Here is a 72,089-nt window from a genome sequence, read left to right as displayed (position 1 = left end):
TTTTTGGCTCCTCATATTTTTTCACTTGCCTTTTTCTTTCGATCCCCTGCCGCCTCTCAAACGGTGATACCGCTGCTGCTAAATGGGACCCGCATGTCATCCTCTATGTACTATAAAACTTTCTTTTCTTGAATTATTTTTGGCTCCTCATATTTTTTCACTTGCCTTTTTCTTTCGATCCCCTGCCGCCTCTCAAACGGTGATACCGCTGCTGCTAAATGGGACCCGCATGTCATCCTCTATGTACTATAAAACTTTCTTTTCTTGAATTATTTTTGGCTCCTGATATTTTTTCACTTGCCTTTTTCTTTCGATCTCATGCCACGTTTGAAACGTTGAGGAACCTGCAGGCTCATGGGACCCGCATGTCATCCTCTATGTACTATAAAAGTTCATTTTCTTGGTTTTTTTTCACCCTCTGATTTTTGGCAATTTCTTTTTTCTTTTGATCCCCTGCCGCCTCTCAAACGGTGATACCGCTGCTGCTAAATGGGACCCGCATGTCATCCTCTATGTACTATAAAACTTTCTTTTCTTGAATTATTTTTGGCTCCTCATATTTGGTCACTTGCCTTTTTCTTTCGATCTCATGACACGTTTGAAACGTTGAGGAACCTGCTGGCTCATGGGACCCGCATGTCATCCTCTATGTGCTATAAAAGTTTATTTTCTTTATTTTTTTTCACCCTCTGATTTTTGGCTATTTCCTTTTTCTTTTGATCCCCTGCCGCCTTGGAAACGTTGGGTAAGCTGCTGACTCATGGGACCCGCATGTCATCCTCTATGTACAATCAACTTTCTTTTTCTTTTGATCTCAAGCCGCATTTGAAACGTTGAGACCGCTGCTGCTAAATGGGACCCGCATGTCATCCTCTATGTACAATAAAGTTTCTTTTCTTGGATTATCTTTGGCTCCTGATATTTTGTCACTTGCCTTTTTCTTTCGATCTCATGCCGCCTTTGAAACGTTGAGTAAGCTGCTGGCTCATGGGTCCCGCATGTCATCCTCTACGAACAATAAAAGTTTGCTTTCTTGGAGTTATTTTTGACCCCTAATTTCTGGCTATTTGCCTTTTTCTTTTGATCTCCTGCCCCCTCTGAAACGATGAGGACGCTGTTGGCAGGTCGGTCCCACATGTCATCCTCTATGAACAATAAAAGTCTACTTTGATGGATTTATTTTGAACCCCTAATTAATTTCTGGATATTTCCCCTGCCGCCTTGGAATCGTTGAGGATGCTGCTGCCTCATGGGTCCCGCATGTCATCCTCTCAGAACGGTAAATGTTTATTTTCTTGGATTTTGTTGACCAAATGATTTTTGGCTTATTTTTTCTTTCGATCACCTGCAGCCTTTAAAACGTTGAGGACGCTGCTGGCTCACGGGTCCCACATGTCAACCTCTATGAACAATAAATGCTGAGGATGCTGCTGCCTCATGGGTCCCGTATGTCATCCTCTCAGAACGAAAATGTTTCTTTTCTTGGATTTTTTACCAACAGATTTTTGGTTTATTTTTTCTTTCCATCCCCTGCCGCCTTTAAAACATTGACGACGCTGTTGGCTCATGGGTCCCCGATGTCAGCCTCCCCGTACAAGAAACATATGATATCTTGATTATTTTGCAGACAATAAACAATGTATTGCGCTCTGAGCTATTTCAAACGGATAATTAAATCTTTATTTTTACATAAACAAACTTATATGTTGAATCTCCTTATTTTTTTGTCTTTGCGAAGCATAGGACTTTCTTGTTTTTTTAGAAAATTTGGAACTTTCCTGTTTTGGAGTGGGCTGAAATTGTACGAGTCAAAAGGCCAAGCAGGATAGTTCGAAGGCCCAGATGTCCAGATGCAGCCCAATTGAAATCTTTCTTCTTGGATTTTTTTCACCCCCTGATTTCTGGCTACTTCATTTTTCTTTTGGTTCTGTGCCGCCTTGGAAACGTTGAGACCGCTGCTGCAAAATGGGACCCGCATGTCATCCTCTACGTACAATAAAATTTCTTTTCTTGGATTATTTTTGGCTCCTGATATTTGGTCACTTGCCTTTTTCTTTCGATCCCATGCAGCCTCTCAAACGGTGATACCGCTGCTGCTAATTGGGACCCGCATGTCATCCTCTATGTACTATAAAACTTTCTTTTCTTGAATTATTTTTGGCTCCTGAATTTTGGTCACTTGCCTTTTTCTTTCGATCTCATGCCACGTTTGAAACGTTGAGGAACCTGCTGGCTCATGGGACCCGCATGTCATCCTCTATGTACTATAAAAGTTAATTTTCTTTGTTTTTTTCACCCTCTGATTTTTGGCTATTTCCTTTTTCTTTTGATCCCCTGCCGCCTTGGAAACGTTGAGTAAGCTGCTAGCTCATGGGACCCGCATGTCATCCTCTATGTCCATCAACTTTATTTTCTTGAATTTTTTTTGACCCCCTAATTTCTGGCTACTTTCTTTTTCTTTTGATCTCAAGCCGCATTTGAAACGTTGGGACCACTGCTGCAAAATGGGACCCGCATGTCATCCTCTATGTACAATAGAAGTTTCTTTTCTTGGATTATTTTTGGCTCCTGATATTTGGCGCTTGTCTTTTTCTTTCGATCTAATGCCGACTTTGAAACCTTCAGACCGGTGCTGCAAAATGGGACCCGCATGTCATTCTCTATGCACAATAAAGTTTCTTTTCTTAGATTATTTTTGGCTCCTGATATTTGGTCACTTTCCTTTTCCTTTCGATCTCATGCCGCCTTTGAAACGTTGAGGAAGCTGCTGGCTCATGGGTCCCGCATGTCATACTCTATGAACAATAAAGTGTCCTTCATTGGATTTATTTTTTACCCCTTATTTCTGGCTATTTACCGTTTTCTTTTGATCCCCTGCCCCCTTTGAAACGATGAGGACGCTACTGGCAGGTCGGTCCCACATCCTCTATGAACAATAAAAGTTTCCTATGATGGATTTATTTTTGACCCTTTTGATCCCCTGCCGCCTTGGAATCGTTGATGATGCTGCTGCCTCATGGGTCCCGCATGTCAACCTCTCAGAACGGTAAATGTTTCTTTTCTTGGATTTTTTTACCAACTGATTTTTGGCCTTTGTCTTTCTATCTCCTGCCGCCTTTAACACGTTGGGGACACGCTGCCGGCTCAGGGGTCCCACATGTCAGCCTCTATGAACAATAAACCTTTTGTTTGATTTATTATTGACCCATAATTTCTTGGTATTTGCCTTTTTCTTTCGATCTCATGCCGCCTCTGAAACGTTGAGACGCTGCTGGCTCATGGGTCCCTGTCAGCCTCTATGAACAGTAAAAGTTTCCTTTGTTTGATTTATTTTTGACCCTAATTACTGGCTATTTGCCTTTTTTTATCCCCTGCCGCCTTTGAAACTAAGAGGACGCTGCTGGCCCATGGGTCCCACATCTCAGCCTCTCTGAACGATAAACCTTTCCTTTCTTTTTTTTCGATCCCGTGCCGCCTTGGAAAATGTGAGACCGCTCCTGCAAAACGGGACCCATATGTCATCCTCTATGTACAATAAAAGTTTCTTTCCTTGGATTATTTTTGGCACCTGATATATGGTCACTTGCCTTTTTTTTCGATCCCCTGCCGCCTTTGAAACGTTGAGGACGCTGCTGGCTCGTGGGTCCCACATGTCAGCCTCTATGAACAATAAACATTTCATTTCTTGGATTTATTTTTGACCGCTGATTTCTGGGAACTTTGCTTTTTCTTTCGATCCCCTGCCGCCTTTGTTAAAGTTGAGGACGCTGCTGCAAAATGCGTCCCACATGTCAGCTTCTCTGTACGATAATTGTTTCCTTTCTTGGATTTTTTTCCACGGCTGGCCGATGGGTCCACGATGTCAGCCTCTATGTACAAGAAATATGTGATTTCTCGATATGTTTTAACCCGAGATATGTAGGATACTTCTTTTTTCGATCCCTTTTGTTTGTCTTTACCTTCAAATGTTGAGGGACGCTACTGGCAAATGGGTCCTGCTCTAGCATTCTCAACTGAAGGAAAAACTGAAATATTGCCTATTCATTTGTTTTTCGTACTCCATGCACATAATCCATACTAACTGTTGATCCGGGTTTTAGTTCAACTTAATTAGTTCAAATTTGATCTACGAGGAAGTATGTAATATATTTTGGGTTCACAACACTACACTTGTTAACAACAATCTGATGAAGAGGTTTGTCATTTTTTTTAAACTACAAATACACTCTAAGATCTTGCAAACTGATAGAATAAATCTTGGAACTTTAAATAATTTATGAAAATTTTGAAATCAACTATATGAATATATCAAAATATAGAGCCCATGTAGATGCGCATACTGGCTATGCGCATTTAAAAAAGAATCATAATCATAATTGATACGAAATAAAAATAACTTTATATTTAGAATCTCGGTTTCTTGAGGGCCAATCATAGGATCTCCGTGTTTAAATTAGGAAGGGCCCCAATGGCATGAGTCGGAGGCCCATTAAATGTTTTTGGATTGTTATCAGCGAAGCAAGCAGGCTGACAGCAATCACCATGTACATGGCCGGCGGCAGCCCAAAAGTACAAACAATTGGCCCATGCAGGGAAGGTAGTACTTTTTTTTATTGGGAAGGTTGTCTGGGCTAACCCAAAAAAAAAGTGGTGCTACATGGGGTAGCACTTGAACCCGGAATGAGACCATGAACAGTACATATGCTACATGCTACAGTACTTAGTTCTTAGCTATCTATTTTCGATCCAACGTCCAAATCTACAAAACAACCAACTGTTAATCTGTGCTTGCTGATGTCAAGGCACTGGATCCTGGACGCTTGAACCCATGATCGTTACTGAGGGTTGCCTATTTGCGCATAATATGTTTTGTCAGCGGGCACTTCACTAGTTTGTGCAAAACATATCCAGTAACGAGATTCGAAAAAACAACACGTTTTTTCTTTACGGAAACAACAGAACATCTCATGTTCATCACAATCCAGCCAACATAAGCACATAATAATTAATAGTACAACTAGAGAGTTGTACATATAAATAAGGTTTGTCAAGCTTCATGCACTAGCCAACGCAACCAAAAGTCCGAATTGATGGAAAGGGCTAGGCAATCCACTTATACATCTCAACACCCCTCCTCACGTGTGACCGGAAGAAGGGAAGAGGTCAACACAAGGAGACTCTCAAGAGGCATATACGTGGACTCCGAGGAGGGCAACGGAGGGCAGCACCAATTTTTAGGATAAATTATGAAAGCCAGGTCTCGAACTCGAGACCCTGGGCTCTGATACCATGCCAAGCTTCATACACAAGCCAACGCAACCAAAAGTCCGAACTAATGGAAAGGGCTAGGCAATCCACTTATACATATCAACATCCCCCCCCTCACATGTGACCACAATCTAGTAATGGTACCATCATGTTCACCACAATACATCATCATTATACTACAGAACATTTGTAAGACAACTTAATACAGCTGTGATTCATTTTGTTGCCCCAACGATGGGTGATAACCTGAACACCATATAACCTTCTCACAGCAATTGTAACCAAATATGAGCACCTGCAATGATTTGGTGTCAATCTTCTTGAAGGTCAGGAGGTATCCTACCTTCAAGTCATGTGCTTTGACAAACTCTGGCCATCCTGCGTCCATTAAAACATTGCCATCTTGTTGCTTCAGGTCCACAATCCAGGTGCATGCAGTGGACATCTTCAGGTTGATGGACTCTGGACACCCACCGTAAAACCAGGGTAGAACACAACTGGGGATGGTAATCACCTCTAACTTCGATGTACATAGTACCTTGCAGAAGCTGTCAGCGGTATTCTCCTCATCGATGCGCCTAAACACCTTGCACACTGGGGCTGGCTCTACAGATGTCTCCTTCCATGATAAGCTCTCTCCAAGCTTGAGCTTCTTGTTTGAACACTGCAAAAAAGAGGCCTCAATTAGATAATGCCTCTAGCTTCTGACCGTAATTCCAAGCAAATGCATAATCAAAGGCACCTAGCAAAGTCAGCGGATCATTGTTCTTATCGAACACACAGTCTGAACAATAAGCTTCTGAATCTAGCTAGGCTGATATGTACAACCTTGTATCATCAAACTATTCAGCATAGTGTATCATTGTATCGCAGAAGCCAAATCGATATAAATAGTAGATATGAGAATAGAAATCAAGCTAGCATGAGCCATGCATGCTTGCTGGCTAGGTCTAGCATCAGAGTAATGGATCTGCAGTTCATCATCCGCCAGTACAGATTGACCAAGCAAAAAAAAAAAATCAGCGTCGGCCTAAAGAGTCCATAAGCCAGACATGCATGCTCGGTGTCCTCATATGTGATTATCGGCCGTGGATTGACCAATGTCATATTTGAATGATTATTATTGCACACATTAGATCCAGTCCCAACCTAGCTAGCATGCGTGCATGTGTAGCCCGAGTCTTTACCAGAGGATTAATATATACACTAGATGAGAGAAATAGTCTATATCAAACAATGCTAAGCAACCGGCAATACAGCTTAGATATAATAAAGATGTGACCGGCAACCCTAGTGATTCGGGGGAAACATACCGCCATTGCAGCCATGGACCGAGAGAATCGGGGATGCCGCACCGCCTTAGTGGAGTTTTTAGGTGCGACGTCGCCGCATCCGTAGAGGATGGAGTCCAAGCCGCGTAGTCCGAGCGGTGGTGGACGCCGGTGGTGTAGGGAGAGGACTCATAGGAGATGGACGGCGAGGGATCTGGGGAGATCTAAACATGAGGGGGCTGTGAGAAACTGAGAATGATACATCAGCAAGGAAATAAATGCGCGTGTCCCCCCGGTCAAAAAAAATGCGCGTCTCTTGGAGGAACGAAGCTAGGTACGCAGGAATACACACAGAAAACTTCACCCAGCGGGTCACTGGGCTTTATCAGTATCTGTTGGGGCCCGGACCTACATACCAGTGAGACAGGTCGTGTAGGTTATGATCCGATCAGTGTGCATACAGAAATTGCATTCAGAGCTAAGGGCCTCAGACTACGTTGTACTATACAGTATATCCATTTCTTTTGGTAAAATGAAAACGATACTCCATCTGATCCTCATTACTTGATGATAAAATGGATGTCTCTACAACTAATATGTGTCTAGATACATCTATATGAGAGCGTCTGTGTTTGTACTGTGTATCTCAAAAAAAAATAGATCGGAGGGAGCATTAAGAGGTGTCAAAAAAACTGCAAACAAACATGGATGTAAGCAGTTGAGTATTAAACCAGTGCGTAAAATACCTTTATATCTCGACCATGTAACAATGAATATAAGAAGTTTTGGGGGTTTGACCATCTGCACTTGTGTTCGCTACAATCGTTCGCTACAATCAGATCAAAAAAATTGGTCACTTTTACACTTCCTAAAATAAAATGTATTTTTCCCTGAGATTTTACAAGCTCGTACAAGATAGCATTGACTACATATGGGATATATCACATTTACACTTACAAATCTATGAATATTTCAAAATGTTGAGCTCCATGTAGCTAGGTATAATACAAATCATCAGACCGCACATTGAAACTACCGCAGCATATCACAGTAAATTAAAGTAAAATAAAACATGTCTAACATATACTATATTAGCTAATTAACAAAGTCTCATCACAGTGTATCTGATCCCCAGTTCAGCTTAATACAAAAACCAAGTTCAGCATGAACATCGAGGGCACTACCCCAGGTCCAAAAGCGGCATCTAGTTAATTCAATAAAATATTGAGGTGTTTCGATCCCCTCTTCCTAAAAGCACTGCAGATCATGCATGCAACTAAGGGTGATCAGCACAAAATATTACCCTCTGGGTGGAGGTGTTACAGTCGTAGATCAACACATTCATCAAGGAAGTGTCTTTCACCTCGAAGACGAGAATGTCATCGAGCTGCAGTTCATGCGCCTCTACAAACCCGAACCAACCATCCTTCAAGACCAGTTCACCCTGGTACTCATCGATGCGCACATACCAGGCGTAGCCTACGCTCGTCTTGAGCTTGATAGGCCTGGGAAGAATCCCTTTCAGACATTGCTTGAATTCTCTGGGGATGACCAACATATACATGTCATCGTTGCCATCCAGTTGCACATAGAAGCGCGAGGGCTGAGGAGGGTCCGCCGAGTGACCAACCAGTTTAGGGCGGCCTTTCCCTCGTCCTTTTAATATAAAATGTTGAATTGCTGCATCACGCCTGCCCGTCACCTTTGGCTTTTTGGCTAGTGAGTTTCTTTGAATTCTGAACTCGGGGGGGTGCAGAGGACATGTACAATCGACAGTCCTAAGACGTAGTTGCTCATTGACGTTGGAGCGAGTTTGCTTCTACATCTAGTTAAGCACGGTATATATCAATCAACATCATATAAATCAGAACGTAACATACATGGAGAAAATGCATCTAGCTATCTCTTTAATTAGTTTGCACAAAATCTAGCAGCAGCAAGACAATTTGATTTTACAGGTACTGAGCAAGCTTTCAGACTTTCTGAAACAGGTAACATGGAGCATATATTTGTATGTTCAGACTGCCAAACCCTGCTCTGTGATGGATACTATTACTTAACATCTTTTTTTGCCAGAACTAGTACTTAACATCTACTGTTTCCCGTCATTAAAAAAACATTTGCAGAAGAATACTACTACGGTTTCCCATCATTAAAGAAAAAAGAACTTGTTTAAAACCCCAACTATCATTGACTACTTACACCTGCATCCTAGTGAGTTCAGGAAAACTTACAGCCACTTTTGGTGGTGCCGCCACCGGAGAAGACCGTACCGCGGGGGTTGGGGTCGGCGCAGCCGGAGAAGCTGGTGCCGCCGCCAGGGAAATCAGTGCCGAGCCAGATGGTGCTTCCAGCAGAGAAGAAAGTACCGCGAGAGATGGAACCGACGCTGCCAAAGGGTAAGAAACGGATGTACTCGTAGATCCTTCTCTAGTCACGATCTGGATAGAAGAGACTGGACGTCCATCAAGCTGCTGGAGGATGCGGTGGATCAAATCGTCTGAGTTCAGGAAATATCGGCGATGTTTATCTGTGTCGGTGGCCGTTACCGCCAGGCAGCTGCCGGTGGAGGGAGGAGGCGAGCCGTTCATGGCAGTCATTAGTGTAAAAGAGGTGAAGTAGGTGGGAGAGATAGAGGGTTCGGGACTGAAGTAATTGTAGTCTGCTCTCTCATTTTTACAAGCATGCGTCCTCAGGCAGATTTTTTTTTTAGATGCGTACTCAGGCTGCTTTGTCAAACCAGAGCCTCAATGAAGCCTAGTTAACTATTTCTCCGCTAAAAGCGCGCTATAGCATATCTAGAGGGTCCACGCTTAGTAATTTTGCACGCTGTGGGGCTATTTGCGAAACAGCATGCTATATCGCCCTACTTCATAGTGTTAGCGCGCTATTTTTTTAGGCAAGTTGCTTTCACTTTTTCGTGGTGATGAACTACAATCTGTTGGTTCCACTTCTGAGTCAGAAGATAATATCGCTCATGCTAATATGTTTTAATAAATAATTTATACTATGTTGTTGCCTTGTGAAATGTTGATGTTAGCCTTCTAAAATACTTCAGATCTATTTCTATATGTGGTTATGTATGTATGATTCAGTCACTTTTGGACTATAATCACTATATATATCTATTCGCTCTAGTAAAATTATTTATTTTTAGGCTATATTTAGTATTATTTTGAAAATGCTATTTAAAATATACCACACTATTACCACGATATAGCGTTCATATCGTTTGAAGGAGGCTGCCGCTAATTCATTTAACACGCTATTTTAAACATTGGTTAAGACGCGTTTGGCGGCCTGCATCCAGGTTGGTGGGGAAATACCGTACCCAAGTGCTTAAAAGATTGCAACTTTTAGCAGGAAAACATTAGGGCACGTCCAACAAAGGCGCTACTGCAAGGGGCGTGAAACTCTTTTCACCAGTCCTAGCTACAGCACCGGAACCAACAGGAAGTCAGTCTGCCATCAGCAATTAGCGCTGTAAGGAGAGTACCTGGAGGATTTTACAATCTTTTGACATTCATTTGTTCTCTATTAGCGCCATATAGTATATAGCATTGTAATGCCCTTATACTCCTCTCAACATTAAAAAAAGGTGTGCATATACTAATAATAGTTGCTGAAATGAAACTAAAAATAAACAGACATGCACGGTTTACGAAGGATGGAAATACAGAGTTCATCACCATCCGTTTAAATAAGATTAGATTACTTCAATGTGGGCTACATACACACTAAAATGAGTAAACAGACACACTGAAATGGGTCAAGGTATATAAGATTCAGAAAAAAGGAAGAGCATATTAAGATACGGAACAGGTTACTGAATTGTTCAAATATATCGTACAAAAAAGATTATTTTCTCCATAAAGATTCATGGCTCAGTTTAGGGTTGCATCAACATGCGGATATTTTTCAGACTAGGCTTAAATCACATTGTCGCCTGTCGGGGAAATCCCCAACCTTCTTTTGGAAGGGTGATAACTCCCATGAGCTCATTTTCCCCTTGCTGCAGGTTACAACGACAAATACAACTAAATGTTGGTTCCCGAAATGCATAGTACGCGATGTACACACAATTTGACCTCATGAATGGAGTCAATGTTCCATCAGGAGCATTGCCATCATTTATCTTCAGGTTCATTGGATAATTCAGTCCAATGAACAGAGAGTGTGTGCCAAGGCTGTCAACTCGACTCCAATTGGGTCCAATCAGGGATAGATCTTTCTCAAAAATATGTATGACAGGGGCAGGACACTCCCGCAGGATAAGGCCATTACCATCATGCAGAACTTCTGCAGGCTCAAGGTGATCATTGCTACGTATATACCGATCTTCATTGATGATCATCAAGCGCTTGCCATCGGCTGATCGAGCTAAAAACCATCTGCCAAATGGATCCTCCATCGGTGATGGGATCACGAATGGCAGGGCAAGGTGTGCATCTGCATTGTAAACGGAGACCGAAAAAAATTAGTGTTTGAATGGCTCAGGAAGACAATAATACCAGTAGCTGCAACTTCACATTTGTTGGATCAAATGGAGGATGCAGTCATTATACTTGTATAAAAACTCGAAGAAATAAAATTGTTCCCATTTGAGATGTATGTTAATTACACTCATATTCATTGATGGTAGATACATGTCTCAACCTTATCTGATCCATGATTGTAAAGCTTTGAGTACATCGAATATTCAAATAAATTGAAAGTTTGCATGCATCAATTGATGAAGAGGCTAGGGCTAAGCTCCTTATTCATATTCTGACAAGAGCATGCAGTAACTAATTCAGGAATGCATTCATATACTGCAATAATCTGGTTTGGGTTGACAGATTAGTGCACTGCATATAGTACTGTAATTCGTTTGTAGCAATGGTTCAGTCAGGTTTGGATAATTAAATGGTGCACAGTCATTTGAAAGGTGAAAAAAATCTTATTGAGCAATTAGTTAATTCAGTTACAATATATCATGAATGCGCTTGATATTAAAATTTATTGAGAAGTATATCATATGGATTGAAGAATTACCGGCCTGTGATTGATCCCAGCAATATGTGGTGCCGGTCCACCCATCCACCGCAACAATGAAGCCGTTGTGCTCGATGGCGTCACTGTAATCTACACCCCAACTAGCAAGAGAGAATAACCTCCACTCCTGGCTACCATTAGCCAGGTAAGCGAGTCCAGAATTGAATAGAGCGATGAGCTTGTAATCTGAGTAATGTCCAGCTTTTGTGGGCACTTCGCAAATTACAATCTTCAACAAAAACATGGCACGCCCATACGTCATGTACCTTTCAGGAGGCAAGTCGGGGAAGCCAATCCATTCCTCCCGAAAAATGTTGCAAGTTTCCGACGATGGTAGGGAGATTTCTTGGTGCGTGTAGATGTTCGCGAGGAACTAGTTCCCACCACTGTCCACGCCGGCGATCCAGTCGCCGTTCATGCCAACCCAGAATCTATTGTCCATGAACGGCAGGATGGCTGTGCGCCGAGGATGGTCGAGGGGCACAACGTGGTACACCGTGTGGTGCGCACTACTATCATCATAGTGCCAATGGGCAGAATCGGGCATCAGCAAGCAGGGTCCATCTCAATGGTGTAGATTCATGTTGTCGGCGACATGGCGGCATAGCGTTTTGGAGCATGCGGCCAGCCGGACATCGACTGTAACATCCAGACTCTGGGCAATGAGATTGAACAGCTCGGCGGGGAGCTTCCCCCAGTCGCCATCGAGCTGGTCGTCGTTCGATGCCGCCATGGAGACGAGATGGATTTAAAAGGGCGGATGCAAGTATGTGTGATTGGAGTTTTGTAGGAGAGTCGAGCGGGAAGGAGGAGTGATGCGGTTCTGCGGAGGGGTGAGGAGAGAAAGCTATGCAAATGGGAGATCTAGAGGATGAAAAAACTTGCTAGCAGCGGTTGGCGAGTGGAGAACGATGATGGAAGTGGAGAGCCAAGGATGGAAACGATGGAGGTGAAGAGTAGGAGTGGATATGACTTTTTTTTATTCTTCAGCAGCTGCATCGAGGCGCCGAGTAAAACTTCGGCTAGGATAGCACGCCACTACGTCCTGGTGCAGTTACTGTCCCGTCAAATCAGTTTGACCACAGAAATGGTTTCTTTATTACAATATAACTTAATTTTTTCGAACAATATATACTACTCCATTTAATATACTCACTCCGATTCATATTACTTGTCAAATGATATGGATGAATCTAGAACTAAAATGTGTCTAGATATATCTATATTATAGTCAGCTAATATGAATCCGAGTTTGTTTGGTTCAAAGGATTTCTAAAGGTATCTTGTACGGAGTAGGATTTTTACACATAGGGATTTTTCCTATAGAGCTTGCTTGATTCAAAGGATTGAGAACCCTCCAAAATACCTATGGATTGCTTTCTCTACAATCCTATCTCTTGGTAATATTGCTATGTGTCTATAACAACTATGAAATGAACTCAATCTCAATAGAAATTTCCTTTGTCTTTCCTAATCAAACAACTAGTTATTTTATGTCTTCGTTCACAAATTAAGATAATTTTTAGGTTATAGGTAATCGTCGAGCTTATGTGATCATCTTTTATGATCAAACTTACTTGATCAGCCGCGGAGGCGCAAAGGAGCAGTGGTGTGCATTAATACGGCTGCATGGGGAAGGCACAGCTAGCGACGATGAGACGTATCGCCAGCATTGGCCTAGGGAACCGTCGCCACCATTAATAAAAGCTATCCCTTTGGGCACCATGTCTCCCACTACTCGTGTCACGCGCGCATGTGGGTTACGGATGGATGGGCTGGGGAAGCCGGACAGAAAACATGACAACCAGGGGGAAAATGAATAAAAATAATACAAAGTCGAAAATATTTTGAAAAATAAACTTTGTAAGAAACTCCATGCGTTTAGAAAATGCGAAGGCAATATGTTGAAACACGTCTAGACCACGTCTAGAACCACCGTCCCAAAGCTTAAGGATTATATTGATTTTTAGAAAGTCAAACTATATTAAGTTTGACTAAGTTTTTACCAAAAGCATTAATATGCAAGATACAAAATCAATATTATTAGATAGAAAATAAATTATATTTTCATATGGTGTCTACAAAATATTATATGTGCTGATAGATTCTTCTAAGAGTTTGGTCGAACTTTACTTGGTTTGACTTTTCAAGAAAAATATACAAAGCTTTAAGCATTGGAACGGAGGTATTTTTCGAAGCACCTACATGTCTTTAGAAGACAAAAGAAAACATGGAGTAAGGTTGTTTTTTGTGCAAAAGTTTACGTCAAAATCTGGTTATTTGTGTAAAAAGAATCTCAAATTGTGTTATGTGCAAAAACTGCACCAAGAAGTGGTGGTATGTGCAATTTCCTCCGTCACACAGAAGGCAAGCCATTGATACATACTTAATTGTGAATAATTACAAAAGTAGTAGGCAGCTAATAAGCGCACATGATTAAACTGCTATGCGAGATCTTCAGCCACCAGAAGTCGTTCCCGCGCCTCTCTAGCATTGAAAATCACACGTTCTGCGACTTCCATCAAAGAGACAAGCTGAGCTTTGATCCGTTCTCCCAGATGAATGGCCTCGTCACAACTCCTACGAGCACAGGCCGTGATCTCATCCACTTCTAGGAAAGACACAGCCTGCCTGTACCAAAATATCTTGATCCCTAACTCTCTGTTCTCCTCCCGCATGCTGGCAAGATCCAACTTCATCCTCCGACAAGATAAGCAAGGGGAGTGATCCTGCCAAAGGTAACAACAAACATATCGAGCGTTACCGGCAAACGAAGGGCATAAATTGGCTGATTAACGAATATGGTCACTAACATGTAGGACAGACTTAAGTGGTGTCTACATGTCAGTGACTCGAAGTACCCAAAAACCAGCAACCCAAAGTCAGCTAGTAATATTAACCTCCGTCTTCAGCTCCTTCATCCTCTTGAACGGCGGGGAAGCTGGCAACTTATCTTCTTCTACGACCTCTCGCTGGAACCTGACGTCGAAGGATGAGAGATCCTGCGAACGGATGTGCTGCGCCTGCGCGTGCGATTTCCCAGGGCGCTTCTGGCGTAACTCGGAGTTCTCCGCGCCGAGATGCGGAAGTTCCGCTCCCGGGGCCTTGTTGACCCTAAGCCGAGATAGCTCCTGTGTAAGCCGACGAAAAATGTTCAAAATGTTACAGATCAGGCATATCATTAACAGTGCAAACGAGGTAAGTGAATCTCCGGGATCTCGCCCAACGACCGCGGTTGGTCCAATGCCACCACATCTTCTCCGAGATTGACTAACTCCTTTACATCATCTTCTGCGACATTGACTATCTCCTTTACATCATCTTCTGCTCCGAGCTTGACCATCTCCTTTACATCATCTTCTCCTGCGAGCTTGATCATCTGCCTCACATCATCTTCTCCGGCGATATCGACCCTCTCCTGCGGAAGATAACAGATATAAGTCCGAGTATTACCAGCAAAACGAAGGTAATTAAAAGAGGCATAGTAACCCTTGTGTCCTGGCTAATCAACGGCGGGGACGCTGAGCCCGCATCGTCTCCTCCGAGATCTCCCTTCGCAGGCAGGATTGTTAGAGACAGTGTACTTCTGGTAGTAGTATTTATGTGTGGGGTGCCAGGGGGTCGAGAAGCTAGGACTGCATCTTCTCCTCCGAGCTCTTCCTTGGTAGACATGACAAATGAAACGAGGTGTGGGGGGCGTAAAAGGTATAAAATGGCGGACGGCCGCCCCGCCTCGGCCCTCCAAGGCTTAATTTTTTTGCCTTACTAAAGTAAAAACCCTATTTTGCGTCTCACACGGACTGCCCTCAGAGGGCTGCAGGGTCCCATGCGTGCAGGTCCCACACTTTAGTGAGCACAAGTCATATGCGGTAGGTAGGCAAACTTCCAACAATCTTCTTTTTCAAGTGAAGACAAGTCATCAAGACTCTCTCTCTCCCCCCCCTTTTGTCATTGAAAAAAAAAAAGAATATTAGACAGGCGCGTAGCCTACACTGCAGGGGGCGATTTTGACAAAAGTAATCCTTTTGGCGAAGAAAAACACAGAATAAGCCACACAAAAAGGTTAGTCCAGTGAAATAGATTGCTCAGAGGGTCAGTCCGTGCTTTTCTTTGCCAAAAGGGTTATTTCTATCAAAATCGCCGCACTGCAGGTTTGCAGCACTGAAAAACCTTGCGTGCCAGTCAACATCACTTCCCGGATAGGTTGAAGCATTTCGAGGCCCTGACTGCTCTCCCTTCCTCTTCTCCTTCCATGTGATCCCTCTTCCACCTTTTATCCTTTGCAACATTTGCAAAAAATTGTTCGTGACTTGTGCTCACTGAAGTGTGGGACCTCACGCATGGGAACCACACGTAAGTGACAGACATGTTGGTGTAATAATTCGGGTGATCATTATACTGTATTAGAACTCCGTACAAAGTTTCGTATGGATTCAAGGGTAGGAAAGCCAAGTTAACTTATTTACATGACATTATTTTTTCCATGAAGCCAAGTTAACTCATCTAACACTTGGTACATTTTGGTTATATATTCGAAATTTTACTTGAAACTTGTTGGTCATGCCATTTTACTACTCGCCTAACACTTTTTCCGCGCGTGAAGGGATGGGGTGGGCGTGATGCTACCCTAAATTTGTGGGACCCCAAAAAACTTGCAAATACGAGCGCTTCATCCAAAAGAAACACACTCTTGTCCCCTACCCCCCCATGATTTTGACCTAAATTTGAAATCAAGCCAAAGGTGGTTCAAAAACGGCAATCGGAAATCATGGATTGTTCATCTTTTTCTATATAGCTAGGGAAAATAGCAGACATGCCATACCAATGTTTTAGAAAAGGGCCCTTCAAAAAAGTATGGCAACATGTTGGAATTCGACCATCTTAATTTCTTCCCACATGTGAGCTTTGGTACTACTACTACACAAGAACCATGTCAAACTTTTGAATCATGGCCCATTTTATGTATATATTTGAAACTTTTCATGCACGCATGAAAACTTTGCAAAATATGTGCATTTTGGGTTGTCGCACATAAATGTGTGTTTACTTGTCTGCCACCAATTAATCCAATTCTCATTTGTGGGGAAACATGACACGAGATGGCCATTTCCAAAGTTTCATGAATTATCTCAATGTGAATCCATATATGTACAATTTTTGGGGGCTAAATTTCATGTTTTAAACCTAGCTAGTATTTGACCAAGATTCAAATGGGCATAAAATTCAAAAAAAATCAGAAAAATGAAAAACCAAAGCACATAGCCTTCTTATGTCATATAGTAAGAATTCAAGTTGATAAACAAGGTCTAGACATATTCAAACTAGACAAATCATGTATCTACCCCTAACACTCTAAACTCTGTCTTATGAAGTCAAGCATGAAGAAGAGAAGTGGTTTTGGGTTTCAAACATGGAAATTTCAAAAACCTCCCAAAAGCTTCATTTTAGAGTGACTAAGAAGGATACATGCTTACCTTTTAATTTTCAGATTTTAAACTTGTTTAAGTCTTTGTGAAACCTAGGATTTGACCAAGATTCAAATGGGTGTAAAAATTCAGGAAAAAACCAAAAGAATGATAAACCAAAGCACATAGCATTCTTATGTCATATAGTAAGCATTCAAGTTGATTAACAAGGTCTAGACATATTCAAAGTAGAAAATAATGTATATATCTGTCCCTAACCTTAAACTCTGTCTTATGAAGTCAATCATGAAGAGAAGTGGTTTTGGGTTTCAAACATGAAAATTTCAAGAACATCCCAAAAGTCGCTTCATTTTAGAGTGACTAAGAAGGATCCAGGCTTACTTTTCGTTTTCATATTTTATACTTGTTTAAATCCAGGTCAAACATAGGATTTGACCAAGATTCAAATGGGCATAAAATAAAAAAAATAGAAGAATGAAAAACAAAAGCACATAGTCTTCTTATGTCATATAGTAAGCTTTCAAGTTGATAAACAAGGTTTAGACATGTTCAAACAAGACAAATCATGTATCTAGCCCCTAACCATAAACTCGGTCGATCTTATGAAGTCTAGCATGAAGAGAAGTCGTATTGGTTTCAAACATGAAAATTTCAAGAACCACCCAAAATCTTCAAATGGGCATAACATTCAAAAAACCAGAAAAATGAAAAACCAAAGCACATAGCCTTCTTATGTCATATAGTAAGCATTCAAGTTGATAAACAAGCATGTCTAGACATATTCAAACCCGACAAATCATGTATCTACCCCCTAACCCTAAACTCTGCATGTCTTATGAAGTCAACCATGAAGAGAAGTGGTTTTGGGTTTCAAACATTGAGATTACAAGAACCCCCCAAAAGCTTCATTTTAGAATGACTAGCTAGGAAGGATCCAGGCTTACCTTTTCATTTTCATGTTATAGACTTTTTTAAATCTTGGTCAAACCTAGGATTTGACCAAGATTCAAATGGGCATAAACATTCAGAAAAATCAAAAAATCAAAAACCAAAGCACATATAGTCTTCTTATGTCATATAGTAAGAATTGGTGTTGATAAACAAGGTCTAGACATATTCAAACTAGACAAATCATGTATCTACCCCCTAAAGCCCTAAACTAGCTTTGTCTTATGAAGTCAAGCATGAAGAGAAATGGTTTTGGGTTTCAAATTAAACATGGAAATTTCAAGAACCCCCACCCCCCCAAAGCTTCATTTTGGAGTGACTAAGAAGGATCCAGGTTTACCTTTTCATTTTCATGTTTTAAACTGGTTTAGATCTTGGTCAAACCTATGATTTGACCACGACTCAAATGGGCATAAAAACTCAAAAAAAATAAAAAAATGAAAAACCAAAGCACATAGCCTTCTTATGTCATATATAGTAAGCATTCAACTTGATGAACATGGCTGGTCTAGACATATTCATAATAGAAAAAACGTGTATCTACCCCCTAACGATTAACTCTGTCTTAATTATGAAGTCAAGCACGAAGAGATGTGGTTTTGGGTTTCAGACATGGAAATTTCAAAAACTTCCCAAAAGCTTAATTTTAGAGCGTGACTAAGAAGGATCCAAGCTTACCTTTTCATTTTCATGTTTTAAGCTTGTTTAAATATTGGTCAAACCTAGTTTTGACCAAGATTCAAATGGGCATAAAAATTCTGGAAAAATAAAAAAAATTAAAAACCAAAGCAGTCTCCTGAAAATCCTAGGCCTAATCTCTACTATTAAATTGCTTGAGGTCTGGTACGTCGTGCGTCTCCCGATGGCGCACGGCTTAGGCCGCAGTTACCTTGCTCGCCTTTGCCATCTAGCTTTCCAAATCACATACGGTATCTCCAAGACCAATTTATTAAATTGTTTGAGGTCTGGTACGTCGTGCTTCTCCCGATCGCGCACGGCTTAGGCCGCAGTTACCTTGCTCGCCTCTGCCATCTAGCTTTCCAAATCACATACGGTATCTCCAAGACCAATTCATGTGAATCATTGGTGGTGACTGTACGGGCAAGAGTCTCATCGGTATAAAGAAGGAAAAATGATAATTTACTTGCAGGTAGATAGACCACGGTTTGTGCTTTTTGAGGTGGACCAGGAGCATGTATAACCAATAACAGAGATTTCGATGGCATATCAGCTGAAGAATTGCAAGTTGTTTTCATCAGTATTTATTTGTCGACTTTACGACAGAATACAAAAACGGAAGAGTAAAACTTCCTGGAGGCCTACATATATATTAGAATGTTCTTTTATTTGATGAATTTGACAGATAATTGAATAGTCACTAATGTTGCTTATGTATAAGAAAATGTTAACGTTAATTTGTTCTCATTATGATGTCTATACCAAGATACATATTTAAAAAAGAAAAAACCATTTTTATTAGCAGGTAACATCATAGTATATTATATTAAAAAAATATGTTGATAGTCCATATTATTAAATATAAGTGAGTGCAATATTGTCGTATTGCCGATTAATAGTAAAGATAAGAAGTCCCTCAGTTATACGCATTGGTATAACATGAATTTTTTCTTTTGCTAAATTTTGTTCCAATCGAGAATAAAAGAGACTCGCTTCCGACGTCCGATTGTAGTCTTTGCAGTTGGCACACGCACACGCCTCCATCGCCTCCATCGTACATCCTTGGTTCGGGACGGAGCCAAGAGAGCCGTGTTCGGAGCTTCATCGGAAAAATCTTTTCAAGATATTTATGGATTTTCATGGTAAATTTATCTAAATTTAGATATGCGTAGATATTTTTTACTGTACAGATAATTATGAATTTAGAAAAAACCTTTAACATCTTTTGTAGGAACATGGCAGATACAATTTAATCTACTCTACCATGTTGCAACAGAATTTTTTGTTTTCTATTTTAAAATCTGTAAATTTTACCTTCTCGCAGCAACGCGCGGGTATTGTTCTAGTATATATATAGTAAGCATATTCAAGTAGATAAACAAGGTAAAGACATATTCAAAACAGACAAATCCTGTATCTACCCCCTAACCCTAAACTCGGTCTTATGATGCCTAGCATGAAGAGAAGTCGTTTTGGGTTTCAAACGTTTAAGCCAAAAGCCCAATTTCATATATTTCAAACTTATTCAAATTTGGTTCAAATTTGAAAGACATACAAGTTATAGCACACATAGTGCATACATGTTCACACATATTGCACTAGATGCTAATTAACCCTATAGTTTGAGGCTATTTGGATGAGGTCGAAAAAATTCTTGGATTAGATATGGGGTTGTTCGAACCCCGTAGTTGGATTTTTTATGAACTTGATCTGTAGTACTGGGCAAAACCCTAGTTTAACCTATTTAATTATAGATTCGTAGGTTGATTTTTCTACCTTTTTATTATTATTACTATGCAGCACATGTGTGTTTGCCCGTCGAGTGAAACTCGGAGGAAGAGGGATCACTCGGAAGGAGAGAAGAAGGGAGAGCATTATGGTGTCTCCCCTTTTTCGGGTGATGATGTTGACTTTTGTGCAGGGTTTGTCAGTGAGCAGGAGGTGCGAGCGAGCGAGCGAGTCGAGCGAGGCCGAGAATGAGAGAGATTTGTTTTTTTTTTGAGAGGGACAACCGAAGGATCCAGAAGGACCCACAGACTTCCAAAACGCATCCTGATGCGTCTTCTCTTGACAAAGAAGATGGCTTGGAGTTTGCGTACCTACTGCACTTGACTTGTGCTCACTGAAGTGTGGGACCTCACGCATGGGCACCACACGTAAGTGACATACCTGTTGGTGTAAAAACTCGGTTGATTATTATAGTGCATTAGAACAAAGTTTCCTATGGATTCAACGGTAGGAAATCCAAGTTAACTCATTTACATGACATTAATTTTTCCATGAAGCAAAGTTAACACATCTATCAATTGGTACATTTTGGAGTGACTAAGAAGGATCCATGCTTATTCGTTTTCACGTGTTAAATTTGTTTAAATCTTGCTCAAACCTAGGATTTCACCAAGATTGAAATGGGCATGAAAATTCAAAAAAAATGAAATACCAATGCACATAGTCTTCTTCTGTCATATAGTAAGCATTCAAGATGATAAACAAGGTTAGACATATTCAAACCAGGCAAATCATGTATCTACTCCCTAACGACCCTAAACTCCGTCTTATGAAGTAAGGCATGAAGAGAAGTGGTTTTGGGTTTCAAACATGCAAATTTCAAAAACCTCCCAAAAGCTTCATTTTAGAGTGACTAAGAAGGATCGAGGCTTACCTTTTCATTTTCATGTTTTAAACTTGTTTAAATCTTGGTCAAACCTAGCTAGTATTTGACCAAGATTCAAATGAGCATAAAATTCAAAAAAAATCAGAAAAATGAAAAACCAAAGCACATAGCCTTCTTATTTCATATAGTAAGAATTCAAGTTGATAAACAAGGTCTAGACATATTCAAACTAGACAAATCATGTATCTACCCCTAACACTCTAAACTCTGTCTTATGAAGTCAAGCATGAAGAGAAGTGGTTTTGGGTTTCAAACATGGAAATTTCAAAAACCTCCCAAAAGCTTCATTTTAGAGTGACTAAGAAGGATCCATGCTTACCTTTTAATTTTCAGATTTTAAACTTGTTTAAATCTTTGTGAAACCTAGGATTTGACCAAGATTCAAACGGGCATAAAAATTCAGGAAAAAACCAAAAGAATGATAAACCAAAGCACATAGCATTCTTATGTCATATAGTAAGCATTCAAGTTCATAAACAAGGTCTAGACATATTCAAACTACAAAATCATGTATATATCTGCCCCTAACCTTAAACTCTGTCTTATGAAGTCAATAATGAAGAGAAGTGGTTTTGGGTTTCAAACATGAAAGTTTCAAGAACATCCCAAAAGCCGCTTCATTTTAGAGTGACTAAGAAGGATCCAGGCTTACCTTTTCGTTTTCATATTTTATACTTGTTTAAATCCAGGTCAAACATAGGATTTGACCAAGATTCAAATGGGCATAAAATAAAAAAAATAGAAGAATGAAAAACAAAAGCACATAGTCTTCTTATGTCATATAGTAAGCTTTCAAGTTGATAAACAAGGTTTAGACATGTTCAAACCAGACAAATCATGTATCTACCCCCTAACCATAAACTCGGTCGATCTTATGAAGTCTAGCATGAAGAGAAGTCGTATTGGTTTCAAACATGAAAATTTCAAGAACCCCCCAAAATCTTCAAATGGGCATAAAATTCAAAAAACCGGAAAAATGAAAAACCAAAGCACATAGCCTTCTTATGTCATATAGTAAGCATTCAAGTTGATAAACAAGCATGTCTAGACATATTCAAACCCGACAGATCATGTAACTACCCCCTAACCCTGAACTCTGCATGTCTTATGAAGTCAACCATGAAGAGAAGTGGTTTTGGGTTTCAAACATTGAGATTTCAAGAACCCCCCAAAAGCTTCATTTTAGAATGACTAAGAAGGATCCAGGCTTACCTTTTCATTTTCATGTTATAGACTTGTTTAAATCTTGGTCAAACCTAGGATTTGACCAAGATTCAAATGGGCATAAACATTCAGAAAAAATCAAAAAATCAAAAACCAAAGCACATATAGTCTTCTTATGTCATATAGTAAGAATTGAAGTTGATAAACAAGGTCTAGACATATTCAAACCAGACAAATCGTGTATCTACACCTAACCCTAAACTATATCTAATGAAGTCAAGCATGATGAGAAATGGTTTTGGGTTTCAAACATGGAAATTTCAAAAACCTCCCAAAAGCTTCATTTTAGAGTGACTAAGAAGGATCCAGGCTTACCTTTTCATTTTCATGTTTTAAACTTATTTAAATCCTGGTCAAACCTAGGATTTGGCCAAGATTCAAATGGGTATAAAATAAAATAAAAAACGCACATAGCCTTTTTCTGTCATATAATGATCATTCAAGTTGATAAACATGGTCTAGACATATTCAAACTAGAAAATCGTGTATCTACCCTGTCCCTAGCTAACCCTAAACTCTGTCTTATGAAGTAAAGCATGAAGAGAAGTGTTTTTGGGTTTCAGACATGGAAATTTTGAAAACCTCCCAAAAACTTCATCTTAGAGTGACAAAGAAGGATCCAAGCTTACCTTTTCATTTTCATGTTTTAAGCTTGTTTAAATATTGGTCAAGCCTAGGATTTGACCAAGATTCAAATGGGCATAAAAATTCTGGAAAAATAAAAAATTTAAAAACTAAAGCACGTAGTCTTCTTACGTCATATATATCTATAGTAAGCATATTCAAGTAGATAAACAAGGTATAGACATATTCAAAACAGACAAATCATGTATCTACCCCCTAACCCTAAACTCGATCTTATGATGCCTAGCATGAAGAGAAGTCGTTTTGGGTTTCAAACGTTTAAGCCAAAAGCCCCATTTCATATATTTCAAACTTATTCAAATTTGGTTCAAATTTGAAAGACATACAAGTTATAGCACACATAGTGCATACATGTTCACACATACTGCACTAGATGCTAATTAACCCTATAGTTTGAGGCCATTTGGATGAGGTCGAAAAAATTCTTGGATTAGAAATGGGGTTGTTCGAACCCCGTAGTTGGATTTTTTATGAACTTGATCTGTAGTACTGGGAAAAACCCTAGTTTAACCTATTTAATTATAGATTCGTAGGTTGATTTTTCTACCTTTTTATTATTATTACTATGTAGCACATGTGTGTTTGCCCGTCGAGTGAAACTCGGAGGAAGAGGGATCACTCGGAAGGAGAGAAGAAGGGAGAGCATTATGGTGTCTCCCCTTTTTCGGGTGATGATGTTGACTTTTGTGCAGGGTTTGTCAGTGAGCAGGAGGTGCGAGCGAGCGAGTCGAGCGAGGCCGAGAATGAGAGAGATTTGTTTTTTTTGTGAGAGGGACAACCGAAGGATCCAGACGGACCCACCGACTTCCAAAACGCATCCTGATGCGTCTTCTCTTGACAAAGAAGATGGCTTGGAGTTTGCGTACCTACTGCACTTGACTTGTGCTCACTGAAGTGTGGGACCTCACGCATGGGCACCACACGTAAGTGACAGACCTGTTGGTGTAAAAACTCGGTTGATTATTATAGTGCATTAGAACAAAGTTTCCTATGGATTCAACGGTAGGAAATCCAAGTTAACTCATTTACATGACATTAATTTTTCAGTGAAGCAAAGTTAACACATCTATCAATTGGTACATTTTGGAGTGACTAAGAAGGATCCATGTTTATTCGTTTTCACGTGTTAAATTTGTTTAAATCTTGCTCAAACCTAGGATTTCACCAAGATTGAAATGAGCATGAAAATTCAAAAAAAAAATGAAATACCAATGCACATAGTCTTCTTCTGTCATATAGTAAGCATTCAAGATGATAAACAAGGTCTAGACATATTCAAACCAGGCAAATCATGTATCTACTCCCTAACGACCCTAAACTCCGTCTTATGAAGTAAGGCATGAAGAGAAGTGGTTTTGGGTTTCAAACATGCAAATTTCAAAAACCTCCCAAAAGCTTCATTTTAGAGTGACTAAGAAGGATCGAGGCTTGTGTTGTTGGACAACAAGCATTTGGAGGAAGGTCAACCATTGGTGTACCGTGTGGACACTGAGAGCCGCTCTCTCCATGCCATCAATAACATTGGCAGTCGTGCCTTCTTCGTCCATTATATCCGGTGTATCTCCGTCGACACCAGAGTGCACCCGACACTTCAACCTGGCTGCATCTACTACACAGATTTGGGTTATATCAGAGAGTACTTTGATGATATAAAGGCCTGGGATGAGTGGCCAATACATGTGAATAGATTAGGAAACTACGGTATGAGAAATGAACAAAGGCCATACCGTTTGGAGGATGTATTGGCTGCACACTGCAGACGGAAGGAGTTCAATGAAAATTTCCTTCAGATCAGAGAATGGAGTGACGAAGAAATATATGCTGAATGAAGAACAGATTCGTTCATCATGGGGTATCCTAATCTTCATGTTGGCCATACATTGTGTCTTGTATTATTTTCAGATTAGTTTGTCGTGAACATTAACATTGTTATTGGCTGCTTTTGGCTCTTGTATGCAGTTTATGTATTATACTTAGTTTTCTGGATTTATTATGCTGCTGTGAATTTATCCTATACTAGCTTCTAGATTTGACTGATTTTGTTTGTAATGATGATGGCTTGATGTGGCTGCTGGCCTTAACTGCCGGAGCAGAGCAATTAGTACTTAACCAGGTGTACCGTCTTTATATTAGTATTATATTATATTACTTGACCATAGCCATATTCAAAATCAAATCTCAGTCGGGCGGCAAAATCTCCCGCCAATCTTGAAATATTTCAGACGTGTTTTTGAATGGGATAAGAAGATAGAACACGATGATAGTAACCGATATTCAAGGTGATGATGATTTGATTTTGCACTCGGCCTTGAACAGAGGTACTAGTACGGTCTCATAATTTTTTATCATTATACTTGGACCTTAGCCAAATTCAAAATCTCATAGCGGCAAAACTTCCCGCCCACAAAATACAAAAAATTCACACGCTTTCAAATTCCCATTCTACCCTTGTGGAGATGACAGCAAAGTCGGTTGGTGGGGGGGTCTGCCCGTCATTTTTTGGATCAACACCTCCCTAGCCCCGGAAACCCTCCCAAAAAAATTCATTTCCCTCAGTCTCTCATCTGAGACCACCCACCGGAACTTCTCAAGTCCCTCTCTCTACCACCTCCACGACCACCGCACCGGAACATCCCCGCCGGACTTCCCTGGCCTACCCGAGGCCTCGCGATCCTCGTCATCCGGCTGCCTGCCGGAGCCGCTTCATCGACGCCATCATCAACCGGACCGGATCATCCCCGCCGAACCTCGAAACCATATGCTCATCCAGCAGTCTACCGCAGTCGCTTCAGCTGCGGTATCGTCCACCGCATCGGATCTTGCTCACCGACACCGCTGTGCATGAACCGGATCTGCTTCACCGGCGCCTTGCATGATCTAAACTCTTCTACTGTCGCTTTTCTATTGCTTGCCTGCAAGTTCTTGTTTAATCTGCGGGAACCTGTTTGTGCTAACGACGCGCCCTTACGTCTTTGCAGATGAGATGAGTAACCATGAAGTGTAATGGCCGTCTCTCCAACCCCAAGTAGCACATGTAGTGTACTTCATCACCGGATCTATCAACCCCAGGAAGATCTGCTGTGACTCCCACAGAGTGCTTCTCCTAATGTAAGTCCCTTGTTTTAGCGCCATGTTCTTGGTTCAGATGCTTGTTTGTCTGAAGCTCTTTTAGTTCATTCCTAGCTATGACCGTAACACCTTGCTATTTTCTAGTTCATTGCTAACTTTAAGCGATTTAACATTTTGGTTTGCATTCCCTGCTCTGTAGATATAGCCATCATAACTTCTATCTTGCTCAGTCGTTGTTACAAAAATTATAGGCTGCTACTATTTTATTCATGCCAATATTGTTCTTCAAAAGCTGCTATCACTCTGCTATCTAGCTATGACCGTAAGTATTTAGTTTGGCATGCTATCACTCTGCTATCTAGCCTGTAGTACAAATAAACTTGTCATACTACTAGACAATAATTTTGTGTGCCATCTTGTTCTTCAAAAGCTGCATCATTGACTTGTTTCTCTGACTTGGCATGGCGCTCACATATGGAATGCTGAACATATTGGTTTGCATTCCCTCTTATACAAGTTCACAGGTGATCCCACTATATTCTGTATCTGGTCCATCCTAAGCTCCAGCATTAACTATCCTCTATGTGTTGCTCATTACAAGTTTATATCCTGAAACATCTTGATTTGCATCCCCTTCACTATAAGTTCAGGAGTATTATTTAGTTCACGGCCAATTTGAAGTAATTGCACTTGGCACATGTTGGTTCACATTCCCTCCTCTTTAGCTTTTGCCATCGTAACTTCTATTTTTGGTTTACATTCCACCTTTCTGTAGATGTAGCCATCATAACTGCATCTTGCTCAGTCGTTGTTACAAAATTTATAGCCTGCTACTATGTTGTTCATGCCAATTTTGTACTCCCTGAACATGTTGGTTTGCATGGGACTCGACATGTAGTAAGTCTCTTTGTTTCATTCTAACATGCTTTCTGTTATATTGGCTGTTGGTATGCGGCATGCACTCTTTGTTTGCTTATTGTGCGCATTACAATGATCTTGTTATAACGACGAAATGATGAGTTCCAAATTCTTTGGCAAACAATATTGCAGTGTCTTTGCGTTTCCATTGTTCTTTGTCTTAACTTGTAATGTCTTTGTTTCAGATATAGGTGCTTTGCATGGACAACTTAAAAGATTGTCGGATCGCTTCATTGTATTGCTAGGTTTAATTACCATTCAATTTCTCTGGGTTACGTAATATTTTTCAAAGCCTTGCGGTGATGTAATATTTAGTTAGTTTTTATAGTTCTTTCGCGCATTTTTTCTTTGGTGCTTGTGGTAAGTGAGGCTATCCGACAGAAATCAATGCTGCGTAAATATTCTCAGTATCTAAATCACGAATTCCCATCCCTTAAACGGCCCAATTAAGCGAAATCACATATGTGCCGGCTCGCAAAATCCTAAAGCGCCTATTACGCCGGCATATAAACAGCAACTAAACGGGATGGCCCACTTACTTATTGGGCCAGCCCACTTGATTTACGGTGGACCCCACACTCTAATTGGGCCGGCCCACTTGCTTTAAGGTGGACCCCACCCACTACTGGGCCGGCCCACTAACTAGTTGGGCCAGCCCAATTGCTTTTGTGGTGGACCCCACATACTAAATGGGCCGGCCCTTTAAGACGAAAGTGGGACCCACCAGTGTTTTTGGCCCGACCCACTATCTTGTTGTGCCGGCCCACTTGCTATATGGTGGACCCCACATACTAAACGGGCCGGCCCTTTAAGAGGAAAGTGGGACCCACCTGTGTTTTTGGCCCGGCCCACTTGCTATATGGTGGACCCCACATACTAAATGGGCCGGCCCTTTAACAGGAAAGTGGGACCCACCTGTGTTTTTGGCTCGGCCCACTATCTTGTTGGGCCGGCCCACTTGCTATATGGTGGACCCCACATACTAAATGGGCCAGCCCTTTAACTGGAAAGTGGGACCCACCTGTGTTTTGGCCCGGCCCACTATCTTGTTGGGCCGGCCCACTTGCTATATGGTGGACCCCACATACTAAATGGGCTGGCCCTTTAACAGGAAAGTGGGACCCACCTGTGCTTTTGGCCCGGCCCACTGGCTTGTTGGGCCAGCCCAGTTGATCTAATGTGGACCCCACGTACTAAATGGGCCGGCCCGATAGCAGGAAAGTGGGACCCACATGCTAATTGGGCCGGCCCAATAATTTTTTGGGCCGGCCCACTTGCTTTAAGGCGGACCCCACTTGTTAAATGGGCTGGCCCGATAACAGGAAAGTGGGTCCCACATGTCTTGTGGGCTGGCCCTTTTGCCTGTTGACCGGTCAAACGAGTGCATTCGGCCCGACCCACATGCTTAGTGGGCCGGCCCATTAAAGTTTTGACCAGTCAACTTTAGAGGTTAGGCCCGGCCCACGTAACTAATGGACCAGCCCAGCTATATAGTTGACCGGTCAAAATAAGTCAGCTGGACCGTCCCGTAAACATAATGGGCCGGCCCGCTTAAGACGTGGCAGGCCTCGTGTGGGCCTACCATCTACCACGGGGTTTCAGCCGGTTAACGCCGTTAACTGCCAGTTAACGGCGTCTGCCACGTGTCAGTTTGCATGACGTCAGCAGTCAACGGGCTCCCGGAAACACTTGGGCAACGGTCCGATTTTCCGTGGCGGAAGGGCGCCCAAGCGCGATGGACCGAAAAAATCGTCGTAGGACTTTGCCTGACGCAGTTTCCACAACAGAACCCATATCGTCGGGTTAGGCCCATAGGCGACGAAAAATACCCCTTAGCGGACGATTTTGAGACGTTGTCTATCAGAACTTTTCTTGTAGTGTTGGAGCGTCTGTTTGTTTTTATTTTTGTTTGTGTTTGAATAAAATCGGATCCTAGCATTCATTGTGTGGGAGAGAGACACGCTTCGCTTTTTCATTTGAACACTTGTGTTCTTAGTTTCACTTTTAATATTCATGGCGAAGTTGAAAGTCGCTTCATATATTGCTATTTGGTTGGAAACAGAAAATGCTTCATATTGTCTTGAATTTGATACTTGGCAATTGTTTTGAGCTCTCATAGATCATGTTTAAGCTCTTGCATGATGTAGTTTAAACCTATTAAGTGGAGAACTACCGTAGAGCTTGTTGAAATTTGGTTTGCGTGATTGGTCTCTCTAAGGTCTAGATATTTTCTGGTAAAAGTGTTTGAGCAACAAGGAAGACAGTGTAGAGTCTTATAATGCTTGCAATATATTCTTATGTAAGTTTTCCTGTACCGGTTCATACTTGTGCTTGCTTCAAACAACCTTGCTAGCCAAAGCATTGTACTGAGAGGGAATGCTTCTCGTGCATCCAAAACCTATGCCATTTGTGTCCACCATAACTACCTATATGTGGTATTTTCTGCCATTCCAAAGTAAATTGCTTGCGTGCTACCTTTAAAATTTCATTCCTTGTCTTTGCAATACATAGCTCATGGGAAAGTAGCCTAAAAACTATTGTGGTAATGAATATGTCGCTTATGTATCTTAGTTCTTATAAGTTGCTTGTTGAGCGGAACCATGTTTCTGGGGGCGCCATCAACTTTTTACACCTTTGTTGAATATCATGTGAGTTGCTATGCATGTTCGTCTTGTCTGAAGTAAGGGAGATTTCTCATGATTAAATGGTTTGAGTATGCATATTGTTAGAGAAGAACATTGGGCCGCCAACCAAAGCCATGCATCATGGTGGAAGTTTCAGCTTGGACATTAATCCTCAATCTCTTATGAGAATATTATCTGTTGTTGAATGCTTAAAGCATTAAAGAGGAGTCCATTATCTGTTTTCTATGTTGTCCCGGTATGGATGTCCTTAAGTTGAGTTCTATCAAAACTGAGAAATCAAATGCGATCTATCTCCTTCGACCTTTGTACAGGTGGCATAGAGGTACCCCTTTGTGACACTTGGTTGAAACATATGTAATGCAATGATAATCCATGGAAGTCCGAGCTAATTAGGACAAGGTGCGGGCACTATTGGTATTCGATGCATGAGGCTTGCAACTTATAGGAGGTTTTATGCATAACACATATGAATTATTACTACCGTTGACAAAATTGTTTCCATGTTTTCAAAATAAAAAGCTCTAGCACATGAGTAATCCATGCTTCCCTCTGCGAAGGGCCTTTCTTTTACTTTATGTTGAGTCAGTTTACCCACTTCTTTCTATCTTAGAAGCAAACACTTGAGTCAACTGTGTGCATTGATTCTTACATACTTGCTTATTTGCACTCATCATATTACTTTGTGTTGACAATTATCCATGAGATATACATGTTGAAAGTTAAAAGCAAATGCTGAAACTTAAATCTTCCTTTGTGTTGCTTCAAAACCTTCTATTAAGAATCTATTGCTTTATGAGTTAACTCTTATGCAAGACTTATTGATGCTTGTCTTGAAAATACTATTCATGAAAAGTCTTTTGCTATATGATTCAGTTGTTTAATCATCATCTTTACCATTGCTTTGAATCACTTCATTCATCTCATATGCTTTACAATAGTATTGATCAAGATTATGATAGTAGCATGTCACTTCAGAAATTATCCTTGTTATCGTTTACCTACTCGAGGGCGAGTAGGAACTAAGCTTGGGGATGCTTGATACGTCTCCAACGTATCTATAATTTCTTATGTTCCATGCTAGTTTTATGACAATACCTACATGATTTATTCATACTTTATATCATTTTGATGCATTTTCCGGTACTAACCTATTAATAAGATGCCGAAGCGCCAGTTCCTGTTTTCTGTTGTTTTTGGTTTCAGAAATCTTACACAGGAAATATTCTCGGAATTGGACGAAACAAAAGGTCACGTTCTTATTTTTCCAGGGGCTTCACGGAGTCCGAAGGAGAGACGAAGGGGGGCCACGAGGTGTCCACACCCTAGGGGGCGCGGGCCCAGCCCTGGCCGCGCCACCAGGTGGGGACCCCACCTCGGGACTCCACCGACATCGCCCCTTCGCCTATATATTCTTCCAGTCGCGAAAACCCTAAAACATCCAGTCATATTCCACGAAGAGTTCCGTAGCCACCGCCATTGCGAAGACAAGTTTCGGGGGACAGAATCTCTGTTCCGGCACGCCGCCGGGACGGGGAATTGCCCCCGGAGTCATCTCCATCAACACCACCGCCATCTTCATCACCGTTGCTGTCTCCCATGATGAGGAGGGAGTAGTTCTCCCCCGAGGCTGAGTGACGAGGGATCACCTCGGCAATGCCTACGTATTGTAGACTTGGGTTTCGGGAGAGAGCGACGATGGAGATTCCGGGAGCGAGATTAGGCACACGATGTACCCAGCTTCGGGTCCCCTCGGTGGAGGATCCCTACGTGCTGCTAGCAATCTACTATATGATCATATGTATGTTTACAGGGTGTCGCCATAAGCGGGGCTATGTTGTCTATCTGTTGGCCTCTCTTCTATCGGGTGCCCTGGCTGGCTTTATATATGCAACCAGCCTAGGGTTTTACAAGAGTCCTAGTCGACTACTTCTTCGGGTTGCCTTGTTGGGCCTTCTCCATATTGGGCCGAGCCAAACCAGGTATACTAATAATGGGTACCCGAAGGGTATACCCATGTCTGTAGCCACCGAGTGTCTAGGGAAGTCGAAGACTTGCGTAGAGACTCCAAGCATAATCATCTCCAAAGGCGAGGTCCCTGTCGTAGATCATGTGTAGCGTAGATGATGTCGACGATTCTTGAAATTATTTTTCTATCGGGTGCGCGGCAGCGCTCCCGATGGGAGTAGCCCCCGAGTCTATGGGTAAGTGCTTGCACTTAGGCATAGACTCAAGTTGTACTACTCGATGAAGAACTTAACTATATTTCTGGAGGACTTGATGAAATCCATGTGCTCCCGATGGGAGTAGGCTCCACTCGAGTCGTAGAATCGAGTTGAGTCTACAAACCTTGATTGTCATAGATGTTGTCGAAGTTATTTTTCTATCGGGTGCGCGGCCAGCGCTCCCGATGGGAGTAGCCCCCGAGGCTACAGCCAAGTGTTTGCACTTGGGTGTAGTCTCAACTTGCTTGTAATCGACTCCACAATTTTTTTCTGTTTCTTGTATCTTATCGGGAGGGTGAACAATGCTCTCGATAAGAGTAGCCCCCGAGCCTATGGGCAGGTGCTTGCACCTGGGCATAGACTCAAGTTGTACTACTCGATAAAGAACTTTACTATATTTCTGGGTGCAGCCCCTCTTTTTATCGACTCCAAGCCGTTGCTATCCATATCTATATTGTACAGGGATAATGGTAAATGGGGCTGGTTCATCTGACGGATCAGGTACCAGTTAACTGCTCTAGTGGCAATCCGCAAAAACCTACTTCAAGATCACGTCCCTGGACATGATCCCAGGATACTGGTGTTAACTCGACATGTGTTGCTTAAGATCTTACCATCTGTCGAGTCCCAGTCATATTTTATCGGGTACCTAACGCGTCCGTTAGGATTTTTCTTCGTATCTGTTGATACGGAAAAAAGTAGCAAACCGACGTCAGAGACGGTGCCACGCCGCTCAGAACGGATCCGGGGTCTTACCTTCGCAGAGTTTTGCGGCATTCAGAGATTATTCGCGACTTTTAGCGCTCTGAGAATATATTGTCGAGTGCCTTGTTCGGCTGATGCAATGACCAATTTTGCGGGCTCGTCTATATTTTTTCGGGTGTGATGAGACAGCCGAATATATTGCGTTCTTCTATATTGTCGGGTACATCACCGATGCTCTTGCTCGGAACAATATGACGAATCAATGGACCCGAAGATTTGTCCATCCTCTTTTTTTTCTTTTTTGGTTCATCCTTGATGATAATTTCGTCGAGTTCCTCCTTCAGGAGAATTTCTTCGAGTTCCTCCTTCATGAGAATTTCTTCGAGTTCCTCTTTGAAGAAAATTCTTCGAATCCTCTTTGAGCAAAATACTTCGGGTTCCTCCTTCAGAAAAATTTCTTCGGGTTCATCCTTGAAAACAATTTCGTCGGGTTCTCTCTTGAAGACAATTTCGTCGGGTTCTCTCTTGAAGAAAATTTCATCGGGTTCTCCTGAGGGAAATTTCATTGGGTGCGGGCCAGCGCTCCCGATGGGAGTAGCCCCCGAGGCTATGGTCGGATGCGCGCATCCGAACATAGGCTCATGATCTTGTTACACTTTGAAATTTGCTTTCTCCTGCACAAATAAACAAACTTTTTCTATCTTTTCCTGAACTCTCTTTTTCGCATACGGTGTCAGATGCTCGGATTCGATAATATGTAAAATGAAGTTATGCCGTACAACCCCCGAGTGTCATGTGCGGCAAAAGTAAATGATAATCAACTTTAATTAAAAAGAAACACTTAGCTTATTAGATACGATGGAGTCGACGCGCAATAAAGCCTTCGAGTGCAGAGAAGAAATCGAGCCGAAATAAAAACCACCAAATAACGAAAGTAGATGCCGCCATATTATTGATGAAGAAATAGCCAAGCCCCCGAGCACAATGTAGTGGTCGCATGGAATATTAGGTTGTAACTATGTTCAGGGGTGAAGTTATTGTCGAGCCCCCGAGTATTTGCTCCATGAATATGTAGCCTGTTTTTGACTTCCACTACAGAATCAATGAAATTGTCGACCCCATTGAAGCTAAAGCCATTTGAATATTAAGCCATTGAAGATTACGCCATGAAAGATAAAGTCAATGTAGATGAATCCAAGATGAAATACTTGAGATGATTCCATATTGAAGATTACGCCATTAATCATGAAGCATATATTGAAGATGAATCCGCTGATATCATAGAGGATGAATCCAATGACCCGAAAAAAATATATCCAGTAATAACCATAGAAGAGGAATTCATTGACCCGAAATAGTCGATGTGACGGCGGCGCATGGCCAGCAAGGCCGATGTAGTTGATATAGCGAATCCTCAACTTGTGAACACCCGAATATATCGAGTCCGGAATGTCATATCCGTGACAGGCGAGCCCTCGAGCACGTGGCGGGTACGCGATGGCAGGTGCGGTCGACCAAGCAGAGCAGTCGAAGCTTTGTTTCCATCTGCAGTTATATTGCAGTGCACAAATTCGCGTGCAAATAATAGCACATGCCGAAAATATATCTAGCTAAATAAATTTTGCAAGTAAAAATAAATTGAAAATATAGCACCTGATATCCAATGGCGAGTTCACGGCGGCAGTTGGCGCAAATGTCTGAGTCAATGATCTCCACGGGCGTGAAAAATAATACTTCAGATTAGAGATTGTCACTTCGTCCCATAATATTCCTATACTTGTTTCCATGGGTCAATTTCCCAGACGAGGTATGCACGTGAAAAGGAATATATATACAAAGTATCAATAAACATTTGCCTGCTAAAATTTCTGGCTTGCAATTAACATATCCTTTTGCAGTTAAATTGCGGAGTAGAGAAGACGGGAGATATATGAACTTAGCTGTTTCGTCCTCACGCGAAGAAGTGAGAAAATCGGCCCAGCGAAGATCGGATCGACGACCCGATGGAACCACGTGCCTCCGCGTTGACAGCTATTCGCATGTGCACACCATCGATCTGCCCATGACGCCACATGACGCTCGCCTGGTCCCTTTTTTTTCTCGCTCGATGATGAACTCGTTGAAGTGGTCGTTTTCCTGGATGCAGGCTGGACGTTGCCGATGATGATGGATCTTCAACGGGCAAGCCCTCGAGTGTGTCGAGTCCGCGACAGACGAGCCCCTGAACGTGACGGATTCGGTACGACGAGTCCACAATAAATATTTCCTGTGGAGCAAATAAAACACAAGGTCTCATCTGCTCGAGCTTTAAGAGGCTGATTATTGCGGCGACGCTCCAAACAGCGCATAGAAAAATTAAGTAGCCGCAAGTCGGTTCTAGTTTACTTTGATGGATACAAGAGAAAATCAATAAACAAAAGACATCTAGTACTGCTCATTGAATTGGCGTGAAAATACTTAGCTTGGTAAGATTGATTTCTGACGAACACGTGGGTTGTCTCCTCTGCTGCTGAAACCGCGACTCAGAGCATATCACGATCGCTCGTGTGCGTGGATGAGTCCTTTGGCTTTTTTATTCTCTTCTCTATAACGCTCATGAAGATCAGGCCAGGAAGTTGGGATCTTGCGCGGAACCGGAGCCCAACCGAGTGCGGCAGCCGAGCTTGTCACCACCGCCACATGCAGATCTTGCTCGCGTTGACGGATCAGGCGCGCTCGCCACAGACTGTCCTTGCGCACGTTTTTTCTTCGAGACCCCCGAAAGTTGCTTTTTGATGAAGATGATTAGAGATCCCGCCCAGATAACAAAATTCAGTCGCCGCTATTCCCACAGACGGTGCCAATTGACGAGGGATCACCTTGGCAATGCCTACGTATTGTAGAACTGAGTTTCGGGAGAAAGCGACGATGGAGATTCCGGGAGCGAGATTAGGCACACGACGTACCCAGCTTCGGGTCCCCTCGGTGGAGGATCCCTACGTGCTGCTAGCAATCTACTATATGATCATATGTATGTTTACAGGGTGCCGCCATAAGCGGGGCTATGTTGTCTATCTGTTGGCCTCTCTTTTATCGGGTGCCCTGGCTGGCTTTATATATGCAACCAGCCTAGGGTTTTACAAGAGTCCTAGTCGACTACTTCTTCGGGTTGCCTTGTTGGGCCTTCTCCATATTGGGCCGAGTCAAACCAGTTATACTAATAATGGGTACCCGAAGGGTATACCCATGTCACTGAGAGCTCTACCGGTAGCTATGTGGTTCATCTCTCTCTCCCATGGTGTGATCTTTATGTGATCATGAGCTTTGTATCACTATTAATCTTTGTGCTACTCTAGTGATGTTATTAAAGTAGTCTATTCCTCATCCATGATGTAAAGTTGACAGTGTGTGCATCATGTAGTACTTGGCGTAGGTTATTGATACGTCTCCAACGTATCTATAATTTCTGATGTTCCATGCTAGTTTTATGACAATACCTACATGTTTTGCTCACACTTTATAATGTTTTTATGCATTTTCCGGGACTAACCTATTAACAAGATGCCGAAGTGCCAGTTCCTATTTTCTGCTGTTTTTTGTTCCAGAAAAGCTGTTCAGGCAATATTCTCGTAATTCGACGAAACAAAAGCCAAACCTTCTATTTTACCAAGACGGACCCAGAGAGCCAGAGAAGTGCTGGAGGGGGGCCGAGGGGGCCCCACACCACCTGGCGGCGCGGCCAAGAGGAGGGGCGCGCCCAGCTATGGGGTGGGCCCCTCGGGCACCCCCTCGCGCCGCCCTTTCGCCTATATATTCCCTCGCGACGCGAAAACCATACATCAACAGATCATATTCCAGAAAGACTCTAGGAGCGCCGCCGCCATCGCGAAACATAGTTTCGGTGGTCAGAAGTTCATGTTTCGGCACCCTGCCAGGACGGGGATCGACCCCGGAGCCTTCTCCATCGACTCCACCGCCTCCATCATGCTCCGTGAGTAGTTCCCCCATGGACTACGGGTTCTAGCAGTAGCTAGTTGGTACTCTCTCTCCCATGTACTTCAATACAATGATCTCATGAGCTGCCTTACATGATTGAGATCCATCTGATGTAATCGGTGTTGTGTTTGTTGGGATCCGATGAATTGTTACATTATGATCAGTCTATCTATATAAGTTTGTGAAGTTATTGTTGCTGCAATCTTGTTGTGTTTAATGCTTGTCATTAGTGCACGAGTGGCATGATCTTAGATTTAAGCTCTATAATTATTACTTAGATTGTATCTACAAGTTGTTTGCACATGTCTATGTCCGGAACCCGAGGCCCCAGAGTGACAGCAACTGGGATAACTGGAGGGGAAGGCTTAGATATGAGGATCACATGTTTTCACCAAGTGTTAATGCTTTGCTCCGGTGCTCTATTAAAGGGAGTACCTTAATTACCAGTAGATTCCCTTAAGGCCCGGCTGCCACCGGCTGGTAGGACAAAAGATGTTATGCAAGTTTCTCATTGCGAGGACGTATGACTATATATGGAAAATATGCCTACGTATAATTAATTGACTGGATGTTCTGTCTTAATGCTATTTCAATCCTATCAATTGCCCAACTGTAATTTGTTCACCCAACACATGTTATTGGAGAGTTACCACTAGTGTAGATAGCTGGGAACCCCGGTCCATCTTTCATCATCAAATACTCACTCGGTCCTGTATGCCATTAGAAGTAGTATCAACTATTTTCTGGTGCCATTGTCTCTGTGTTACTGCTACTACTGCTGTGTTACTATTACTATTTCTCTCATATTACTGCTGCTTTCACATCACCCCTGTTACTAGTGCTTTTCCAGGTGCAGCTGAATTGACAACTCAGTTGTTAAGGCTTATAAGTATTCTTTGTCTCCCCTTGTGTCGAATCAATAATTTTGGGTTTTACTTCCCTCGAAGACTGTTGCGATCCCCTATACTTGTGGGTTATCAGTTATGATTGTAATCTCTTGTAGATTATGAAGTTAACTATTACTATGATAGTATTGATGTGATCTATTCCCCTTTCATAGCTATCGTTGATAGTGTGTATGCTATGTTAGTACTCGGTCTAAATTGCAACGGTCTATTATGCACTCTAGAGGTTACTTTAATATGAACTCCGGATTCACTCTCCACGGTGTGACGGTGACAGTGTGCGCATCGTGTGTGATTTCTTTATGACGTTGTGGAGCTTGTTTACTCCGGCTTGAGGGTGCTCTTGTAGCCCTACACAATGAATGGTGTTTATTATCCAACAAGAGAGTGTTTGAGAGTAGCATTTACTTATTCAATTATGTGATCATTGTTGAGAGTGTCCACTAGTGAAAGTATGATCCCTGGGCCTTATTTCTAAGCATTGAAACACCGTTTCCAACAAGTTCTGCTACATGTTCGCTTGCTGCCAATTTTATTTCAGATTGCAATTGTTACTTATAATCATCCATATTACTTGTATTTCACTATCTCTTCGCCGAACTAGTGCACCTATACATCTGACAAGTGTATTAGGTGTGTTGGGGACACAAGAGACTTCTTGTACGTATCTTAATTGCAGGGTTGCTTGAGAGGGATATCTTTGACCTCTACCTCCCTGAGTTCGATAAACCTTGGGTGATTCACTTAAGGGAAACTTGCTGCTGTTCTACAAACCTCTGCTCTTGGAGGCCCAACACTGTCTACAGGAAAAGAAGCGTGCGTAGACATCACCAATCATACTAAGAATGACAGAAATGTCTTTGGATTTCAAAGCAATGAGAATTGCTAAGAATCTTGGATGGCCACATCAATACATACACCCCAACATTCCCAAGCACGGACAACTCGGAGGAAGAGTGAGTAAAGATATGTATGAGCACCACTTCATCAGTAAGGCCGTGAGACTTAGCACGACCTATAGATATAAAAATGTTTGATACTCTAAGGTAGAAGAGACTAGAAGCAATATAAGCCTTTTAATCTGCGGGTTACAACACTTTAACCAAGTCCTAGAAATGGACGAGGTACAGGAGTTCGTTTCTCCTGACATCTCGAAGTGAAATGTCTTGAAAGACCACAGGAGTAACATGCACTAGAAAATAGCAATACACATTTACAACTTGGCTGCTAACTAGCAGACAAAGGTCGGAAAAAAACTAGGAGGAGGAAAATGATCAGAATTAGAAATCCTGAGATGTAGATGCACAAGATATCACTCTTGTGAACACATGCTGAAAAGGATGTAGTGGCAAAATCACAGACATAGATGTGAGACTCGCAAAGAGAACTCTTGTCGTGATCCTTTTGGTTCCATAAAAGAACCTCTGCCAAAGCAAATGGTAGGGAAGATCTATTGTTGCCGTAATTCAAGCACGACTACAACCAAAAGCTTGAAGTCTAGCTGGATTTCAAAGTTAACCATCCTTATGTATGGTCTGACCATGGCCAACAGGAGTCAACGGAATGGGTCTTGGGTTAAAGGTCAGCATCATGTACTGAATTCAAAAGAACCCAGCACAATCCGGGACCTTCGGTTCAAGTCCAAGGGTTAAAACACAGAGGAGGGAGTAACTACTATCTGAGTGACACAGAGGACACTACGAGGTAGTAATCACAATGTAACTTTCAAGAAGCCATACCTAGCTTCAGAAGTATCCAAGAAAAAGGAAAGGAGGCATCCAAGGTGAAAAGAAACCTTGAAGCCTAGAATAGAATGATGTGGAACCCACAAAGTAGAGAGATCATGATGGGAAGAGATCTCTCTAATGAAACAAAACAAAGGGAGAACAAAGAACACACAAGAGTTTAGAGAACGCAACACTAGGTCAACTGGTTAAGGAACGACCTGCTCTTCAAGCACCTAAGCTTTCAAATACCAGAAGAGATGGTAAAACTTTTCCAAATCAACAAAAGGTAAGGGGTGACACTGAATTAGAGCGATACCAGATAAGGAGCAAACAGAATCCTAATCAGATTTTCGCAAATACTTTTAGCTTTCAAATAGTTTTCACAAACACTAGACTTAACATCGACCAATAGAAAGGGTTTCCTACAGGCAATCATGCTCTGATATGAAAACCTGTGGGGACCCCCGGGATCGTAGGCCAGACAAACCTAGACTGCATATGGCATAAGCCTAACCCAGACCTCGAGGGCCTTGCAGGGTGAGAATCGGTAACACAATAGTGACTCTATGACTCAAAGAGTAATACAAGCTCATAACTGAGCGAAAAACCAAAATATTACAACCAGAGGTCACTGACCTGACATTTCATCAATCAACGGATGCGAAGTTATGCTATTCTAAATAGCAAGATAGAAAAAGGCCTAAGAGGCCATGAGCATAACGGCGACGTCCTAGCCCATAGATTCCAGGCTGCCACCTGGGAATCCCAAGCTACTTGTCGATGTTGACCTAGAAACCACCATTTGTTGGAGCGACTTCGTCTGAAACAAAGCATGCAAAACTGAGTACATGGACTCAGCAAGAATTAGTACAACCTGTTAGCAAAGCTGGTATCCGAGGCTTTATGTAGAGCTTATTTTGCGGAAAGCCAGTTTTCCTTTGTAAATAAGAGGGAGCAGAAGCTCGTCTATTCAGATCATTTTTAAAAGGGGATAAGAGAGCGATATCACTAGCTCTAGTGATCATCATATTGAATCCACTGAATCTTCATCATATGCTGAACCTATCAACTAGGATCCCCCCCTCGATACCCTGAGAAGGGATCCTTATCACACATTGATTCCAAGTTTTACGATTAGGTCAAAGTTCTCTATGATCAACACGTCCTTTCCCAAGTTGTCCGTAACAGTGGACACGGCTTTTCGAAAAGATTTAACCCTGCAGGGGTGTACAACTTTACCCACATGCGCCGACCGACTCTTAGCGCCGTACGTTACACACTTACTTGGTGTGCCGGCAGTGGGTGGTCGACCAAAACCTTTCCCTTGCTTCGCTTATTCCATGTTTCAATCTAACTGGGAACTCCATCATCGTAGGTAGCCATTCTCTGAGGCGGTCCCGGTCATTGTGTGCAGGGGATCCAGTTCAATGCCTCCAACATCCTTCACCCTAGCCACGTCCTGTATGATGCACCTTTGAAAACCTTTTCCATGCCTTCGCCATGCAGAATGCCGAATGGAACTCGCAATCTAACTGACTCATGGGTAAGCTAGGAAAGTTCGGGCCAAGGGGTTCCAATGGGCCCCGCGTGGTTGTACGCTCAGTCTTGGTTCCGAAGGCGAGAACCTCAGGTCCTAGTATCGGCGAGAACGAGTCAAATCACCACATCCCCATATGGCGGACCATCCAAGCTATTAAGCATGTTTAATTATCATCACTGATCTTACCACGTCATCCTGCTATACTAGGTTCAATCGCAGCTCTGATTCATCAACCAGATGGATCAGAATTCGTCAACTAAGCATGGCTAAGCATATTCGATATAACGGCTCTAGCGATGCACACATAGCTCAAACCTAGTCTTGCTGGGAGTAGTGGATCAGAGTATTTAGGCTACAAGGATGGTAAATTCAACACACACGATAACTATACCTGTCGATAAAACATATTGCAATCGTATGCAATATGTAGGAACCAGAAGTAAAAGCATTTCGAAACCATATATAAACCAGTTTAGGGCTTGCCTTTGTCCCTGACAAACCAATATGGATCTTCGAAGATCTCATGCTTGACTTGTTCGTCGATGGACAAGTATTGATCTGCGTCGTTGTCGATCTTCATTGTCTCGGCACTTGCTCTATCGATCGCGAAGAAGCAAACACCTGAAAGGTAGAACAACAATCAACACATGGCATTTGATGCAATGCACATACAAGAATAATGACATGACATGTTAATTAGGTACTGAAACTAACCCTAAGACATGATCATCATTTTAACTAGGTTCGGCAGGACTAGGGTTAGTAGTTCCGGAGCCTCAGAGGGGTTGATTCAATTCTTCTAAAATAACTAGAGTTCAAAGTTGTTTATCAATGCATGATTTTGCATCCAAATTGTAGATCTCATTTTTCTGAAAATTTTGATATATTATACATATTTTTCTAATTTAAAATGAATAAGTTATGAATTTTACAAGTTTTATTCATTTTAAACCATTTCTGAAAATCCTGGAGAATTATTAAGAATCTGACAGACTTGGACCCACATGTCAGGGTTTTATTATTTTTCTAAATATGTATGTAAATATTAGAAACCTGACAACGGGCCCCACCTATCAATATATTTTCATTTACCAAAAATAATAGAAATAAAAAGAAAAAAGAGGGGAGGGCCCCACCGGGGTCAACGCCGGTGGTCAACTCCAGCGGACCGCGCCAGTGACCACGCAGAGGCGGCGCTAGAGCGCGACCCTAGACACACGGGACATCGCGTTCGACGCGAAGGACCACGACGAGTCGAATGGAGGCGGCGTCGCGACCTGGAGGTCGCCGGAGCGTGGCCGGCGACGAGGCCGAGCATCGGTCGGAGGAGGTGCTCGTGGCGGCGACAAACCAGAGGGGGAGAGGGAGTACCGAGGGCACCAGGAGGACGGGTAGCTCACCCTGAGTCTGTTGGTGAAGACGGCGCGGCCGGAGGAGGTCCGTAGCGCCGGCGTTGAGCCGTTGGCCGGCGGCCGGGTGCGGAGAAGAAGATATGTCCCCGTCGATTGGGGGCATCCCCGGCCGATTCCTTTGGCCAGGAGATGGAGGAGGGCACGGCAGAGCTCGAGGGAGGGTCGCCGGTGCTTGGGGAGGCGAGGAACGGCGGGGGCGCGGCGACATCTGCGAGCTCCGGTTAGGGTTTCGCGAGCTCGTGAGCGAGACATAGAAGAAGAGAGGAACTAGTGGGGCGCTAGGGTTCGGTGGCGGTGTCTGGGGTAATTGTAAGCCGTCGGGGGCGGCGGCACGAATCTTGACGTCGGCGACAACGTCCGCGGGGCGACAACGAGCTGCTTCCTCATCGTGAGGTTGAAGATGACTTTGGCACTTTGCACATAACCCCCTGGGGGTGGGGGTAGGCTGAAAGAGGTGGAGATAGGCCGGCCTGCTGGGCTGCGCAGAGAAATAAGGGGAGAGGGGAATTGGGCTGCTGGCCCGGGGAAGAGAGAGAGAGGGTTTTCTCCTCTCCTTTTCAAATTCTATTTTTATTTTGTATTCAAATTCTTTTGCATTTTTAAATCTACTAGCAAAAGTGCCCGTGCGTTGCACCGGGAGAAACAAATTCTCAGATGCTACCCTGTTGGTTACATGTTTTTCTATTCACGACCAACATAATCATTTCCTATCTAAAAAAAAACATAATCATACCTTGTAGGATTAGATTGTAAGTCCCGCGGCACTGACTTGTAATATTGGAGACTACTAATCATTGTGTGCACCATCCTTATTTTCTTTTAAGATATACTAGACCATAACAGCGCGCGTTGCCGCGCCCGTTCATTTTTTTATATAATAACCGAAATTTTTGCAAATAACCGAGACTTGGTTCATGGGATGAAAAAACTTGCACAAAAACATAATCAAGCGGTACAAGCTATGCCAGGATGGAAAAAAACTTAAATATGTATTGTAAAAATGTATAAATTCCCAAGGCTTTTTTACATGCACGATAGATTTTGAATATAAAAAATTATATGGAATAAAGCACCTTCCTTATGTTAACATATCATCCAATGCTTTCATGGTGCACAATATCTTTCTTCCGTCCATAAGCAGCTGAAACAATAATGTGGAAAACTTACCACGAGGAAAATAATTACAGCGAGTCTTACATAGTATCCCATAATAACGTGGATTGTCTATATCTGCGGATGCCATGTGCCGGAAGTAAATTAGCTTATTGGGAGATTTGTGGACACAATTTATTTCAAAGTGTTGCTTAACTGCTTGTGCAGAAACTTCTTGCATATTATAACAGGGATTACTTGTGTGAAAAGCATGGAATGCTTCAAGCATGTCTTCATATGCATGTGCTTCTAGCCTAAGCGTTATATCACAGTGCCTCGACACCGGCGACACATATTTAGTTGGGAAATGGCCCATTATCAACAAATGTACCATAACCAGCAAAATTGGTCCCAAGCATGTTCAGGCACTCGAGTTATTAGGACATGTAAATAAGGAAAATAGGAATGGTCATAATTAAAGAATTAATATGTTTATAAATTTCTAAGAATCAGCACACAGAGCACTAAATCGTAGTTGATTAAATGGAAGAATATCTATTGACGTCAAGCATTAGAATTACGACAGAGCTTCTTTACTACTCCATGTGAGAATTAGTTTGTTATCTCAGAAGTGAAGTGCAGAAATTCCAAGTCTAAATTCAACTGCTCCATCAACTATTTTCGAAGTATTTGTTTTTACCTCTATGCAACGTTGCATGCATGTTCAGACTTCCCAAGGGTTCCCCTGTACATCTATGAAATAGTTAGGTAGATGATAATCAGAGCAGGGCTTGTCGCTAGCTTTGTAGAGCAATAGGCAACAATTAGTGAGTGAACTATCTTGAGTTGAATAAAAAAAGGACCTATCTATGTATCTAAAGATGGACATATGTACGTTCATATTCAAAGAGATGTGCCATCTGTGGTGATATAATAGTTCAAATAAGCGATGTGATATGCACGTTTATATTAGAAGAGATATGAACCCCCCAAAAAAGGATTCTCCATTTGACTCTAATGTAGGGATATTCATGCTGGCTTACAATAATCAAGATGAAAGCAGTCCAAACATGCAAAAATAGTATGTAATTAACACCTCAGCAAAAAAGATAGACAAGGAATATTGGCCTAAGCCTGTAACTACCAATTGAAAAATATTTGACCAGCAAGAAGCAACTATGTGCAACACAACTATGTGCAACCATGTAAGGCTATAACAATGAGTAATCAAACATTTAAAACTGTTTGAAATATTTTGTCAGTTTTCAAATAGATCATTAGCTTTAAAACTTCAAGGACAAGTGGCCAAGGTATTTCAAGATTAAGATTATTTTCAAAAGATTCGACAATTTCACTAAATACAAGAAAAATAAGAAGTTTAACCTACATGTCCTGAGATATAAGAAACCAGTGGTGAGTCCTAGCAATGACCTCATAGTAAGAGCATGAAAAAAAATCCAATATATGGAGTTATGCCCTAACACACTTGATGTCTAGTTAACTTATATTCTGGTGATATGAACATATAGAGAAATTGCAGGACCATCAAATAAAGGAGCTCATGCTACAACCTACAACCGTTTTAGAATTGCGAATTAAATCAGAACCTATGCATGCTTTAACCTACAAGATGACTTGAACAATAAATAGAGACATATCGCCCACATTAGATTTTGTAAAACTGTATACCTGCATAGTACAAAAACCTTAGACAGATCAATTGTTATTTCTATATGGAGTGAGAAGACATCGTAAGTAAAATGTAAATGTTACCATGCTTATCCATTTGATGTAAAACAGTATATTATGTCTTTGCTTTCAATCAGCTAAAACTTCAACTTTAACCCTGCAAAGATTTTATGTCAGTGAGAGTTGGAATAACAAGAAAAGACCAATTGATCCCTCACTAACAGAAAACAACCAAAAATTTCCTCACGGCATGGAGCAGAAGCAGCACGAGCCCTACCTTGGACAATTATTTAGTTGTCACGACAACTTCAAATAAGAATTCAAGAACTTTGATTTCCCTAGACAAACAGAACCATGCACAAGGATGGAATGTCACACCATTTTCGAACAATACACTATACAACAAATAATACCTTTTATATATATGCCCCCTCTTTTCGTAATACACATCCATATATACCTCCATTCTTTTCCCTCCCCTTGTCATAATATATATGGTCCACACTCCACGGTCTGCCAACATGACAATTATTGGAGATGCTACACACCATAATTGAAAACTATGAAAATGGAGAGCCCTTACGTCCAAATTCATTAACCTGCCATGATAAACACTATTACCTCCGTTCCAAAATATAAGCCTTTTTAGTAAGTTAGTTTAGCTGTCTAAAAAGGCTTATATTTTGGAGCAGAGATAATAAATGTTATGTCCATCAGTAGACCAATTATTTTCACTTCATCGTTCCACTCCCTGACCATTATGACATCCGTAAATGAAATCAAAAATAGATAATGCCGAACCATCGATGTCAGATTTGGAGTAGTCCAGTTAGCACCAATTATTTTCACCCCATCTTTCCACTCCCTCACCATTATTGCGTCCATAAATGAAAGAAAGAACAGGCAATGCTGAATCATCTATGTCAGATTTGGTGTAGCCCAGTTAATTACCATGCAGAAATCACCCCCGCCCCACAGATGTGTCCCAAAAATACAAAGAAACAAAATTTCTCGTATATTGAGGAGCTGGAGGAGCAATTGAGGAGTATCTACCATGAGGCGGTCGGTGGAGGAGAGATCTTGCTCGACGACGCGGGAACGCGAGGTTGGGGCGGAGGGCACGTGAGAGGCGTCGAGGTAGGTGTGTGTCCATTGATCTCCCTCTCCATGCAAATGTGTAATCGTTATGTTAGCAATATAATGACCAAAATACACTACATATATCTTGCGGAACAAAGTCACATATGTAATATTCCTATTACAAAGGTCAAAAATTTGTGGACTAAGCTAGTGACTAAAATATGCTATAAATTTTGTAGAACAAAGTTGATCACATAACTCGACAAGATACTGCATGTGAAGAATAGGAGACAGGGATATAACAATAGGTTTGGCACTCCTCTTGAAAATGTATAAAGTGAATTTTACGAAACCATGAATTGCTACTGGAAGTACCTGATGCCTTCTAGGCGCTTAATTCAGCTGAATTTTTTTTTTTTGAATCTCAGCAGGAGAACTGCTGGTTTCATATATAGAAGAAGAACGGAACTGTACAGACAACACAACACAGGTGGTTAAACCCACCTCAGGTTCAAGCCTACTCTCGCCTTACAAGGTGCCTCGCACCGGCAAGCACCCAACTATAAGCCTCATCAGCGATGAGGTGAGAGAGGCCAGACACAGTCAACTCTTTATTACAGAAAACACGCCTATTTCTCTCGCGCCAAATCTCCCACGCCACCAGGATGATGAGCGAGGCTGCTCGCTTGTCCGAGGCTTCGAGCGTGGTCACAGCCCAGGACAGGGCGCGGTCGTCGCCGTCCGGAGCTCCGATGGCTGGGCAGTGGAACAGGAGGGCGGTGCGCTCCCAGACCTGACGAGCCCAAGGACACTCAGCGAAGAGATGCGCAGGGGTCTCGAGGTTGCACCGGCACAGAGGGCAGAAATACTGGTTCTGCATCCCAAAGCGAAGCAGCCGATCCGCTGTAAAGATCCGACGCTGCAAAAGGAGCCACATGAAGAACTTGCACTTTGGCGGTGCCCAGACCGGCCAGATATGACGCAGAGGTGACTGCGGGATCCCGGCGAACTGCAGCGCGTACGCGGAGGATGCGGAGTAGACCCCGGAGGCGGATTTTGATGAGGTCTAAGACCCCGTGTGTGGCCCGATCTCGCGGATTGACTTCGAAACCAAGGGGGAAGATGGGAAAACGCGAGGAACACGAAGAACACGGCGATGAACACGAGGAACTCCGAGACTCACGCACACACACAACCCGATACACCCGATGCTTACCTCCGTGGCTCGATGGACCACGCCAATAGAATCTCCGAGGAAGAGACACGCGGTAGAATTCCCCGGGGAGAGATTGGGATTGGAGAAGAAGAGCTTGGTGAGGGAGAGAGAGTATCTTGTACTAGAATCTCACTCAACAAGTTCCAAATCAACAACCAAGGTGCCTTGATTACAGAGGGATGATACCCAAGGGAGACTAAGCTCAAAGTTAGGTTTGAGTTCAAAACAAGTCTAAAGAGCTAAAGGGGCGTCCTGGGGGTATTTATAGTCTTACAAGGCGTCACAGGCCGAAAAGGTAAGTTCGGGCTGAAAAGATAACTTAAGTCGTGCAGGCCGGTCAGGGGGCCGGTCAGACCGGGCCTGTGACCGGGCAGTCCGGTTTCAGACCGGGCCTGGGACCGGGCGGCGACCGGACGAGGCTCCAAGTCCCCTGGATGGCGCCCGGATGTCACGAGCGCAAATCCCGGTTGCTGACCGGGCGGTCCGGTCAGGAGGCCGGTCAGACCGGGCTGTGGACCGGGTGATCCGGTCAGGGAGCCGGTCTGACCGGGTTCTGGACCGGCCGTCCGTCTTCTCTTCCTTGCGCTCTTCGGGCGACTTCCTGTCCAGCTCCATGTCCATCTTCGTGTCCATCTTCTTGTCCAGCTGCTCCTCTCCTCCCTTTGACCATGGCGTATCCTCCTCTTGGTGACCTTGATGCTCCTTGTACCTAATGACACATAACACGTCGGCATGAGGTAGCAATCCATCCAAAGGTGTACCAAGATCAAGGGTGGTGAGGAGCGAGTTCACCTCATCATGTAGCGCTTTGACTCGGGCTCGTGTCATCGGTCCACTTGGGGGACTTGTTGGTCTTGGTGTAGCGACGTCGGTGACCGGGGCTACATCATCTCCCCCCCCCTTGGGAAAGAGTCGTCCTCGACTCTTGCACTTCCTCATCTCCATGATAGGGTGACAAGTCCGAGACGTTGAACGTGTTGCTCACCAAGTACTTGGATGTTGGTATGTCGATGACGTAAGCGTTGTCGTTGATGCGTTTGAGGACCTTGAAGGGGCCATCTCCTCTTGGCTTGAGCTTGGAGTTGCGCTCATGGGGGAACCGTTCCTTCCGGAGGTGGATCCAAACGAGGTCTCCTTCTTCGAATATCCTTGCCTTCTTCTTGGCGTTGATGTGGTTGGCTTGACGAAGAACATGTGCTTGTATGGTTGCCCTTGTCTCTTCATGTAGTTTCTTGATGGCGGCGGCGCGCTTGTCGAAGTCCATGTTGATGCGCTCGTGGAGGGGAAGCGGAAGTATGTCGAGTGCCGTGTAAGGCTCGAAGCCATAGATGACCATGAAGGGGCTTCGTGATGTAGTCTTGTGCTTGGCGCGGTTGTAGGCGAACTCGGCGTGAGGGAGGCACTCCTCCCATGACTTCAAGTTTTTCTTCACGAGAACACGTAGGAGGGTGGAGAGGCTTCGATTGACCACTTCCGTTTGGCCGTCCGTTTGCGGGTGCGATGATGATGAGAATAGAAGCTTCACTCGAAACTTTGCCATGAGCGACTTCCAAAGATAACTCATGAACTTGACGTCTCGATCCGACACAATGGTTTGCGGTACTCCATGTAGGCGGACAATTTCCCTGAAAAACAATGAAGCAATGTGTGAAGCATCGTCGCTCTTATGGCAAGGTATGAAATGAGCCATCTTAGAGAATCTATCCACTACAACAAATATGGAATCATGACCATGCTTAGTACGAGGCAAGCCTAGGACGAAATCCATGCTAATATCGGTCCATGGTGCATAAGGAATAGGCAATGGCATGTAAAGACCATAAGGGTTGGAGGTAGACTTAGCTTGTAAGCATGTTGTGCACCGACGGCAAAGGCGCTCCACATCTCGCTTCATCTTTGGCCAATAGTAGTGGGTTGAGAGCATGGCATATGTCTTGTCACGGCCAAAGTGGCCCATAAGACCGCCTCCATGAGACTCTTGCAAAAGCAATTTTCGAAGCGAAGACTCGGGAATGCAAATCTTGTTAGCTTTGAACAAATAGCCATCATGCAAATAGAAATCATCCACTCCTCGCTCAACGGAGCACTTCTCAAAAATGGGTGCAAAGAAAGAATCGGAAGGATAGAGTTCTTTGATCTCCTCAAGTCCCAAAACATGAAAATCCAAACGAGTTAGCAAAAGGGTGTTTTTGCGGGAAAGAGCATCCGCCACAACATTGTCCTTGCCCTTCTTGTATTTGATCACATATGGGAAGGACTCAATGAACTCGACCCATTTTGCATGTCGTTTGTTCAAGTTGTGTTGGCTTTTCAAATATTTCAAGGACTCATGGTCGGAATGAATGATAAACTCTTTTGGCCAAAGATAGTGTTGCCAAACTTCAAGAACACGAACCAAAGCGTAGAGCTCCTTGTCATATATAGGATAGTTGAGGCGTGCGCCATCTAACTTCTCGCTATAGTATGCCACGGGTTTGCCCTCTTGCATAAGAACACCACCGATACCAAGCCCACTTGCATCACACTCAATCTCAAAAGTTTTGGCAAAATTTGGAAGAACAAGAAGTGGAGCTTCGGTAAGGCGTTTCTTCAACTCATCAAAAGCATTTTGTTGGGCCTTGCCCCAAACAAACGGAACATTCTTTTTGGTAAGCTCATTCAAAGGGCAAGCAATGGTGCTAAAGTCTTTGACAAAGCGGCGGTAAAACCCGGCAAGTCCATGGAAGCTTCGGACTTGGCCAACATTTGTAGGGGTAGGCCAATTATGGATGGCCTCCACCTTGGAAGAATCAACTTCAATCCCATTAGCGGAAACCACAAAACCAAGGAAAACCAATTTGTTTTGAGCAAATGTGCACTTGGGGAGGTTAGCATAAAGCTTTTCATGGCGCAAGATGCACAAGACTTCTCTCACATGTTGCACATGGTCCTCGAGGTTTTTGCTATAAACAAGAATATCATCGAAGTAGACAACCACGCTCTTGCCAATGAGAGGACGCAAGATGTGATTCATGAGGCGCATGAAAGTAGAAGGAGCATTGGAAAGACCGAAAGGCATAACGAGCCATTCATAGAGACCAAGTTTGGTCTTGAATGCCATTTTCCATTCATCACCAATAGCCATGCGGATTTGATGGTAACCACTACGCAAATCGATTTTAGAGAAAATCGTGGCACCACTAAGTTCATCAAGCATATCATCTAAACGCGGAATGGGATGGCGGTAACGGACGGTAATGGCATTGATGGGGCGACAATCCATACACATCCGTTGCGTCTCATCCGGTTTAGGCACAAGAATCACGGGAACCGCACAAGGGCTAAGGCTTTCTCGGACGTACCCTTTGGCGAGGAGATCTTGGATTTGGCGGTTGATCTCCTTGGTCTCTTCGGGGTTGGTGCGGTAAGCGGCACGGTTTGGGAGCGGAGCGCCGGGTATGAGGTCGATGCGGTGTTCTATGCCTCGGAGTGGTGGTAGTCCATGAGGGAGCTCGTCGGGGAAGACGTCTTGAAATTCCTGCAAAAGAGACAACAAAGACGGAGGAATGTTGGTTAAGTCGTTAGTCTCCGATGCGGGTCCCTTGCATATGAGCACATAGTGCAATATGGTGGATGGGTTCTCTTGGAGCTCTCTCCACTCACTCTTGGTGGCTAGAAGGACACTCTTGGGCTCACTCATGTATGGCTTGTGGCGCTCACTCTCTTTGTGGTGGGTCGCTCCCTCTCCTCTCATCTCACTATGGTGGGTGCAGAGTTGTGCCCTCGCTAAAGCCTTCGCATTATCCGCGATGATTTGGCTAGGAGTCATCGGGCGCAACTCGAACTTCTTGTCGTTGACCTTGAAGGTGTATGTGTTGGAGAGTCCATCATGTATAGCCTTCTTGTCATATTGCCAAGGGCAGCCAAGCAACATGTGGCACACCGTCATGGGTACCACGTCACACTCGATGGTGTCCTCATAAGGGCCGATCTTGAAGTTGACGGTGACGGTATGTTGTATCTTGACGTTGCCCTTGTCACTCAACCATTGGATATGGTAGGGGTGAGGATGCTTGCGGAGAGTGAGGTGGAGCTTCTCACACAACTCGGTGCTTGCAAGGTTATGGCAACTTCCACCATCTATGATGACCTTGATCGACTTGCCACCAATTCCGGCACGGGTTTGGAAGATGTTGCACCGTTGTTCTTCCATATCATGAGGTTGTGTGGTTAGCACCCTTGTGACCACAAGTGAGGGACTTGGGTCATGTTCACATAAGAGAGGATCTTCTCCACTTTCTTGCTCATAAGCTTCTTCACTTTCCACGGCGGCTTGCACAAGGGCTTCATATTCATCCTCATCAAGAGTCTCGATGTCACCATTCTCCATAGTGATCATGACCTTGGTGTTCTTGCAGTCAAATGATTTGTGACCTTGGGTGCCACACTTGAAGCAAGTGACACTAGAGGGTCCCGTGGATGCCTTAGAGGAGGCGGTGGAGGAGACCGTTTGCTTCATGCGACTTTGGATAGTCGGCTTCTTGGAAGGTGTAGATGATGCGTCGGCCTTGGCACTTGTAGCATAAGGAGTTGATGTAGTAGGAGGAGTCGATGTAGCGAGCTTGGAGGAGAAATAGGACTTGGCCTTGGAGTACTTGATGTCCTCAATCACTTGGCGCTCGGCCTTCGATGCTTGGTGGACTAACTCAACCATGTTGGAGTAGGGTTGGAACTCGACAATCCTCTTGATAGGATAATTAAGGCCATTGAAGAAGCGGGCAATGGTTTGTTCCTCGGACTCTTGGATGTTGGCTCGCATCATAGTGAGCTCCATCTCCTTGTAGAACTCCTCAACGGTCTTGGTGCCTTGCTTCAACTTTTGGAGCTTGTTGAAGAGGTCGGTCATGTAGTGTGCGGGGACAAAGCGAGCATGCATCTCCTTCTTCATATCTTCCCAAGTGTCAATAGGAGGTTCACCCTTTTCTTCTCGAAGAGTGAGTACTTGCTCCCACCAAGTGTTGGCGTAGTCTTCAAACTCGAGAGACGCCATAGCCACCTTCTTGGCACCGGAGTAGTTGTGGATGCGGAAGATCTTGTCCACCTTGAGTGCCCATGAGAGGTAGGCCTCGGCATCTTCTTCTCCCTTGAACTTTGGCATGGTGAACTTTAGTCTTCCAAACATGTTCTCTTCATCCTCCAAGGTTCTTCTACGAGGAGGGGCGCCTTCATCTCTTGCGGCTAGAGGTGGAATAGGAGGTCTTCTACGGCCAACCATAGCATTGGGTTGGCGTTGGAGTTGAACACTTGCTTCACTTGGTTCACGGTGAGGATGTGGTTGAAGATCTTGTCGCGGTTGAGGACGATGCTCAATGTTGGGTCTCTCATCTTGATCATGGTGAAGCTCTCCTCGTCCACGTTGGTCATGGCGAGGGTGGCGACGAAGATCTCGCCGAGGTGGATCTTGAGGATCTTGGTCTTGGGGATGGCCATCACGCCCATGGTGGGCATGGCGATCCGCTTGGTGATGATCTTGTGGAAGGTCTTGAGCTTGTGGAGGACGCTCATGTGGACGCGCATGGCGATGTATTTCTCCACGCCTAGAGTTGGAGCGGGAGTCTTCATGACGAGCATGTGAGCGATGAGGTCGATGATGGTCTTCACGCCTTGAAGAAGAGCTTGGGGACGACAGGCCACCATGAGAGTAATGGTCTTCATGCCTTGAGGAAGAGCTTGATGAAGAGGAAGTAGAGCGGTGTCGACGATGGCGACCCAAGTTGGTGATGGCGCGCTCGAGGCTATCCATGCGCCGCTCCATGTTGGCATCATTGGCCGCCATTTGGCCATTCAAGTTGTCCGTAGCTTCACGAAGAAGGGCCAAGTCGTGGTTCACGGTGGAGAAGTTGTGAGCCACTTCATCGTATTGCTCATCGATGCGCGTCTCGAAGAGGGAGAGTTGCTCCTTGAACTCTTGTCGTTGCGTCCATAGGTTGTGTTGAGTAGCCAACCTCTCGGTGTTGCGAAGGATCTCTTCATCCCTATTGGTATCTCCGTTCCTATCCATGATGGAAAGACAAGAACTATGTTGTGTATGTTAGTGGAAGGAGACTACCTCGCACTCTTACCAAGGTAAGATAGTATTGAGGCAATCCACCAAACCGAAAGCAAGATCAAGTGTATCGGGAACACACGCAAAACCACACGCAAAAGCTAGCAAATATGGTGTTAGGCGAGTGTTGTGGAAAGCCAAAAGACAAATCCAAGATCGAGTATGTTGTTAAAAGTGGGTAAAGTCCAAAAATCCAAATGTCAATGTGAAGATCACTATAAACACGGAAAAAGTTGTGGAACACACACACGAGATAAGCGGGGTTAGTGCAACCAAAAGTGAGCGGAAAAGTGTATGTATAAGTGCTCGGTGTAACACTAACACAAGGAGAGCCAAAGCTTTGGTTGCAAAGGAAGAGACAACAAGATTCACACGTGGCCTCTCTTCTCCTATCTCTCTTTGCTTAAAAGCTTTTTCTCGTTTGTATATGGCGGCACTTGCACTCGTTTGTATCTTTGATGGCACGTGGACACTTTGTATGTATGGGCGTATGGATGTATGGATGTATGGATGTATGGTGCTACTCGCACTCTATTTGTGTTTTTGGGGCTTTTTGACGCACTATATTAGCGTTAGCCTTGCTTTTGCTATCTTGCCACACGAGTGTTTGCTTGGGTGCCTTACTCAACGCGACACACACACCTCACAATGCGGGGCCACGTGCAATGTCTCGCAACACTAAACAAGCAATGCTCGATGGGATAGATCGCAAAAGGAAGAGGGGTTACAAGGTGACCTGCAAGTTATACCTGCGATGATGGTGGTGGTGGTGGTGGTGGTGGTGGAGATCGCCGGAAGACGAGGTCGAAGGAGTGGCGTTGCGTCGCCCGGTCGGAGGCCCGGTTGGACCGGGTTGTGGACCGGCCCGGCCGGTTGTATGGCCGGTCGACCGGCTTCTGGACCGGACCGGCCGGTCTGTAGCCCGGTTGACCGGTGCTCAACCGGATCGCACGATTTCTCTCTCCTGTTCTTCACGAAAACCAAGCCAAATCGACCAAATCGAGGGGAAACGATGGAATTGGAGGCTAAAAGTTGGGGAAATAGTAGATCAAGCACAACAACACCAGATCCACGGACCAAAACCACTCAAAACGCAACCAAATCACAGATCGGTCAAGAGGCACTTTGGGGCTATTTTTGGGGATTTTTTGTAAAATTTTCTAGGAACGAAATCGGGTGGGTGGGAGGTCAAATCCGCGGTAACCAAGAGCTTCTGATACCATATGATGAGGTCTAAGACCCCGTGTGTGGCCCGATCTCGCGGATTGACTTCGAAACCAAGGGGGAAGATGGGAAAACGCGAGGAACACGAAGAACACGGCGATGAACACGAGGAACTCCGAGACTCACGCACACACACAACCCGATACACCCGATGCTTACCTCCGTGGCTCGATGGACCACGCCAATAGAATCTCCGAGGAAGAGACACGCGGTAGAATTCCCCGGGGAGAGATTGGGATTGGAGAAGAAGAGCTTGGTGAGGGAGAGAGAGTATCTTGTACTAGAATCTCACTCAACAAGTTCCAAATCAACAACCAAGGTGCCTTGATTACAGAGGGATGATACCCAAGGGAGACTAAGCTCAAAGTTAGGTTTGAGTTCAAAACAAGTCTAAAGAGCTAAAGGGGCGTCCTGGGGGTATTTATAGTCTTACAAGGCGTCACAGGCCGAAAAGGTAAGTTCGGGCCGAAAAGATAACTTAAGTCGTGCAGGCCGGTCAGGGGGCCGGTCAGACCGGGCCTGTGACCGGGCAGTCCGGTTTCAGACCGGGCCTGGGACCGGGCGGCGACCGGACGAGGCTCCAAGTCCCCTGGATGGCGCCCGGATGTCACGAGCGCAAATCCCGGTTGCTGACCGGGCGGTCCGGTCAGGAGGCCGGTCAGACCGGGCTGTGGACCGGGTGATCCGGTCAGGGAGCCGGTCTGACCGGGTTCTGGACCGGCCGTCCGTCTTCTCTTCCTTGCGCTCTTCGGGCGACTTCCTGTCCAGCTCCATGTCCATCTTCGTGTCCATCTTCTTGTCCAGCTGCTCCTCTCCTCCCTTTGACCATGGCGTATCCTCCTCTTGGTGACCTTGATGCTCCTTGTACCTAATGACACATAACACGTCGGCATGAGGTAGCAATCCATCCAAAGGTGTACCAAGATCAAGGGTGGTGAGGAGCGAGTTCACCTCATCATGTAGCGCTTTGACTCGGGCTCGTGTCATCGGTCCACTTGGGGGACTTGTTGGTCTTGGTGTAGCGACGTCGGTGACCGGGGCTACATCAGATTTCCACCGGAAAGAGTCCTCACTGTCGGGATCAATGTCGCAATCTAGCACAACCTGTCGAAGTGCGACGAAGTCTGCCAGCAGGGGGAGAGAAATTCGCCCCCGGAGGTCCATGAGCCAGTGGTCTCCGTTGATGGCATCTGCCACCGTCCTGTTTTTGCGCCTGGACACTTCGTAAAGCAGGGGCCATCGCTTCCTCAGTGGTTCCCCGGACCAGTTGTCAGACCAGAAGCTGGTTGCCCGGCCGTTGCCAATGGTTACCTCAGTCATCGAGGCGAACAAGGCTTGGTCGGAAGGGGAGGGCTTCTCCAACAGGCCCTTCTAGGGCTTGTTCGCCCCGGTCTTCGCAAGCCAAATCCATCGTAGGCGGAGGGCGTTGTTAAACCGTTTCAGGTCAAGCACCCCAAGGCCGCCCACCTCACGCGGCCGACAGATTAGCTTCCAGGACACCTTGCATTGGCCAGGGTTGCAAACATCTGATGCCGCCCAAAGCCAAGCCCGTCTTAGCTTGTCGATTTGCGCCACCGCCCAAGCAGACAGGGGGTGCGTCGTCATGAGGAAAACCGGGAGCGCCGAAAGGACAGCCCTAAGCAGGGTGAGCCGGCCCGCCTTGGACATAAGCTTGCCCTTCCAGTGTCCAAGTCGAGCGGCGATCTTGTCGATGAGAGGTTGGATGTCGATCCTACGCAGGCGGCGCAGCGATAGAGGCATGCCCAGGTAGGTGCATGGCAGCGAGGTGATCTGCAAGCCACTCGGCTGCAGGATGGTGTCGATGTTGATGCCGTCGCATCGAATGGGGATGGCTTGGCTCTTGCTGAGGTTGACAACCAGCCCAGAGACCTCACCGAAGACCTTCAGAATCGCCTTTGTCACAGCAACCTCTCCGGCGGTCGGCTTGATGAAGAGGGCCACATCGTCAGCGTAGAGGGAGCATCGAATGGACCCCGCGAGAGGCGACAGAATACCCTCCTCGGTGGCCAAGGCGAAGATGCGGGGAAGCGGCTCCATGGCGAGGATGAACAAGAGCGGTGACAGGGGGTCACCTTGCCGAAGGCATCTCCGGTGAGCGATGCTGGCACCCTCCTCCCCATTGAAGAGCACGCGTGAGGAGGCTGTAGACAGGAAGGCGGAGCACGCGTGAGAATTCAGCTGAATTTTCACTGCTAGAAGTTTATTTGACTTTGAGTTTAATTTGCAGTTAGTGAAGCGAAACCGATATTCTGCTGCATAGGATAATTAGGTCAGAACATACCGACCCAAATTGATTTAATTGATCATATCGCCATCTACCTTCTCGGGTGCAGATTCTGATTCAATTGATCGTATCGTCATCTAGTTTCTCCGGTGCAGGTTCTGGTGTAGCTTCCTCACATATGCACAAAGGCATATTACGTTTGCGTTGTCTCAATGACTGTAATCACACTTTATTTAACACCCCGCCTCATCTTTATTCAAAATTAGCCCTGAAAAGGAGTTTGTAGCAATTAGAAGGTCCCCCACAAATGATATGAAAACCATACGTAAGTAGTAACAGCAGCTGGGCTAGCAAGCACTCATACAGACATTGGCGTCTGTATGCCCCTTGTTGAGGCAGGGTCTGGAACCAATCGAGCAAAGAGTTCAATAAACATAGCTAGAGCACAGATGATCGCTGCACACATAACTCTTCCGCCCTAGATTCATAGCAACCAGAGGAAGAAGTATCAACATACTTACACAGGTAAGGGATGAGAGGATGCATACGTGGCGACGGATCATGGAGAAGGTGCACCGGCAGATGGGAAAGTGCGATTGACTCCTGGAACGGCGGCGGCATCTCCATGCCCTTCTCCGGCGGATCTTGCCGCGATCCTAATCCCGATCGGATTAGTGGCGATTGGTATATGCAGGGAAAGAGCACAGCCGGCATTGAGAGAACGCAGAAGTGCGGCCGCAGTTCGTCTTGGACGGAAGTGCGCTAGTGGACGCCACAGCCGGACAAGTTCTCGTCGCGGTGGGCGCCGCCGCCGGACAATGCAGCGTTTGCCGGCGCACTAGTGTTCGCTCCCACAGCCTATTTCCACTTCACATCTTCCTTCTACATCAGTGTGTTGCACGCCCAGAGTTCTCCCCGATCGAGAGGGGATTGTGGCGTGATCTTGAGGGGAAAGGTGAGAGTGGCGAATGGAGGAGAGAAGACGCATGGAATTCTCGGGACGGGACCTCCGTCACACTTCCTGGGCCTATCTGACGGATTCCATAGTACGCCGGCCCAACTAACCATAGAACGCCAAATTCAACCACCGGAGTAGCAGCCCTGTAATGTGGGCTAGGCCATTCGATGCCAATCGCTGGCGTGAACTGGTTCATCAAACGTTTCGGTCACTACGGGATAATCTGGAGCGTTCAAGAGCTGGATCTAACGGTGGCGAACGTCAAATCGCTGTGAGAGGCCGTGGGTGGTTACGATTATTAACTAATGGGAAACATGCCCGCGCATTGCGGCGGACTGATTTTTACTGGATATTATTTCATGAAAATGCTACGGCTATTTTTTTAGACATTTATATGTCTAATAAATTTGTCTCTTAAAATTGAAAAGATCAAGAAGCGAGATGGTAACAGGCGAATGATACGTCTCAAACGTATCTATAATTTCTTATGTTCCATGCTAGTTTTATGACAATACCTACATGTTTTGCTCACACTTTATAATGATTTCATGCATTTTCCGGAACTAACCTATTAACAAGATGCCGAAGTGTCAGTTCCTGTTTTCTGCTGTTTTTGGGTTCAGAAATCCTATTAGGAAATATTCTCGGAATTGGACGAAATCAAGGCCCACGATCTTATATTTCCACGAAGCTTCCAGAACACCAGAGAGGGACCAGAGTGGAGGCCCAGGGCCCCCACACAGTATGGCGGCGCGGCCAGAGGGGGGCGCGACCCCTGCTGTGTGGGACCCCCAGACCCCTTCCGACTCCGTTTCTTCGCCTATATAAGTCTTCGTGACCTAAAACTTCGACACCAATAAGCCACGATACGAGAAAAGTTCCAGAACCGCCGCCATCGCGAAGCCAAGATTCGGAGGACATAAGTCTCTGTTCCGGCACGCCGTCGGGACGGGGAAGTTCCCCCGGAAGGCATCTCCATCGACACCACCGCCATCTTCATCGCCGCTGCTGTCTCCTATGATGAGGAGGGAGTAGTTCTCCCCCGAGGCTGAGGGCTCTACCGGTAGCTATGTGGTTCATCTCTCTCTCCCATGATGTGATCTATATGTATGTGTAGATGTTACTCTTGTCTATTATGCTCTAGAGGTTACTTTAATACGAATCCCGTATGTTGTGGAGCTTGTTAACTCCGGCTTGAGGGAGCTCTTGTAGCCCTACATAATGTATGGTGTTTGTCATCCAACAAGAGAGTGTTTGAGAGTAATACTTATGTGTTCATCTATGTGATCGTGAGCTTTGCAATCTAGATGTCTTTTGTTATTCAAGTGGATTTTATTTATGTGATCTCCGGAGACTCCTTGTCCCACGTGTGTAAAGGTGACAGTGTGTGCACCGTGTGGGTCTCTTAGGCTATATTTCACAGAATACTTGTTCACTGGGTTATGATTTGAGTTGGATGTCTCTATGAAATTGTGGTGTGTTAGTACCTCCTATGAATGCTCAAAGTGATAGCGTGGGGTGTTCATTAGTACTTGGGAATACATCTTTAAGGTTTGCTTTGCAGCCCTACACGGTGAATTAGTGTTCGTTATCCCGCCAGAGAGTAATTCGGAATAGCATAATGAAGTGCTTATTTATATTCAATTATGATTGCAATGTTGAGAGTGTCCACTAGTGAAAGTAGGATCCCTAGGCCTTGTTTCCAATACTGCAAACACCGCTTACTTACTGTTCTACTGCATGTTTACTTGCTTCAATATTTACTTCATATCGCAATTACCATCTACCACCATCTATATCATCTGCGTTTTAATATCTCTTCGCCGAACTAGTGCACATATACATCTGACAAGTGTATTGGGTGTGTTGGGGACACAAGAGACTTCTTGTATCGTAATTGCAGGGTTGCTTGAGAGGAATATCTCTGACCTCTACCTCCCTGAGTTCGATAAACCTTGGGTGATTCACTTAAGGGAAACTTGCTGCTGTTCTACAAACCTCTGCTCTTGGAGGCCCAACACTGTCTACAAGAATAGAAGCACACGTAGACATCAAGCTATTTTTTGGCGCCGTTGCCGGGGACCTGAAGAAAAGTTACACCACAAAGATTTCTATCTCCCACGTCAACTGCACGCCAGCAGCTATTTTCTGGCACCGTTGCCGGGGAGGTAAGGTAAAAGGTATTCACATCCTCCGACTACTAAGCTATTTCCTAGCATTGTTGCCGGTGTGTGAGTGCTCGAAGGTATCTCCTTTAGATCCTGCAGTTGCATCTTTTTGTTTCTTGTTCACTAGTTAGGCATAATGGAAAATAACAGTGAGCTTCTTAATCTATTTCCTGAGTTAAGACATAAATTGTGTGATGCGACAATTAAAAAACCTATGGAACCTTATTTGCATGCTAGTAGCAATGTTATTAGTATGAACACCATTGTTGATAATGCTATGGAAGAATTTAAGCTTGGGGAAGCTGGTTTTGATGAGCATGATATTTTTAGTCCCCCAAGCATGGAGGAGAAAATTTACTTTGATGATACTTTACCTCATATATATGATGATTATAATGATGACTATCATCCACCTACTATTGAGGAGAAAATTAATTATGATTATACTATGCCTCCTATATTTGATGATTATGGTGATAATGATAGCTACTTTGTTGAATTTGCTTCCACTACAATTAATAAGAATGACTATGCTTATGTTGGGAGTAGTAATTATTTTATGCATGAGAATAAGAATGCTTCATGTGATAGTTATATTGTTGAGTTTGTTCATGATGCTACTGGAAATTATTATGAGGGAGGAAAATATGGTGGTAGAAATTTTCATGTTACTAAAACACCTCTCTACATGCTGAAAATCTTGAAGTTACTCGTGTTTTATCTTCCTATGCTTGTCACTTTGCTCTTCATGAATTTGTTTATTTACAAGATTCCTTTTCATAGGAAGTGGGTTAGACTTAAATGTGTTTTGAATTTGCTTCTTGATGCCCTCTTTTGCTTCAACTCTTATTTCTTGCGAGTGCATCATTAAAATTGCTGAGCCCATCTTAATGGCTATAAAGAAAGCACTTCTTGGGAGATAACCCATGTGTTTATTTTGCTACTGTTTTGTTGAGTCTTGGAAGTTGTTACTACTGTAGCAACCTCTCCTTATCTTTATTTTATTGCATTGTTGTGCCAAGTAAAGTCTTTGATAGTAGGGTTGATACTAGATTTGGATTACTGCACAGAAACAGATTTCTTACTGTCACGAAATTGAGCAGCCCCGTCTGTAGGTAACTCATAAAATTCTGCCAATTTACGTGCGTGATCCTCAGATATGTACGCAACTTTCATTAAATTTGAGCTTTTTCATCTGAGCAAGTTAAGTGCCCCAGAAAAATTCGTCTTTATGGACTGTTCTGTTTTGACAGATTCTGCCTTTTATTTCGCATTGCCTCTTTTGCTATGTTGAATGGATTTCTTTGTTCCATTAACTTTCAGTAGTTTTGTGCAATGTCCAAAAGTGTTAAGAATGATTGTGTCATCTCTGAACATGTGAATTTTTGATTATGCACTAACCCTCTAATGAGTTTGTTTTGAGTTTGGTGTGGAGGAAGTTTTCAAGGATCAAGAGAGGAGGATGATATACTATGATCAAGAAGAGTGAAAACTCTAAGCTTGGGGATGCCCCCATGGTTCATCCCTGCATATTTCAAGAAGACTCAAGCATCTAAGCTTGGGGATGCCCAAGGCATCCCCTTCTTCATCGACAACTTATCAGGTCACCTCTAGTGAAACTATATTTTTATTCCGTCACATCTTATGTACTTTACTTGGAGCGTCTGTGTGCTTTTATTTTATTTTTGTTATTTTCATTCTCTGAATAAATTCATGCTTATGTGGGAGAGAGACACGCTCCGCTGTTGCATATGAACACATGTGTTCTTAGCTTTACTTTTAGTGTTCATGGCGAAGGTTAAAACTGCTTCGTTCATTGTTATATGGTTGGAAACAGAAAATGCTGCATGTGGTAATTGGTATATTGTCTTGAATAATTTGATACTTGGCAATTGTTGTGCTCATATAGATCATGTTTAAGCTCTTGCATCATGTACTTTGCACCTATTAATGAAGAACTACATAGAGCTTGTTGAAATTTGGTTTGCATGATTGGTCTCTCTAAGGTCTAGATATTTTCTGGTTAAGGTGTTTGAACAACAAGGAAGATAGTGTAGAGTCTTATAATGCTTGCAATATGTTCTTATGTAAGTTTTGTTGTACCGGTTCATACTTGTGTTTGCTTCAAACAACCTTGCTAGCCTAAGCCTTGTATTGAGAGGGATTACTTCTCGTGCATCCAAATCCTTGAGCCAAAAACTATGCCATTTGTGTCCACCATACCTACCCACTATGTGGTATTTCCTGCCATTCCAAGTAAATACTTCATGTGCTACCTTTAAACAATTCAAAAGCTATCATCTCTTATTTGTGTCAATGTTTTATAGCTCATGAGGAAGTATGTGGTGTTTTATCTTTCGATCTTGTCATTTACTTTTGACAGACTTTCACAATGGACTAGTGGCTCATCCGCTTATCCAATAATTTTGCAAAAAGAGCTGGCAATGGGGTTCCCAGCCCCAATTAATTAACTTTCATTAATAATTCTCTTCACATGTTTTGCTCTGATTCATCAGTAAGCAACTTAATTTTGCAAATAGACACTCCTCCATGGTATGTGAAATGTTGAAAGGCACCCCAGGATTCGGTTAGCCATGGCTTGAGAAAGCAAAGGTTGGGAGGAGTGTCATCTCTAAATAAAACTAAAATAAATAGACACTCCTTCATGGTATGTGATTGTTGGAAGGCACCCGAGGATTCGGTTAGCCATGGCTTATGAAAGCAAAAGGTTGGAAGGAGTGTCACCCAAAAATAAATAAAAACTAAACTAAAGTACATGTGTAAACAAAAGAGAAGAGGGATGATCTACCTTGCTGGTAGAGATAACGTCCTTCATGGGAGCCGCTCTTGAAAGTCTGGTTGATAAGGTAGTTAGAGTACCCGCTACCATTCGTTGACAACAACAAACACCTCTAAAAACTTTACTTTTATGCTCTCTATATGATTTCAAAACTTGAAAAGCTCTAGCACATGATTTAATCCATGCTTCCCTCTGCGAAGGGCCTTTCTTTTACTTTATGTTGAGTCAGTTTACCTACTTCCTTCCATCTTAGAAGCAAACACTTGTGTCAACTGTGTTCGTTGATTCTTACATGTTTACCTATTGCACTTGTTATATTGCTTTATGTTGACAACTATCCATGAGATATACATGTTACAAGTTGAAAGAAATTGCTGAAACTTAATCATCCTTTGTGTTGCTTCAATGCCTTCTACTTTGAATCTATTGCTTTATGAGTTAACTCTTATGCAAGACTTATTGATGCTTGTCATGAAAGTACTATTCATGAAAAGTCTTTGCTATATGATTCAGTTGTTTAGTCATCATCTTTACCATTGCTTTGAATCACTTCATTCATCTCATATGCTTTACAATAATGTTGATCAAGATTATGTTGGTAGCATGTCACTTCAGAAATTATCCTTGTTATCGTTTACCTACTCGAGGGCGAGTAGGAACTAAGCTTGGGGATGCTTGATACGTCTCAAACGTATCTATAATTTCTTATGTTCCATGCTAGTTTTATGACAATACCTACATGTTTTGCTCACACTTTATAATGATTTCATGCATTTTCCAGAACTAACCTATTAACAAGATGCCGAAGTGCCAGTTCCTGTTTTCTAGTGTTTTTGGTTTCAGAAATCCTAGTAAGGAAATATTCTCGGAATTGGACGAAATCAAGGCCCACGATCTTATATTTCCACGAAGCTTCCAGAACACCGGAGAGGGACCAGAGGGGAGGCCCAGGGCCCCCACACAGTATGGTGGCACGGCCAGAGGGGGGCGCCCCCCTGCTGTGTGGGACCCCCAGACCCCTTCCGACTCCGTTTCTTCGCCTATATAAGTCGTCGTGACCTAAAACTTCGACACCAATAAGCCACGATACGAGAAAAGTTCCAGAGCCGCCGCCATCGCGAAGCCAAGATTCGGGGGACAGAAGTCTCTGTTCCGGCACGCCGCCGGGACGGGGAAGTGCCCCCGGAAGGCATCTCCATCGACACCACCGCCATCTTCATCGCCGCTGCTGTCTCCTATGATGAGGAGGGAGTAGTTCTCCCCCAAGGCTGAGGGCTCTACCGGTAGCTATGTGGTTCATCTCTCTCTCCCATGATGTGATCTATATGTATGTGTAGATGTTACTCTTGTCTATTATGCTCTAGAGGTTACTTTAATATGAATCCCGTATGTTGTGGAGCTTGTTAACTCCGGCTTGAGGGAGCTCTTGTAGCCCTACATAATGTATAGTGTTTGTCATCCAACAAGAGAGTGTTTGAGAGTAATACTTATGTGTTCATCTATGTGATCGTGAGCTTTGCAATCTAGATGTCTTATTTTATTCAAGTGGATTTTACTTATCTGATCTCTGGAGACTCCTTGTCCCACGTGTGTAAAGGTGACAGTGTGTGCACCGTGTGGGTCTCTTAGGCTATATTTCACAGAATACTTGTTCACTGGGTTATGATTTGAGTTGGATGTCTCTATGAAATTGTGGTGTGTTAGTACCTCCTATGAATGCTCAAAGTGACAGCGTGGGGTGTTCATTAGTACTTGGGAATACATCTTTAAGGTTTGCTTTGCAGCCCTACACGGTGAATTAGTGTTCGTTATCCCGCCAGAGAGTAATTCGGAATAGCATAATGAAGTGCTTATTTATATTCAATTATGATTGCAATGTTGAGAGTGTCCACTAGTGAAAGTAGGATCCCTAGGCCTTGTTTCCAATACTACAAACACCGCTTACTTACTGTTCTACTGCATGTTTACTTGCTGCAATATTTACTTCATATCACAGTTACCATCTACCACCATCTATATCATCTGCGTTTTAATATCTCTTCGCCGAACTAGTGCACCTATACATCTGACAAGTGTATTGGGTGTGTTGGGGACACAAGAGACTTCTTGTATCGTAATTGCAGGGTTGCTTGAGAGGAATATCTCTGACCTCTACCTCCCTGAGTTCGATAAACCTTGGGTGATTCACTTAAGGGAAACTTGTTGCTGTTCTTCAAACCTCTTCTCTTGGAGGCCCAACACTGTCTACAAGAATAGAAGCACACGTAGACATCAGCGAACAACTAACTTGCAACAGGTTGATTCTTTCCAATAGAGTAGTTTTAGGTCATATAGAATGTCACTACTGAAAGCCATTTTTTTAAACGAAACAATTATAATAAGTAGGTTAAAGACAAATAAATATATCTCCTCCATCCTCCACATCTGCTTCATGGTTCCTCCGTGTGACTCGTCCTTGTCGCCGCTTAAAATTATTTTGCTCACGTTGATGTGGGCGTCTAACGCCCACATCAACACGGAGAAACCATCGTCTAACGCCGGCTAGAATCCTCCTCCGCCGCAGCATGCCTTCCCTCGTCAGACGCCGCAGGTGTTCCCTTGCCGGAACTTGCCACCTCCCTCACGTCTTCTTCCGCTACACGTCCTTCCGCCGATCTCCTTCCTCTGGAGCCGGATGGGGTTCCCTCGCCTGTCGCCGCCCCTCCTTCTGCCGGGGATGGAAGAGGCTCCCTCATCGGCTGATGCGCGCAGGGGAGTTGAATAAAGAGCCCGAGCACTATGCCGACCTCAATTCTAAGCAGAAGGAGGACATGCCGGGTCAGCAAAAGTACATGAACTGCGATTGCTGCGACCACTACAGGGGCGGTAATTTTTGGCGGAGAAGGAGCCGGGCGGGGGAGATTTGTTCGCCTGCTGACTAAAACAAACCGTAACGAAGCGGTACAAGGTACAAGGTGCCAGACAAAGAGTGCTCGAGGTCTGTGAGTCTCTTCTCGAGTTCTGGCCGACTTGGTCACCTCTCGTCCGCCGTGAGGTCCGTGAGGCCAGGCTCGAGTTCTGGCGCGGGGACCTCGAGAGGCGCGGTGGAGAAGGAGCCGGGCGGGGGAGATTTGTTCGCCTGCTGACTAAAACAAACCGTAACGAAGCGGTAGGTTAACTTCCTGGTGGCAGTGGGAGTAATTTTGCTCAACTGTACGGGTAGTTTTTGACGGACGACGGAAATCCTTTTTGCTTTATTATTAGGTATAGATTTGAAACTTCAAACTTTTGAAATGTTTGAGAAATTGAATGCAGAGAGAGGGAGATTCAAACAACACTTAGGGTTTTCAAACACTTCTCTTCAATGCATTTTGCTTAGGAAAATATCATGATGCAAATGATGCACAATCAACCCTAATTAGGTATAGCAAAAAGAGGGATGTTACATTGTGCTAGCCCTAGCAGCTTAGCCTATACGCCGGCTGGCGACGAGAGGACTTGACTGGTGTTTGGGACGCATGATTCTGAATAAATCTGTCCAGAACCATTCAAATCCACGTACTTTGTTAGGTGAAGGGGTCGTATAGCAGGTACAGTTTATATTGTTTCTGTATTACGTGTTGCCAGCTTTACACTTCAAGTCCTGTTGTTTTGAAATTTGTTCTTACCTTTTCTCTACTATTTTTTTATGTCCAAGATGTTGATACTGATACTGAAATAGAACTATTTTGGTGACACTGCACAAAATCTGGCTATGCTAGTCATCCATGATGTCTGTGCTATGCTAGCTCTAGCCGTGGTGATGTAATAATCTTCACAGGAACGGACCATGATGTATGACTTTTCTTCTGTTAATTTCACTTGACTTCTTTCATTGAGATTCTGTTAATCTAGCTTCCATTTTTTAATATTTTGTTTATTCATGTATGTTTTTTCTTCACATTGTTGTATCGTCCAAGCTGCTGATACTGAAACTATTTCGGTGAGACTGCACAAAATCTGGTTATGCTGTGCTAGTCCTAGCAGCTTAGCCTATGAGCCGACTGGCGACGAGAGGACTTGACTGATGTTTGGGACGCATGATTCTGAATAAATCTGTCCAGAACCATTCAAATCATTTTTCTCGGTTAGCTGAAAGGGTCATATAGCAAGTACAGTTTATATTGTTTATGTATTACGTGCTGTCAGCTTTACACTTCACGTCCTGTTGTTTTGAAATTTGTTCTTACATTTTCTCTACTCTTTTCTTATGTCCAAGCTGTTGATATTGGTACTGAAACAAAACTATTTCGGTGACACTACACAAAATCTGGCTATGCTGGTCATCCATGATGTCTGTGCTATGCTAGCTCTAGCCGTGGTGATGTAATAATCTTCCCGGGAACGGACGATGATGTATGACTTTTCTTCTGTTAATTTTGACTTGACTTGTTTCATTGAGATTCTGTTAATCTAGCTTCCATTTTTTTGTATTTGTTTATTCATGTACTTTTTTCTTCAGATTGTTGTATCGTCCAAACTGCTGATACTGAAACTATTTCGGTGACACTGCACAAATGGCTATGCTGGTCAGCCACCCCTTGGGCCCTATAGTAGCTCTAGCCGTGGTTATGGAATCTTAACTTGAACGGACGATGATGTATGTCTTTCCTTCTGTTAACTTTCACTTGACTTCTTTCATTAAAATTCTGCCAATCTAGCTTCCATTGTTTGATATTTGTTTATTAATGTACTTTTTTCGGATTGTTGTAACGCCCAAGCTGATTATACGCTGTGATAAAGATAGACATGGAATCGGTTGGTGTCATCTCTGAAAAGCTATTGTGCCTGAGAAGGAACGAATCATTTGGCGTCTGCTCTGGAAACCTATTGTCCGTGAGAAATAATCTGTTGGTTCCATCTCTGAAAATCCGATGTCCAAGTCTTATGTATAGTTATATTCAGTTTTGTTGATTGTACCTAAGAACCATGTAGTTCCACTAAATTTTGCTGAAATTATGTTGGTCGTCTCTTCTTTAAGTCTTGTTTCATGTGGCCTAAATCCATTGTTATTCAGTTTGTGATTTGGAGAACCAATTTGTTTGTCATCATTTGGGGTTGGAATACAAGAATTCTTTTGTCATTTAGAGATTTACCAATTGCATTTCATTTTAAATGTAATGATCTATGCCAAACAATGACATTTTTTAGGCGCTTAAGAGGAGGACAGAAAGGAAACTAATACGTCTTCAGGAAGAGTCTACAATTACAATGGAGCCTCCAATTCAAGCGCTTGTTTGGCTAACAAACATGGTTCCGATTCTCTGGCCGCAAGCCTGATTCTAGCGAAGCGCGCGCCTATCGTAGATTTTTGTATCGATCCCTTTTATTATGCGAACGGCTAATAAAAGCATAGTGCATGTAATTAAGAGACTGCATTGTAGATGTCAAAATGGAAATTTCCAAACTACCACTAATGTGAGCCGAAGTTCCAAAATATACCACCCAGTTCCTGCTTTTCCATGCCTAAATAGAACCCGTGTGTTCTGCATTTTGCCCTCCATTTTGGATGTGGGACGGTAGAAACATGATTTACTGTCGAGTGTCCCTCGTTCGGGAAAGTAGATCTGATCATTATTTTACCTATATCCGCCATACTCCACATTCTTCACCACTTTACTTCCGGTCTACTTCTACACACTTCCGCAGGGGAAGAACCTGTTCTCTTTCGCCACTCCTTTATTGCCTGTCGTGGCTCCTTGGGGTGGTGTTAGGAAGAGGCGTGGTGCTTCCACTCTGGAAGCTTCTGGTCATGTCCTCTTTTCTCGGCCGTCATCTGCTGACCCAGCGCTGGAGGCCAGGTCCGACCTATCTTTGAGGAAGAGGCTGCCCGGCAGATCCTCTTCATCCGGTCGTCCGCGGAAACATGGCCGTGGAAACGTAATGTTAGTTTAATTGCTTGTTGCATTCTATTTCTTTCACCAATGTTGATCAAATTCAGATTCTGATGCCATGTTTCCCAATATTCAGAGGACGGGTCGAGACCTGCACCGCACCAAGACATGACGAGGAGATGGAAGCGACGGATACACGACATATAGAAGAGATCTACAGAAGCTCAAGGAGGATAGATGCCACTAACTCGGAATTGCCGCCCAAGGTACTTAATTCTTTCTAAGGGCCTCTTTGATTTAAAGGAATAGGGAGCACATAGGAATATGAAAGCATGGTTGGTGCAATCCTTGCCTAGTTCCTTGTGCACAGTAGCAGCTCAGGAAAGTTTCCTATTCCCTTCTGTTTCCTTCATATTTCCTTCAAATCAAAGGAGCCCTAAACATGGGCAATGGATTTCGGGGTGCCGTCCTGTTTTCAAATTGAGTGACAATTTGCTGCAGATACTGAACGTCGTCTAATCCCCCCATAAATGATTTATTTGTGTGGATCCAAGCACGTCCTCAATTTAGTTGACGCAACCATGTCAGATTTGTTCTCGATACACGTTTTCCTAGACTCGTTAAACCATGTAGGCTCCCACATTTTTGGAAAAAAGCCGCGTCTACCAATTTGGAACCTATGGTACTTTTCGTGAAGAGAATATTACCCATCTTAGGCTTATGGTGTTTCTCTGTTTTATTGCAGTCCATCGCCAACACCTGTCGGCTTCAAGAGAATATTACCCATCTCAGGCACGACCTAGATGAAATTGTTGGTTGCGCTAATTTGTATAAGCAAGAGGTGAACGATCTTCGCGTGGAACGCAACATGCTGCGTTTGGAGATTAACAAGTTGTCCAAACTTCAGGAGGAGAACATTGCGACGATGGAGAGAGATAAGACTTCCATCCAGGACCTCCGCGAACAGAATGCCGATGTTGATTGATCTTGTGTTGGCACGCATGGACCTCAATGAGGCCCTTTAAACCTAGCATGAGTCCAACACAGAAGTAAGATCCGCCTTGGGTTATATCAATGTGCTGCTAATAAGGATCGAGGACCTGCGCGGCCATCTACCTGTAGAGGAAGATTTTGATGGTACCGTCGAGTAGAATTGTTGTTCTTATCAAGGCTTCGGTTAGTGACATGGGCATCCCCAATGGGCCTGCCGAAGATGGTACCCGGGGTTTACTGAAGGCCCACGACCTGAAGTTTATGAAGCCCAGAAGTCCAGTTAGTAGATGGTTTGGAAAGATAGAGTTGTATTAGGAATATCGACTTGTAATTATTACGGGACGGACTTAGATAGTCCCCCGGACTTTGTAACTTGTATATCACGAAACCCTCGGCTCCGCCTCCTATATAAGGGGGAGTCGAGGGACAAAGAAAGGATCGAATCATTGTCAACACAACCCTAGTTTTCATAGCAGTCGAGTACTTTTCCGGCTGAAACCCTCGAGATCTACTTGCCCTCTACTTCTAACAAAACCCTAGTCTACAACTTGTAGGCATTGACAAGTTAATCTTGTCAATTGGCGCCGTCCGTGGGAATTAGAGGCGACAAGGACCTGATCTCGATGGCACGCTCAACATCGTCGACTTCTTCGGTGGGAAGCAACGCAATGGATAGAGGTAAACAGATCGAAACTAATCTAGTTGATTTTGTTCCTCACCCGCCCTCCCGTGTGGATGCATGTGCGTATCTGGAAGAGTCTATGGAGGTGACGTTCGGGAGGTTCCACTTCCGCGTCGGAAAAGAGGGGTCACATCGTCTCGAGGTTCCGGATTTGCCGGGATCGTCGACGGCTGTCAGCATCGTCGACATCATTCAAGTTCGATGCCGAGGAAATCTCGTCGCCGCGCTTAGCCGAGTCAACATCAAGCGAAGAAATCGTCAAGATCTTCGGCGGCATGTCCTTCGAGTCGTCTGCGGACTCCAATATAAGCAGCGACTCAGACAGCGTCGACAGCCTCAACTTTATCGACAGATCTACTTCTGTTAGGAAGGTCTTCACCGATCTATGCGACGGTGTCACCAATCCCAGCAAAGATATAGCTTCAAAATATCATCAAATTTATGTAATTGGAGAAGCAAGTCGTCTGGAGGAGACGTCAGAGGCTTTCGATGATGTGGGAAATCCATACGCCGATCCCGCTGATCTCATGCGAGGTTTGGGCACCAAGTATGTCGGGCCCACATCGCGACTAAGGGTGCAACTCCCGCAAGAAGCTTGGGACAGAGCGGCAAGAGCTATGGACGGCACAGAGCCGATGAGTACGACTACAACAGCCGAAGAACTGCAAGCGTACCAATATAAACTTGCCCGTGCTGGTCGAGAACTTGAAAAACAGAGAATTGAGCTCGAGAAAAGGAAAGCCGCCGCTTCCGCGTCAAGTAGGCGACGAGCTGAGTTGAGTCGACAGTCAGGAACTTCGGGAGATAATCACAGAGACGCTCGAAATAGGGGAAGATCACGGCTGCAGAACATACCTGCAGCCGAGAGGGAGAATCTGATCCAGAACCTCGACATGTCTTTTATGTCAGTAGAGACAAGAGGAAACATTATTCCTAAAACACCGGAAGATGGATATATGGCGACACAGGCCTTCATACTGGCGAACAGGCCACCCCCAGGAGATCCAAGAGAGCCATTGTACAACATAGCCATGGCAGGAGTCGGAGTCATGGGGACAGCGTTTGCAGGAACAAGCACACCTCCCGAAGGTGCTGCAAGACAAAATAGTCCACGACCTATAGGGGCGGTGCAGGACCCCCCGAGAACATCGGCAAGAGATACAACGACACAGGCGCGGGTCGACAGGGCGCGTCAAGAAAGGAGGGAACGTCGGCAATCACCAGAGGTTGACGAGGAGGAGATGTGCGGACTCCCCTGTTTTACTCGACGAGTTCGCAAAACGCGGGTACCGTCTGGTTTCAAATTACCCGACAACTACAAAAAATTCGATGGTTTGCAAGATCCGGAGGATTGGCTTGTCGACTACTTGGAAACAGTGAAGTTGACAGGTGGGACCAAGTGCTGGCGTGCAGTTGACGTGGGAGATAGAAATCTTTGTGGTGTAACTTTTCTTCAGGTCCCCGGCAACGGCGCCAGAAATTTGCTTGATGCGTGTGGTTGGCACGTCCGTTGGGAACCCCAAGAGGAAGGTGTGATGCGCACAGCGGCAAGTTTCCCTCAGTAAGAAACCAAGGTTTAATCGAACCAGTAGGAGTCAAGAAGCACGTTGAAGGTTGATGGCGGCGGGATGTAGTGCGGCGCAACACCAGTGATTCCGGCGCCAACGTGGAACCTGCACAACACAACCAAAGTACTTTGCCCCAACGAAACAGTGAGGT

At 43.8% G+C, this 72,089-nt stretch overlaps 1 protein-coding gene across 1 annotated transcript; it reads right to left on the bottom strand.

Annotated features, from left to right (window-relative positions):
• Nucleotides 1-46,664: 46,664 nt before the first annotated feature.
• LOC139835578 (uncharacterized) lies at nucleotides 46,665-55,992 on the bottom strand. Its single transcript, XM_071825443.1, has 2 exons — nucleotides 55,717-55,992; nucleotides 46,665-47,021 (listed from the first exon to the last, which is right to left on the bottom strand). The coding sequence occupies exons 1-2, from the start codon at nucleotides 55,990-55,992 to the stop codon at nucleotides 46,665-46,667; spliced, it is 633 nt and encodes a 210-aa protein (XP_071681544.1).
• Nucleotides 55,993-72,089: the final 16,097 nt, after the last annotated feature.

This window comes from Lolium perenne, chromosome 2, assembly GCF_019359855.2.
Source record: "Lolium perenne isolate Kyuss_39 chromosome 2, Kyuss_2.0, whole genome shotgun sequence".
Lineage (NCBI taxonomy): Eukaryota > Viridiplantae > Streptophyta > Magnoliopsida > Poales > Poaceae > Lolium > Lolium perenne.
This window is presented reverse-complemented; position numbering and strand designations above follow the sequence as displayed.

Excerpts from the sequence above, each read along its gene's own strand:
- LOC139835578 (XM_071825443.1), bottom strand. The coding sequence starts at position 55,992 with ATGACTGAGGTAACCATTGGCAACGGCCGGGCAACCAGCTTCTGGTCT. Across the intron at positions 47,022-55,716 it reads CTTTCCGGTGGAAATCTGAT|AACCAGTATTTCTGCCCTCT; the intron begins GTAGCCCCGGTC and ends TTTGGGATGCAG.